At 39.9% G+C, this 72,089-nt stretch overlaps 3 protein-coding genes across 14 annotated transcripts; all 3 read right to left on the bottom strand.

The window, feature by feature from the left end:
- Nucleotides 1–556: 556 nt before the first annotated feature.
- On the bottom strand, nucleotides 557–1,299 carry LOC130140277 (uncharacterized). Its single transcript, XM_056319289.1, has 2 exons — nucleotides 1,075–1,299; nucleotides 557–985 (listed from the first exon to the last, which is right to left on the bottom strand). Exons 1-2 carry the CDS (start codon nucleotides 1,204–1,206, stop codon nucleotides 557–559), a joined length of 561 nt encoding a protein of 186 aa, XP_056175264.1. The 5' UTR covers nucleotides 1,207–1,299.
- Nucleotides 1,300–15,598: 14,299 nt separating this feature from the next.
- On the bottom strand, nucleotides 15,599–56,685 carry LOC115667758 (putative disease resistance protein At3g14460). Of its 12 annotated transcripts, none has more exons than XM_056319121.1 (10): nucleotides 52,703–53,046; nucleotides 29,702–29,805; nucleotides 23,186–27,560; nucleotides 22,691–22,752; nucleotides 21,623–21,776; nucleotides 21,370–21,430; nucleotides 21,016–21,278; nucleotides 19,791–20,070; nucleotides 19,170–19,234; nucleotides 15,599–15,943 (listed from the first exon to the last, which is right to left on the bottom strand). In XM_056319121.1, exon 3 carries the CDS (start codon nucleotides 27,544–27,546, stop codon nucleotides 23,269–23,271), a length of 4,278 nt encoding a protein of 1,425 aa, XP_056175096.1. In that variant the 5' UTR covers nucleotides 27,547–27,560; nucleotides 29,702–29,805; nucleotides 52,703–53,046; the 3' UTR covers nucleotides 15,599–15,943; nucleotides 19,170–19,234; nucleotides 19,791–20,070; nucleotides 21,016–21,278; nucleotides 21,370–21,430; nucleotides 21,623–21,776; nucleotides 22,691–22,752; nucleotides 23,186–23,268. The 12 variants fall into 12 exon arrangements, 11 of the variants coding, with proteins under 11 accessions (XP_056175096.1, XP_056175095.1, XP_056175094.1 ...); XM_056319120.1 differs by having other exon boundaries at nucleotides 15,599–15,938; XM_056319119.1 differs by lacking the exon at nucleotides 19,170–19,234 and adding an exon at nucleotides 16,353–16,417.
- Nucleotides 56,686–59,673: 2,988 nt separating this feature from the next.
- LOC115663175 (putative disease resistance RPP13-like protein 1) lies at nucleotides 59,674–68,043 on the bottom strand. The gene is made up of 4 exons (XM_056319118.1): nucleotides 67,836–68,043; nucleotides 61,687–65,971; nucleotides 60,277–60,646; nucleotides 59,674–60,177 (listed from the first exon to the last, which is right to left on the bottom strand). Exons 1-2 carry the CDS (start codon nucleotides 68,020–68,022, stop codon nucleotides 61,728–61,730), a joined length of 4,431 nt encoding a protein of 1,476 aa, XP_056175093.1. The 5' UTR covers nucleotides 68,023–68,043; the 3' UTR covers nucleotides 59,674–60,177; nucleotides 60,277–60,646; nucleotides 61,687–61,727.
- Between the last annotated feature and the right edge of the window lie 4,046 nt (nucleotides 68,044–72,089).

Below are 72,089 nucleotides of genomic sequence, written 5' to 3'. Positions count from 1 at the left end.
TGGTTCTTGTGCTGGCGCTGCATTTGATCCAATTTGAGTCCCTCCACTTGGCTGTTGAAGCAACTGATGTTGCTTCTTCAAATGACAACCACTTTTGTTGTGACCTACCTCACGACAATATGAGCATTTTATCTCTACACCTGACCTGCTCATCTTCTTACTTCTGGGCTCTCCCTCTTGCTTTCTTCGTCTCCTTTTAGGCCTTCCCATTTGTTTCTTAAGTGGCAAAGGATAAGGGGCTTCATGATTTGTCGGCTCCCAGAATTTTGTACTTCTAATAGGCTGCATCATGTGCTGGTATGCAGCAAGATATATGCTTTTGTGGTAGTAACCATGCAGGTAATCCTTGGGATTTTGGTACTTCGCTTGGATGGCACAAATGGCATGTGCATAGGGAATTCTAGAAAGTTGCCAAGCTCGACATGAGCACTTTAGTTTGTCCAATTGGACAATATACTTGTCTGTTTTTTCCATGACCTCATAGCCATCATCTCCATTCCAGATAGGATGACAGAACCTACTACTCGCCAAGTTGTCATCTAATCTTTTAGCAATCCTAGGACCACACTTGTCCGGTCCACTTCGCAGCCTCATCTCTCTGTTTTTGCAGCCTTGTCATGACTATCACTCGAATATCCTCAAGCATGCTGATGATTGGTTTGCACCTCGCCTCTAAAATTCTGCCATTGAAGGCTTCACTGAGATTGTTATCAATGATATCGCTCTTGAATTCTTCACTGAAGAAGGCCTTGCACCAATGCCTGGGTTCAGTTTGAAAAAGTGCTTCATAACCGTCCTTTGTCAAGTCAAGCAGCTGCTGTTTGTGAATTCTAAAATCAGCCATGTTGGTGCTCTTAGTTATCATCCAAAATTGCTTCTGTAGTTTCTCCCCTTTGTAGATCTTTGCCCAGTTTGCATATATGTGCCTCGCACACATCCTATGTTCAGCAAATGGCATCAACTCAGCTAGAGCAGGAAGAAGTCCCTACAAGAATTCATACATCAAGGCATTAATAAAGGCATGTGCAAGATAAAATGTCATCAATATTATTTGTGCAATTACACCAGTATTACCTTTTGTTGGTCGCTCATGAATGCCCAACCTCCTCCATTAGTGATCTCAAGGTCCGCCATCAAATTTTTCAGGAACCACGACCAAGTGTCCTTGCTCTCTACCTTCACAACAGCCCAAGCAATTGGAAACATCTGATTATTGCCATCCCTCCCAATGGCAGCCAACAATTCTCCCTTGCACACACCCTTCAAGAAACATCCATCGAACCCTATGACTCGTCTACAACCAGCAACAAATCCCCGTTTGCATGCATCAAAGCAAATATAAATTCGGTCAAAGTTAGTCCCATGGTTAGGCAGTGGCCGCTCCACAACCTCAACATAAACTCGACTACCCGGGTTTTGCAGCCTACATTCTCCAACATATTCCCAAATTTGACCATATTCTTCCTTGTACCTCTCTAGAATTTTTCTCATCACCTTATACTTGGCTCTTTTACACTGATTGAGTGACACGTTAATCCCTACCTGCTCCCTCACCAACTGCTTCAGCTGAGCACTCTTCACATAGGCATCACTTTGATGGTATCGAAGAAGTGCTTCGACAACCAAGCATTCGTTACCCTTTTGTTGTCAAACATGATGGAACAAGTATGTTCCTCCTGTAATGACCTAATTTGGAATGACCCGTCCCTCTTTGAACGTGCGCCGTATATCTTCCACGAACAACTAGGTTGAGAACAATTTGCTCTAACATAGTCCTGCGTATTTCGAGTGAACTGAAGAGTCCTCTGTTCAGCTATTGAATACTTGATAATCCCTTTTTGAATTGTTTGGCATCGAGAAAATTTCAGACCTACAATCAACACGAAGAAGAAGAGCCAGGGATCGTATAACGGATACTTACGTTTCCTTCTGCGCACAACGGGATCATCATCTTCATGCTGATTTTCAGAATTATCATTCTGTTCATCAGAGCCACTTTCTTCATAATCAGTGTCATTACCTTCAGCTGGAGCTCCATCAATGCTATGTCCTAGTTCAGCTTCATGCAATCCTCCAAGTGCAGTTATTGATTTTTTTCCAAATTCCCTTTGCTTTTGCCTTGACTGTGCAAGTTCCTCATCATCATCTTCACTTGGTAAATTTACATTTGTTACACCCTCATCATCCGATTCACTAGATGCAAAACTTCCCACGACAATCCAGTGAACTCAAATCCAGTGAACTCTTCACTCATTGCATGGCTTGCCTCCCTCTCATCCCTCTCATGTCCAACTTCATTTATAATAGAACTAGCACCAACCTGAGTACTAGGTAAAGTAGCACCATCACCTACGTCTCCTCCCTCAGCCCCTTTGTCAGATTCACCATCACTATAGGACTCAACGTACACAACAGCTTCTTTTCCATGAAGATAATGGTAGATGATATCCTTAACACCATTATCATCATCAAAGTTTCTAATACCGTCATTCAAGCTGCTTCTAGGAACACAATAATGCAAACTTCCTATTTTACATCTTAATTGTTGAACTATATCCCTCATGAGATTAATATATGTTAGCTTGCTTCTATCGAAATAAACAGTACCTTCAAGTCCCCCAAAGTATTCCCACTCGTCAGTGCCGATGACAAATTCTCCTCCATAGCGAACAATGATGCCGATAATTGTGTCTTTATCCCCCATATCGACCCTGCATTGAAGGAAAAAAGCCAAAAAAATTCAATATTTTAGCTTTCGGAACCACACCACATAGGAAAAAGAGCACAGCTTCACATGAAGGTCCCCCACATGGTCGACAAGATTGAAAAAGCCACCATCAGACCACATGGGTGACAATGACAGAGGTCCCCACATGGACCACAGTTTATCGCATATACTCAGCCCGGCACCAACACAATCGAATCCACTTCAAGCCCTAATATCCGAACAACTAGCCATAATTTATGAAGTTCAAGCTTTAATTTCATAAGTTCAAGACCTAATTTCAAGTTCGAGCCCCAATTTCCCAAGTTCGAGCCCTAATTTCCTACTTCAAACCCTAATTTCCCGAAGGCAGCCCTAATCTACCAATTAATTGAGTGAAACATAGGACAATGAAGCACAATGTGTCGATCAATTCAGCAAAATAAAAATTAACAGCCCTTATTTGAAGACCGACCTTCGTAATTTGCCACGGAGACGGGACCGACGCCGATGGGACGAGTGATGCTCAGTCCACGAGATGAGGGAGCGACGCCGACCGACCGCGAGGGGAAGGCAAGAGACGACAATGGCGACGGTGATGGCGACGGCGACGGCGACGAAATGAGGGCACCACGAGCGACGAGCGACGGGCGACGACGACTGGACGAGGGAGATAGAGCAGATGTGACGAGCGACGCAATGCTAAGACTTTTGAACTGAGCGACGTCGTTTGCCGTCCTAAATGGAACGACGTCGTCCTTCTTGTCCACGTGGACTGAGCGACATCGTTTTGCTCGTCCACGTGGACATCAAATGTTGACCCCAATATCCACGTCACACTTTTTTTTTAAATAAAAATGCCAGGTCAGTTTTTTGGCCGGAATTTTGGCCGAAGTCACTAAAGTGATCTATTTTCCTCCGACTTGGCATCAAAGTGATCCGAAAAAAAGTTATGGCACCAAAGTGATCGCCGTACACAAGTTATGGCACTTATAGTGTACTTTTGCCTTTTCTCGTGGCGATGAACTTTAGTAGAGGTCGAGACCCACCTCAGAACTCCACAGCTATCCGTTTTTTTTTTTGGTCGAAAAGCTGTCCGTTATTTTCTCATGTTGTTGCTCTTTTTACGTTATAATGAAATTATGTGTATTTTTTTGGCAAATGTTGTTGAGTTTGGTGTTACCATATACATAAATAAATTGTAAATGTTGGCTTTTTGAGACAATGTGGTAATTATTTTTCCTTTTTTTATATTATGGCATCGGGTGGATATATGAAGTAATATTTGCTTTTTTAAATAGGCAGGTGTTGTGATTTTTTTCTACATGACTTCTAATTAGATTTTATGTTTTAGCTCGTACGAACTTCCCAAATTTTCGTCGATGACGAAATAATACGAGCTCCTACTATCCAAGATGTGAAATTTTAATTGGAAAATTAACTTATTGTTTTAATTGCTAAAAAGTATTTAAAGTGATTGTTGATATATTTAACTTTATTAAAAGTTGGATATGATGACGAATTTGTGACATTTTGTCAAATAAATGACGCGTTGAATTCGATGATTGTATTATTTGACATGTCATATGAAATCCCCATGCATTTATTTCATGAATTGGATTGCGTCTGGTGAAAATAATCCACTTTTGCAGTCTTTATTTGAAAAGGGCAATGAAGAGCTTCTTTTTTTTTTGGAATTAGAAAAAATCATCAAATAATTATGATGCAAAAGAATGGATATGGAATTCGGTTGTCAATAAGCATTAACATGTCATGAATAATAATTTAATTGGGCCAATTAAATGTGACATTCCGAATTTCGGCCCATAGTTGGAATTTATAAAACGTGTAATTCGTCAGTGTGCTTATAGTAAAATCTCGCCCGGGAACTGATCACTCCCGGTTATTGTTTTTAAATTTGAGATTTCGCTAGAATCACATTCGATCGAATTTTACCGTTATTTAGAGCCCAAACTTTGGTGTCGAATTTCTGGGAGTTCCGGGACGAATTTAATTGGACGGTGTCGATATTATTGTGGCCAGCCTCGAGATTACCCGGGATATGTGAAAAGTGGATTTTTGACCGGGTGCGGATTTGGACCTAGTAGACCTCCCTCGTAGTGTGTTTTAGGTTATTTTCTTTTGGCCCTTTTTCCTATATTATTAATTAGGATTTTCGTGGGCCGTTAGATCGTTTTCGAGTTCGAACCGTGACCGTTGGATCGCGATTATTATGTTTGACTTTTGGCCCTCTCTCTCTCTCTCTCTCTCTCTCTCTCTCTCTCTCTCTCTCTCTCCCGGTCACCTCCCCCTGCGCACGTCTATCCCTTCCCCCTGTCAGACCCATCCACTCCTCTCTCTCTCCTTCTTTCTCTTTTTCTTCTTCCTTCTCTCTCCTTCTTCTTCCTTCTTCCTTCCCCGACCCCGACTGGTTCTGCTTCTGCCTTTGCTCGCCCGATCAGTCGCCGCCGACCGCCCCTCGCCGTACACCTCACGCCGCCGTCGCCCGACCGAGCCATGCCGCCGCTCGTCGCCCGCGACCGCCGCTTAGCCGGCCTGTCCGCTGTCGTCGGCCTGTCCTCTGCTCGCAGACGGAGCAAGCTAGCCATTGCGTCCGCGCGCCCGGCGCTTGCCCGGCCTGTCCGACGGCTTGTCCTCCGTCGTTCGGCCACCCGCGACGTCGCCGTGTCGCCTCAGACCGGCGCCCGACCTCCCATTTCCTCCTATTTTCTCTCCCCGGCGCCTTCCCCTGTTTCGGGCCCCTAGCGTCGCCGCCGCCGCGTGCCGCCGCTCTGCCTCTGCCACCCAGCCTCTGCCACCCAGCCTCTCCCCTCAACCACCTCCGCCGCCCTGCCACCCCCCTTGGCCGCCGCCACCTCCCTTCCCCTATTTTTCTTCCTCCCCGACACTTCCCCTGTTTTGAGCTCTCCCGGCGCCACCCCGTCCAGCCGCCGCGCCGCCGTTCCGCCGCCGCCGCTGCTCCGTCCGCCACCACCCAGCCCTCAGCGACCTTGCCTAGCCACTTGCAGTCGCCGTGCTTGCCGGAACAGCCCCACCGCCGCTGTCGTTGCCGTTGGCCAGTCGTGGCCGAGCAACCCGGCCCGGCCCGAGGCCCGGCCCAGAGCCGTGGCCGAGCTCGCCCAGGCCACCGCCACAGCGCCCGCCCATCCAGCCGGCGCCTCGCCCGTCCAGCTCGCCCGTGCGCCCCGGGCACGCCGTTCAGCCACCGCGCCCCGTGCGCCAGGCACGCCGATCGGCCACCGTGCTCGTGTTGGCCGACCAGCACGCCCTTTGGCTCGCGCCTGCGCCTAGTTCGGCACTGTTCACCCGGGCCATTTTAGGCCCGAGCCGATTTTCTCCGGGCCAAAACCAAGTAAGTGACCTCCTATTCCTTATTTAGGATTATGGGTATTTTTAGACTTGTTTAGGATGTGCTTGGTACCGGGTTAGGAATTAAATTAGGCGTGGGCTAATTTGACTGATTGTGCTCAATTTGTGAATTATTGTGGCGGTAATTGTGTGGCTAATTTAGTGATTGACTGAGATAAATAGCATGACTGAATTGTCGTGGCGCTTGTGGGTGAATCGGATTAATTGAATGTGTTGACTTGAATGTCGGAATCGTGAGCTTGTAATTTGAAATTGGGATGATTGTGGGTGCATATTTGTGGCTATTGTGGTGAGTCAATGATTGGCTTATCGTGGCGGTTGTGAGTGGAATTGATAGCTGAATGTGACCGACTTGAAGGTCGGGTTGGTGGAATATTGTGGTGAGCATGCCTTGAGTTTGATTGGTACGACTTGTGAGAATTTCGAATTGTGTTATGGTGCATGTGCATGAGACAAGCCCGGATTGATCGGAGGGCTACGGACTTGGGACGTGTTGACGGCGTTCCGTGTGAAGGCATGAATGGCCGGTGTGCCAAATGGATGCGGGCTTGAGACGTGTTGACGGTGGCCCGTTAAAGGTGTGTTGGACCGGGACGTGTTTAGGTCGGTCATTAGAATTGAGCCCGGATTGATCGGAGGGCTACGGACTTGGGACGTGTTGACGGCGGTCCGTGTGAAAGCATGAATGGCCGGTGTGCCAAATGGGCCTGAGGCGCAGTGGCGCGGGTAGTGAGAATGGACCTGAGGCGCAGTGGCGCGGGTCGTGAGAAAGATGTTCGGCCACATATGCGATTTGAGTGTGATTGAATTGACTGGTTGAGCGTGTGATTGAATTGGCTGGTTGGATGTGTGGTTGAATTAGTTGGATTGATTGAGTGTCAGTGTGGTTGGTGTTTGAGCGATTGTGATGTGTTATTTAATTACTATTATTGCATTGTCACGTGATGACTAACGTGTAGAGTTTACATGGGCTTGGTGGCAAGGTAAGTACAATGATGCGAATTCTATATGTTATGAGTTAGATTGCATGTACGACTTGTCTGGGTACGCATTGGCCTACGTGGGGTTTAGGGTGTTGCTTATTGAGACTCGTTCTCACGGTTATTATATAACCATTTCAGATCCGCGACCGTGAGTGATTGGAGACGCTGCAAGGGTATCTCGGAGATCGAGGACGGGTCAAGTACCCTGTATTTTGAGTTTCCCCCTTTTTGTAGAGGAGTTAAATTTACGAACCATTATCCATTTTTGATAAAAGTAGTTCTGTCGTTGTGGCCTAGCTTGGGGATTGACTTTTTGTGAACGATGTATGTATCTGCCAAGTGTAGGAATTACAGTTATTGTTTCGTGCTATTGCTACCCTTGTCATTATTAACTGTCCGGGTTGTTTCTATTTGTTTCCGCGCGTGCCTGATCTCTGATGTTTGGGTTGGGTCGGCGACGTGCCTGGGACGTCGCATTCAATGATCGACCATCGAAGGATGATCGCGCGCTCGTAGGGTGCGGGGCGTGACATTAAATGTGCACAATTTCGTACTTTATAATTTAATCACCACTTGGAGGAGATCTCTCTCTCAATTGAATTCTCAATCTCCATTAATTACAATTTTCATAATTTCTCCAGGTATTGTAAATGGGTTTCTTCAGCATTTACTATATTAATTTCAGCGCTCATGATGAAAAAAGTAAATGCACAAAAGCGTGTACAAATCAACGAAATCTTATTGCCATTAATTGGAAATCCAAAACATTTTAATATGAAGAAGGACATAAATAATATTAATATTATGTCATTAAATCACATCTTGTTTTTTGTCACACTTTAAATTGTATTTACTATCCTGCTTTTCTATTACAAACTCACCACACTAAAGTAGTTATTCTTTGGCCACCTTGGATTGGGAAAATTTGTCAATTTTGAATTTTGACAATGAACCAAAATAATATTATTCCGGACTCTAAGTTAATTACGCGATAAAGCCAAATATAATATAATGTACGTTCTTTTAGTAATTTATATCCAATGTATACGAAAGAGGATACTTGGCACCAAGTAAACTATATTCTGAAAATGCCTGCAAGGTGTTAAATAATATGAAAAGTTCATTTAATACGAGATTAACACGAAAGATGAACAATTTCAAAATTGACATAGAAATATTATTAATTATAATACATGGGTCTATGCGTATTCTGTTTCTAACAAAACACAAGTTTGATTTCATAAATCAAAAATTACAATAGGACTTTCTATTATATGAGTAGCTATGTGAAAGGACATAACAAAAGTTATTTATTTTGGTGAAAATAGCATATGGAAACATTCTATGTCAACCAACAATGAAGTCTAAATACGACTATAAATTGTGTGCTTCTATTCTATCAGTCTTCCCAATATTCTTAATTAATTAGAAGAATGGGTCTCTGATGAAACTAATTCTCGCATTAAATTATAAACATAACCACATATTATCTTGAAAATTAGCAAGGCTGACATGGTTGTCGATAAGCTGTGGCAAAGAATTAAAATTTACTTTTTGGCACCGTGAAATTATGACAAACATGACTTTCCTGTGAATCTTTGATGAAGAAGAAAGAAGTTATTCTCCTACAATATTTATTGTTGCAGGGCCAATCTCTTGAGCTCAAAATTTGACACATTGATGGTGCAAAAGAATTGCTTCATGAGCAGGATAAAAATATTAATTACATTATAAATGAATGTTTTCATCTTGAGACTTATAATTGTGTGAAATCATTTTACGTCGGTGTGTGTTTAGTAAAAAGAACAATGCCGGAGATCAAAAATGGATTTATAAAATTAGTCTACAAAGTGACATGACGAGATCTTAATATATGCTAAAAAAGCATTTTTTTTCTATTTACTTATTTACACTTTGTCCCGAAACTTTGCGAACCATTTTTGCAAATAGGCATTTATGTCCCAGTGTTACTCTTTAATAAAATTTAAAATATCTATTGTTTGTTGTTTTATTTATGTTTCTCCAACTGCTTTTTACTTTGTTTTTTTTTTTTCCTTCCCTCTCCCTTCTCTCTATCATATCTTTTACTTTCTCGTAGTGGGCTCGCACGATGAAAAACATTTACTTCTTTTCATTCACACTTTTTATAAATTAAATCTAAAACACGTACTAAAAACCTAATTGGCTTCTAGCAATCCCATGCATTATTGGTCCCCTCTGTCTCGGGCTTAGAAGGAAATATAAAATAGAGCAAAATCCAATCACCTTGTTCTTATCTTCACAGCCCCACCAGTTGATTGCATAAGATAAACTATATTTTGGACGCCAGAAAAAATAAAAAATAAAAGTGACCCTCTAAAAATTATTTGTCATGAATTAGAACTTAGAAGGGGGAGTCAACAAATATGAGAGAGTTAACTCACTTTTAGGAGCATAAGATATATAAAATGACGACTTGGGCTTTTTAGGGTTTGGCAATCCGAAGTGCGAATTTTTTTTTCTTTTGTTAAAGAGAGTCTAAAGCACGAGTCTTTACATGTTATACTTGCCTTGTGCTTGAAGTTTAATGTTTGTAAAATCAAAGACTCGGAAATAAAAAAAAGGATATTAAATGGGAAAATAAGAATGGCTGGCAATAATTTTTTCCAAGTGTAAAGAAAAGGCAAAGGAGATAAGTGATATCTCATCTTGCAGACATTGGTTGACCTAGATGTACGAGCTTAGGAGGCTATTGAGCAGACATAAAAATTTTAATTACTTACTTTTGATCCATTTACGATTAATACCACAAAAAATCCTAACTTATACCCAATACGACACAAATATCCTAATTTTTTTGTCATATTAAATCCTAAACTTGCCAATTATGATAGAAATATCCCAAACATTTTTTGTGTTATAAAAAACTCTGAACATTTACCAACGTGATAAATATACATTGGATGGAACTTTAATATAAGGTATATATGTTACACATGTATAAGTTTGAGTTTTTTTGTGACACTAAAAAATTAGAGGTATTTGTGTCACAATGAGCAAGTTTATGGTTTTTGATAACACAAAAAAAGTTGGAGGTATTTATGTCGCAATATATATAGTTGAGGGTTTTTTTTTGTGGTATTTGCCCATACATGTATACACATTTGAGATCAAGTAATACTACACTCTTAGTCCGCAATGCACATATATGTGACTGTTTATCCACAGAATTAATTTTATTTGAGCTTTATGTAAAATGACATTCATTCGATTTTGTTGCCTTAAACAAATCATCGTAAAAAACCTAAAGTGTCTCGATTTATATAAGAATATTTATTAAACACAGAAATATATAAGAATCACACAGTTCTCTATTTCGCATATTTGTTATCTGATTCAAATGTCTTGATTTACCAATATCATATTCTATACTGTTTCTCCGAATTATAATTATTATTAACTTTTTTCTATTAAAGTGTCGACATTCGGTTGGAAGCTTCCTCACCGTAAAAGCTTACACCCGTTCCGATCTACATGCGCTCTCTCTCGCTCTCTCTCTCACTTACGTTCGTCACGTGCCGTCCGGTCGGGGAGGAAAACACTTTGGCGCGCAAATGTTTTCGAAGGCCGAGTTATCCGGTAGGCCTCAGGTCCACGCTGCTCGCCCATAGATCCGCACCATGATTGGGCTTATCCACCGTTGAAAAGCAGAAAACTCCTCGCGGGCGTGATCGATGATGGGCGGTGCATGATTAGGCGATGGACCCCAGGCCTACGGAATAATCTGTAACTGCTCCCTTTGACCGCTTCCTCAGGATTTCGATTTGATTATTATTGCTGTTCCAATAAGGATGAGGGGGGCCGAACAAATTTGCCCTGCCCAACTCTAGAAGACATGATAGGGTTCGTTGGCCGTTCACATCGGGTTTTTTTTTTTTTTTTTTGTAGTTCTTGGGACCCACACCCTTATCTTGCCTTCTTCATGGGTCTCGTGACACGTGTCATGTCCAATGAAGTTCGATGAACCAATTTTCGGCCCGGATCGAATACATCGAGACGGTTACTAAACACCTAAAGAAAGAAATGTTTCTCTTTCGATGTACTGTTTGCCATGTATTGTGTATAGTCAATGCATTGAGGATCTAACAATATTTTCTTGTTAAGTATGATTAAGAAGTGCTGCCGAAACACTAATTGACAAACCCTAATGTTCATACCAATTGTTTAGCGATGTCCACGTTGGCTTTGAATGAAAGATAATACTTTGCCAAACACAATGATATCCCTAAACCCCTATTGCGCTTAGTTTTAATTTCAAACACAAATGGTACTGAGTTTTATACTCATCAAACCAACCGCTAAATACTAAATGTTATCGAGATATTATCTTTGAAGAGAATAGTGAAGCTTGTGATATTTCGTTGAATAAATCGCTTAAACATTTTAAGCAGACAAAAAATCTCTCTTTCAAACAAATAAGATTTATTGATCATAGAAAAGTTGTTCAGTGTATTTTAACACAGTGTTTGCCATGTCTTTTTGTCATTGAAACTTCTCTAGAATAGCATATGACTTAGCCAGCGTCTATGCAAGGCTAGGCAGCAGGTACATTTTCACCCTCCATTATATTCCAAATTTGCCAATATGGTGCCACATCATCGGCACATGTCAAATTTCACCACATCGCAATTTGACGGTGTTAGTAATGGCAAGTATGGAAAAGATTTTATTGTACAAATTAATAAAGTATAAAGATTACATTGCTTAGAAAAGTAAGAGAACTAAATTGCATAAAACAACAATACTGGAAGAACTAAAACTGTACTTAACCCTTTTGGTTCGCATCTGCAGGTAAATACATCGATAAATATCTTCCCCCAATCATGTTCACATTTCATTATTAAAAGTAAACAAACCATTTGTTTCAAGATAACATAGCAAACTACAATTGACAAGGAATGGCAAAAGGATACTATAAGTGCCATAACTTGTGTACGGAGATCACTTTGGTGCCATAATTTTTTTTCGGATCACTTTGGTGCCAAGTCGGAGGAAAAACGATCACTTAAGTGTCATAAGTTTTTTTGGATCACTTCAATGCTAAAATTTTTGAAAAACGATCACTTAAGTGCTAAAATTTTTTAAAAACGATCATTTAAGTGCTAATTTTTTTTAAAAACGATCACTTAAGTGCCAATCTCCGGCGAGCCACGTCAGCTTCAGAAATTGATAAAAAAAAATGCCACGTCGGATTTCCGGCGAAAAATTGTGTACGGCACCGGAGTTGGCACTTAAGTGATCGTTTTTCAAAAATTTTAGCACTAAAGTGATCCAAAAAAAACTTATGGCACCAAAGTGAGCGCCGTACACAAGTTATGGCACTTGTAGTGTTCTTTTGCCGACAAGGAAGTATTGCATGAAACGCGGAGTGATTTTCAAGCACCACATTTTCCTCTTGTCAATAACTAAAACTACTCCCATGATGGTAATTATAGTCATATTAAGGCTTTGTCTAATGAAATTGTGTATCATTTCTAATTCGAGACATGATACCTTGTTTTGTGTGCCAATTGAGCATATGCTATTCACTCACTTCGACGACACAACTCAACGACACAAATAAATCAAGAATTTTGGAATGCTAATATGCTTTAGTATAAGAAGAAATGATGCTAGATTTGACAAGTGAAGTGATGCTAGAAAATAAATATAAAATTTTAGCAGGATCAGACACTAGAGTTATTCAAGATTTGACTGGTATCACGACATGAAAAATCAATCACTTCCCGAGTTCGATAGGAATTAACTGATCAAGAAAACACCGTCCTTGAACTTGAAGTGTGATCCCATCTAAAAGCTTCTTCACATTTTCCAATTCCAATGAATCTTGTGAACATTCTTGTACACATAAATGGGCAGTGGTACCCCACTCATGTCACGTGAATTTCCACACCCTCATTTGCCTCCCACCAAATCGAGAACTCCATTTCAATGTCAACCCAAAAGAAGAAAAACCAAAAAAGAAGAATGAGAGATGGATACTGACTTCACCAAATAGATGAGCAATGATAGCATTGCACTCACGTTGTCAGAATGAGAGAGTGAGAGAAGTTCATGCGGCATCATAGTGTCCATTACACGCGTGCTTTTAGCACGTGCCACTTTCCTCTCTCTTCTCTCTCTCTCTTCCATAAAATGACAAATTGGATCCAAACAAGAAGAAGCAGAGTTCTTGGTAAACACAGTCTGATGAAAGTTGAAAGTTGAAGTTTAGAGCTTTGGTCAGGCATGGGTGTCCTTTATACTAAAGAGCGAAAGCCTTCTTGACATTTTGTGATCTGTCAGATTACAAAATCGACTAAATTATATGATAAAGTTCAGTTGACCCAACAATTTTGACTTTTGGCTCCTAATATTTTCAGAATCAATGTATTTGCTCTTGCACGAAGTCATAAAAAAAAAACTAAAAAATGTGAAATGATTGGGAGGGGTGCTTGGGAAAAATCCAAATAGCAAGTTTGGCCAATTCGGTCAATGTTTAGGTTAAACTTTCTAATATTGGCAAACACAGTGTCATTGAGTAAAAATGAATTAACATCGGATTTTTTTTGGTCATAAGAATACTCTAGCCTGGAATGGCTTAATTTTTCTGGTTCAGTATAGTTGGTGATTTTCTTGGCTTTTTTTAAAAAAAAAATTTGTATAGGAGGGTGGTTATTTGTTTTGCATGGTGGTGTGTTGTGGGATGGCTTTTGTTTCACGCTGAATCCTTCGACAAAAGGACCGAGGATCAAGTTTTGTCTTTTTAAGGGTTTCCATGGATGTTGATTCTTTTGGTCGACTCATCGTACAATTCCAATCAAATTGTTGTTGTTAGGTGATGATGATGACGACTCATCTTATTACGCTAAGAATAAGGAAGGAGAAGGAATTAGAAAGATTACAAAGCCTGCTATCAACTAAATCTAAAGAGAGCCATTGTAATAAATCATTGTTCTCCATATATATTTTTTTGGTGTGTTTTAGCACATAATTAGGCCCAAAGTTTTGAGCCTACGCAAAAAAATACCCGCATTGATATCAAGCATGTTATCTATCATTTTTTTTTTCTCGGGATGAAACGAGATACTTCGAATTAGCCCGCACTAAATTCGAATGCGAAACATGCTCGTTCATTTGAGTAGGCTTGAGAGCGAACAAAGAATTGCCCATCGAGCTTGGCTCGGCTTGAACTAGCCCAAATATAAGTGAAAACAATTGTGCGACCTTGGGGCCATGGCTCTTCTATTAGAGCTTGGAGCTACCAAGACTTGCCCGACATGGTTTTATGGTTTGGCGAATGCACGATCTGAACGAGTCTGGACAAGTAATTTCTTCTTGGGCTCTGGCTCACCCCGACGTTATTTATACGAAGAAAATATAATAGTTTCCAAATCTTGAACTTGTTACTCGAATTATTTGTCAAGTCCAAGTGCAATCTGATCCATTGGGAATAAGGCTCAAGAGATGAGATGGGGATATCTACATTTTGAGGCCGAACATGCCAATAACGGCCCACTCAATGCCTCTGATGCATGGTATTAGGGCTTCGTACTATTACAATTATCAAAATTAGGTGGAATTCGCATTTAACTTTTTAATTGATAAGAGCACCTAAAACTCTTCGATGGCTTGTAAATTATGTATAAAATCTTCCCATTCTTTCAAAACTTTAATTTGTATTTCATATTACAAACTTCGAAAATGGGGCATGTTTCGGGGAACTAACCAGGAACTCTTTTTCTTTGCTTCTTTTGGTATTAAACTAGGAACTCTATTAAGACACATATATAAGCTCCAAGGTATCAAATATCGCTTCACAGGCGAAATATCAATATCATCGGCCTTTTCTTATTAGGAGCCTGCTTCAAATATTAAGTTCAGTTGATTGGGATGGCTCGCTTTTGTGTTATGTCGATTTTTTGGCAAAGAAAAGAAGAACAATTTAATATCATGGATAATGAAAAATTGACTATATTTTGAAGTTTCGAAAAAGCCTTTTTTTTTGACAAGGGGAAAATTTCTCTTAGTTATTTTAACCTTAGCAAATGATATTCTTGACTTATGAATCTGCTCATATCATCGATTTACATCTATAAATTAGTATATCATGTAGTGTTGTTGGAAAAATCAATCAAATCTAAATCAATGGAGACAAGACATTTAAATATTCGAGAAACATTCATTATTTAACTCAATAGTAAAGAATTAATATACATTGTAAAGAAAAGACAAGAAGAATCATATCACTTTGTATAAAGGCAACTAACTTCGGTTGACTAGATGAAGTTAAGTGCTTTGAAGACATCTAAGATTCTTACAAATCGTTGAGAAAATGGGACGAGAAAATCACGTAGCCCCTCATACAAATTACTTTGTCATGCCAAATAAACAATTACAAGAGTAATCAGACAAACAAATTATACACATTCTCAGCCGACTGCAACCAAAAATCAACGACAAAGACATACTAGGGTACTTCCCATTCCAAGTCTAAAAGATGTGGCCCTTATGATTCTGCTAATATAGAACCACAGGGGACCGCTCATCATTGGTGATTGTGGCCTAATGGTACAAGCTGATTTTCCACAAGCGCAAGGTCACGAGGATAGCCCACTAGCAATGATAGTGCATGTATTTTGCCTTGTCTATGATGGGAGCTCTAGCAGCTTAGTGGGGTTATAGTGACGAGACTCGCCTACCCTTGATAAGTGGTTGCAAGTGGGCTATTGGATGACGGCCTTCTCGCAATCTTAAATCAAAATACTTTGTGGCAGACGTGAGGCTTTCATGATGACTTAACAGAGCGACAGAGCATAGTCCCCCTGATTGCTCCTCTCCGCCTTTCCTTGACAACAAAGAAAAAGAAACTGTGCTCTGAGATGGTGTGGGAATTTGAATAGAAGAAAGATGAACTATGATCATTTACAGAGAAGTCAGATTTAAATTGATTATAATCTATGGGGTTCATTCAAATTTAGTTGCCATATTGGCCAACTTGAAAACACCTTAAATACTATTTTTTGCATCTTTACAGTAGCTGTTGTTGTTGGAAGTAAGAAAGCTTCTTCATTTGACTTTCAATAGACCTCAATAATTAACATTATGATACAGATTAATCTTTTAGAGCAGGTCACCGAAAAAACAGTTTAGAGCATATTAGTACACCTACCAAAACAAATAGCCTTTTGTTTTGTTTTTTTTTCTTTTGTCATGTTGCATATCAGTACACCTACATAAGCACATCATTTGCCTACCTCAACAGTGCTTGCATTTGATCCTCCTGAGAGATTTTGCCAAAAAAAGATGATAGTGGGATATTCTGCAAAACAAGCACAGTTGGGAGAATTTAGGTCACTGAGCTAGGGCATGAAAGAAAAGATATTTGGAAGAGAACATGACAAACGCAGAAATTGCAGAAAATATCAATATAATAGCAACTATTCTTCTTGATTCTCATGCAAAGCATGGTACATTTTCAGAAGCGGAAAGATAAGCAATTTTTGGGCATCAAACAAAGTTCAAGATATATCATCAATCCAGACAAGCACATCCACGCATCACAATTCCAGCACTGTGAGCAAGTCCATGTAAGTATTATTTGTTTTGAGGAATAGTCACTCCTATGAAACAACGTTGGACTTGCTGTACTGCGTTAGCATTATAACCATTTCATTGTGTGCTTCCTTGTCAAAAAAAACAGAGCAACCCAAATGTGTAGCTGGTTTGTGGCAAACTATGTGAAGCTTGTCCATGGAAAACATGAACTTTCTAGCATCGAGTTGAGGATTCATAATAGAAATGGATCCTGGAGCAGCAGAAGTAGCTAAAGGACAAATGTGGAAGAAAGAAAGAAGTCCGAACCATTACCTGAAGAATAAAAATTAGACATTGGAGAAATATTCTTATTGAATCCGAACTCGATCAACTACGATTAGTGGGATTTCTTGGATGAGGTGCCAATAGTTGCCACTGAGTTTTGATTATGTCGAATACTTGGAGAAGGGAGTGAAGCCATTCTCTGGCAAGTACCAGTAACCTATAAAAGATAGCTGTTTGAGAGAGGAGAGATGGCTGCGAAGACCACTTGATAATCTTTCCACGTTCTTCATATTTCTCATCCAAAGAGAGGTTAGAGACGAAAGAAACAGAATACTCCATGCTTCTTACATCCTCCACCGCTGGTAGTCTTTCCACAGTCCTCATATTTCTCATCCAAAAGTCTGAAACAGGACGAGCAATTAGTCCTGAATAAAATTTATTTGTCATGCATAATAAACAACTACAAGAGTGGTCAGAACAAAATTATATGCACACCCAATTGACTGCAACAGAAAATGAACCGGGATACCCTTTTGATGATTTGCTGGAAAACTCTTATGATTATGTTAACTAACAAGTATGGGAGACCACTAATCATCGGTGATGGTGACTTATTGGTACGAGCAGATATTCTACAAATGTGAGGTCAGGAAATCGAATGACTTGGTACGGGCTGATAACGCTTAAGAATGATTGCCTGCACCTATTGATATATCTGGAATGCTCGAAATGCAGTTATCTTCAACCATAAATCACCTGATCCTGAAACTGTCACCTTTACAGATTAGAAAAGCTCTTTTAGACTGTGTTGCCTGTAAAAATGCAAGAGAGCTGAGTCATGATTGGGAGGACAAAAGGCAGGGTGTGTAGAGTAAACCTGAGCTAGGTTTTGTGAAGATTAACTAGGACGGGTCTTACATTGAAGGAACCAAACATGCTGTTGTTAGGATGATGGCTAGAAATGAAACAGGGGAGATGATTGCTTGAAGGGGCATGGTGGTGCAAGCTAGATCTGCAAAGGAGGCTGAATTACTTGCTGTTTGAAAGAGCATTGCAGTAGCTAAAGAAAGAGCTGAACCAAGGTAGTAGTGGAGCTGGATGCAGCAGTGGTATACAAGGATATCTCCACTTTCCCAAACAGTGCAATTAAAGACTAATGGACGCTCCTGCTGGGATTCAAGAAGCTAAAGATCGTTTTGCAGCTCTGAATTTTAGTTGTATTTCGCGAAAAGCAAATGTTTTGTGCCCATTGGGTAGCTTTGTCAAAATTGGGATCTACATCCGCATCCTTCATCCTTCTTATCACATTTGCTTATTTCAACCGCGAGTTGTAGGCCTAAACAGAAAAATCCCATTGAGGACACACACAGCACACCCAAATGTCATTCTCTGACCTTCAGTGGCTGTTTTCTGAAAATTCTATGGGAAACATCACCACGGGAAAAAATCAATCCGTATGAAGCATCGAACTGAAGAACTGAATAGAAATTGATGCCTTCAAACCCAAACACTTACCCCAACCCTAAAAAGCTTACTTTAGATGGAACAACGAATCGCGGCAGATAGCAAATGAAAGCAAAAGAATGAAACAAGTTATAGGAATTACCTGAAGAAGGAAAAGTAGTCAATGGAGATAAATATTTTGTCATGGCTTGGGTGTGATCAATTTCAATTCATTGGATCCGAACACCTCCAATGTAGATGAGAGGGATCTCTTGGATGAGGGGCCAGTAGTCGCCAGTGAGTTTTAAGCATGAATCTTTCAGAATCTCGCATAAAAATATCTCCAGAATTTGGAAAGAGCATAGTCTTCCCGATTGCTCCTCTCCGCCTTTCCTTGACAACAAAGAAAAACAAACTGTGCTCTGAGATGGTATGGGAATTTGAACAGAAGAAAGATGAATTATGATCATTGACAAAGAAGTCAGATTTAAATTTATTATAATCTACACGGTTCATTCAAATTTAGTTGTCATATTGGCCAACTCGAAAACACCTTAAATCCTATTTTTTGCATCTTTACAGTAGCTGCTGTTGTTGGAAGTAAGAAAGCTTCTTCGTTTGACTTTCAATATAGACCTCAATAATTGACATCATGATACAGATTAATATTTTAGAGTAGGTCACCAGAAAAACAGTTTAGAGCATATCAGTACACCTACCAAAACAAATGGCCTTTGTTTTTTTATTTTTTGTTTTTCTTTTGTGAAGTTGCATATCAGTACACCTACATAAGCACATCATTTGCCTACCTCAACAGTGTTTGCATTTGATCCTCTTGAGAGATTTTGCCAAAAAAAGATGACAGTGGGATATTCTGCAAAACAAGCACAGTTGAGAGAATTCATGTTACTGAGCTAGGGCACGAAAGAAAAGACATTTAGAAGAGAAAACATAACAAATGCTGAAATTGCAGAAAAATATCAATATAATAGCAACAATTCTTCTTGATTCTCATGCAAAGCATGGTGCATTTTCATAAGTGGAAAGATAAGCGATTTTTAGGCATCAAAAAAAGTTCAAGATATATCATCAATCCAGACCGGCACATCCACGCATCACAGTTCCAGCACTGTGAGCAAGTCCATGTAAGTATTATTTGTTTCGAGGAATTGTCACTTGTATGAAACAATGGTTGGTTGACTTCCTGTACCACGTTAGCACTATAACCATTTCATTGTGTGCTTCCTTGTCAAACAAAACAGAGCAACCCAAATATCTAGCCGGCTTGTGCCAAATTATGAGAAACTTGTCCATGGAAAAACATGAACTTTCTAGCATTGAGTTGAGGATTCGTAATAGAAATGCATCCTGGAGCAGCAGGAGTAGCTAAGCGACAAGTGTGCAAGAAAGAAAGAAGTCCGAATCATTACCTGAAGAACAAAAATTAGACATTGGATAGATATCTTCTCATTGGATCCAAACTCGATCAACTACAATGAGTGGGATTTCTTGGATGAGGTGCCAATATGCCAAATACTAGCTGTTTGAGAGTGGAGAGATGGCTGCGAAGACCACTTGATAGTCTTTGCACGTTCCTCATATTTCCCATCCAAAGAGAGGTAAAGATGAAGGAAATAGAATACTCCACGCTTCTTCCATCCTTTACTTTTGATAGTCTTTCCACATTCCTCATATTTCTCATCCAAAAATCTGAAACAAGACTATCAATTAGTCCTAAATAAAACTCCTAAGAATGATTGCCTACCCCTGTTGGTATATCTGGAAAGCTTGAAATGCAGTAACTTTTACCCATAAATCACCAGATACTGAAACTGTCACTTATACAGGTTAGAAAATTTCTTTTGGAGTGTGTTGCAGGTAAAAATGTAAGCTAAGTCATGATTCAGTGGATGAAAGGCAGGGTGCGTGGAGTAAACCTGAGTTAGGTTTTGTGAAGATTAACTCAGATGGGTCTTATTACGTAGAATCCCCAAAATATCATCCAAAGAGTAGTTACGGCGATTGATACTCCCTCCCCTTCCCTCTCCTGTACAGGAAAAATAATATGTAGGATTGCTTCAAATGTAGTCAAGAGATGGAGTGGGTATTTGAATAGAAGAAAGATGAACTTTAATCTTTGACCAGGCAATCTGTTTGTAAATGGGTTTTGATGTGCAGGGTTCATTCAGAATTTAGCTGTTATATTTGCATATTTAAAACCTCCGTTTTCAAACCATTCTTCCATCAATACAGTAGTTGCTATTGGAACAAAGAAAGCTTCATATTCTGAACATTGACCTGAACAGGTCAAAGGATATTATCTAATGGATTCAGATATTTATACAGATTATCATTATGGTATTTTTCTGGCTAGACAAGGCCTACATCATAGTTACTAAAAGCAATTTCGTACTTAGAGTTGGAAGCACAAATTTTTTGTTGGCCATGGAAATATTTCACATATAATCCTCCTAAACAGTGCCAAACAACAAAAATGGGGAAAAATGTTTTCGTAAATCTGACTTCTTATAACATAGACCCTTAGTTGCCTCTAAAGCTATTGGCAAATGATTCTGCATACTCGATGTCAAAAACTTAGACTCATCCTTCCATGGGCCCTAATCAAGTTTAAATGACAAATGAGGGCCTCTGTACCTGTGAGTACGTCCTGTGTATCAGCAGCCATCCTCTCTTCGTCCATTTTAGCTTTCTATGTGTAGCTAAGCCTCATTTTCAGTTCTGTAAGGTAATGTGACCCCGGTGAACCACTCTTTGCTGATGACAAGAACTAGGTCACCTGATTCTATGAGGACTGAAGTATCTTCTTATAATCCTGGAAATTCCATGGAAAGGCGCCGCCTTGCCTTGAGAAACCACCCAGAGCTCGTCCACACTTGTAGATGTTCATCTTGACAAACCTTCTAATCAAGGCAAAAAGAGGGCTATTAGCTGTGAATATGATCCATCGTTGGTCAAATTGAAGTACTTTGGCAAGAAAATCGATCTCACCATCACAATTCCTCCTTGGAACAAGACCAGACCTTGAATGAGCACATCAACTGTCCAAATCCTACAGTTGGGGATAGCAAAAAACGCAGAATCTTACTCATCTATCCTTAAACAAGAAACTAACAATTTACAAAGATATCACTTTAGTAGTCACCGATCATTAAAGCAAAACTTAAAGTCCACATTAATAAACAAAAAAGGTCCGCATCAATTATGTGCACTAATGCCTATAGGCACAGATATCAGAACTAACCTGCAAATCAAGGCGAATAGAGGGCTACTAGCTGTGAAAATGATCCATCGTTGGTCAAATTGAAGTATTTTGACAAGAAAATCAATTTCACCATCAGAATTCGTCCTAGGAACAAGACCAGACCTCGAATGAGTGTCTCAGCCGCATCCGAATCCTACAGTTGTGGATAGGCAAAAAGAGCAGAATCATACACCCAATCATCCTTGGACAAGAAACTAACAATTTCCAAAGATAATTCTTTAGTAGTCACTCGTCATTAAAGCAGAACTTAAATTCCACATTTATAAACAAAAAGAGGTCCACATTAACTATGTGCAGAGCCCAGGCACAGATATCGTTACTCTAATACGAAAAAACGGATCAAGCTAGCATAACTGTTCTATTCCGAATATTTTCCAAGTTGGAATAATTAGATTGGTTTCTGTTACATTATAAGTTAGATGCATGATGAGAGAGGCTCCCTGTAGCTGGGACCACCGATTGGTTCTACTGTATTTTCAATGTGAAGCCTAGATTCCAATAAGTTCAATAAGTGCAAGAACAACAACAAGATAACTGAAAAAGTAATCGAAGTCATGAGGTGGAGAGAAATGAGTAACCTTACCAGATGATTGGATGGCTCATCAAGCAAAACTATGTGAGGTTTCTTGAAAGTTATCTTAGCAAGCTGTAAGTAATAGTTCCTAACCCAACAGAGATCAAGACCCAAACGGAAGGTGGTTTATGAATATCATATCATGAATTGGAGTTGTATTGAAAGCTTGGAGCCATGAGCTGCCCAAGATAGACTGGTTAGTTCTACGAAGGATCATCAACAACAAAAAGAAGGTTTTTGATGATAAAGAAAACTAATGAAAAAAAAAAATTGCATCCCCATTTTTCACAATCATATCACAGCATCCAGATAACTAATCGTGTTTTCAGATTTTGAGAGAGATCATTCTTATTTAGATCATAATCACTAGAAGAAACTTTAGAACATATCGATGCACCAAAGAAAATTAAACCTTCTTCCTTTTTTGTAAATTGCAGAAAATGACACAAAAACACCGACAGCATTAGCCCTACCTCAACAGCGTTCCCAAGTGATCCTTCCATGAGATTTTGCCAATACAGATCACAAATAGTATCTGCAAAACAACAAGAGCGAATGAACTTAAGGGCGCGAAGAAAAAGATGTTGGGAAGAGAACATACAACAAACGCCGCAGTGGAATTTGATTGTGGAACGCTATGATTCTTGGTGAATCTCACGCAAAGCATAGTGCATTTTCATTCACGGCTTGTATGGTGGGTCAGGGTCACTCGAGTGCAAAAAATAAGCAAATTTTTTTGGGCATCAAGCAGAGTTGAAGATATGTCATCAAGAGGGAGGCAGCACTATTGGCATTTCGTCCTACAGTTTATTGTCCAACGAAACAGAGCCGATCCAGAACAACGAGAACACCCTCCCCGAATGTCAACATGGGAAACATCTCCATGGGAAAATATCAGTTTGCGTTACACATTGAATTGAGGAAGCAGAATCCAAAATTGATGATGCCTTCAAGACCAAAGGACTTACCCGAACCCTAGAAAAAGGACCGCAGATGGAAGAAGGAATAGCGAAATCTCAGCAAATGAAAGCGAAAGTGGATCGGTTTCACTTCATCGGATCCGATCGCCGTGGACGTGGATGCGGGGGATGTCTTGGATGAGGGGCCAATAGTCGCCACCGAGGTTTGAGCATCGGTCTTTCAGAATCTCGCATTCATGTATCTCCAATCGTTGGAGGGAGGGAGGGAGGCCATCCTCTGGCAAGTACCTCAACTTCGGGCAATTAGAAATCTCTAACCATCTGAGAGAGGAGAGACGGTTGCGAAGACCGCTCGACAGTCTTTCCACGTTCTTCATATATCCAATATCAAGAGAGGTTAGAGAGGAAGGGAAGAGAAGACTCCACGCATCCTCCTCCTCGTTCTCCTCCTCCGAAGGAAACCGCACCTTCTCTCCCTCCCCTCCCATGCCCCTTCCGTCAATTCCAAGTGTCTCGAGGGATGTGAGCAGGTGTAAGCCCCATTCTCTCACTGGCTGCTTCAGGTTCTCGCACCCCCAAAGTTGAAACGACCGCAAATTGGGAGGCAAATCCCCTTTGGGGAAGGATTTGATATTTTCACAATACGTAATCCGTAGAAACCGGAGGGAAGTAAGACGATGCCACTCATTTGGTAGGGACTTTATCTTCGGGCACCATTCAAGTACAAGTGTCGATAGGGACGTGGGAAGGGGAGGGAAGTCCTCCACCTCCAATTCTGGACAGCCACTTATTTTCAATTTAGTGAGATTGATACAGCTAGCAATGTTACAACTGGCAATAGACTTTATTTTCGGACAATTATAAAGTGAAAGACTCGACAGGGTGAGGGTGAGGGGAAGGGGAGGGAAGTCCTCTATCTCCAGTGCTGGACAGTCACTTATTTTCAAATGTGTGAGATGGGTGAGCGTGTGAAGGCACAGAGGTAGGCTTCCCAGATTCTTACAGTAGGTAATCCTCAAAGATTTCAATGATTCTATTGCGATGATCTCTTCTAGTGACACCAGTCCCTCGTACTTCCAAATATAAAGTTCCCTCAGAGCAGCAAGTCTACCCTCGGCAAACGGAAAGGATATTCGAAAATCTTGATTATTAATCTCCAGATATTCAAGTTGTGACATCGTGTTATTGTTGTCGTGGTCGTCTGGAGGAATGGTTAGTCCCATGATTTTTGGACAATTCGAAATGCTCAAATGTCTAAGTGTGTGCATCTTGCTTGGAAACCTTTCTAAACTCGTGCAATTCGTCAATTCCATCATCTCAAGGTTGCACAATAGCTCTATCTCTCCTTCTCCGGCCACAAAAGATGTGAATCGAGGACAATTTTCGATGACTACACTCTGGAGGCAAGTAAGTTTTCGCATTTCATTTCCATCTTGCCACAAGTAGGTCAGCTTATCACAGCTTCTTATATGAAGCTCCTTCAGCTTAACCATAGAGCTTATAAACCCAGGATTAAAGCAAACAAGTTCCGCAAGATTTTGAACTCTGAGAATGGTTAAAGAAGTTAGGCTGACAAAGCTATTTAAGATCTCCTCGTTACAATCCTCAAGGTATAATTCACAGAGAGATGGAAGATGAGCCTCACTGGGTGAGTTATTCAAATGGGGGCATGAATGAATTTCAAGTTTTATGAGACGATCAAGTTGACAAGGCAATGTCCCTACGAACGAAGGACATCTTCGGACAACAAGATGCTGAAGACAAGAGAATGGGACTTCTTCTTCTCGGCCCCCGGCATAACGAGACCAATCCTTCCATGCCAACATCCCTTCGAACTTCAAAGTGGTTAAGGATGAAAAAGGCCTTTTACTTCCGTAAAATTCAGAGTCGATCTTGCATACGACATGTAGACCTTCAAGAGATAATTCTTTAAGTGAAGGTAGTTGTCCAAGTGAGGGTAGCGATATAACATTAGGACAGTACCGCAAGCGCAAAGACACTAATTTAGAATAGGATGGACCATCTAACCACGATGGGAATGTTGAACCACCGCAGAACGAGATAGTGAGATTTTCAAGATTAGTGTGAGGTCGCAAAGAGTTAAGCATTTGCATTTCACACTCATGATTCCGGAGATTTCCCAAATGTTCACCCCAATGCAATGATAAGTTGGTAAGGCCTTGCTTTTGAAACAAATTAGCATCAATTGCATCTCTAACTTTTTCCATCTTTTGTAATTCTGATATGAATAATTCTCCTTGAAGATGTGGCAAGTTCTTTAACTCCTCTAACTTTGACCCTTTATCTAGTCCTACCACAAACTTGGATAAGATAGTAAGATTTTTCAAATTACCAATACCCAACGGCATCTCTTTTAGACTCCTCGTATCTCTAATATCAAGAAACTGTAAGCTGACCAACTTTGTGATACCTTGAGGCAACTTTGAAAGGTTATGACAACTTCTTAAGATCAAAGCTTGTAATTTGCACAAGCCGACAATTGACTCAGGTAGCCTTTCGATACGAGTGTATGAGAGATTGAGATTTTGAAGATGTTTTAAATCACCAACACAATTCGGTACCTCTACAATGGAACAGTGACATATGGAGAGCACCCTCAAGTACTTCAATTCTACTAGCAAGTCATGTAGCATCTTGTTGGAAATATAGAATAAGCCCCCACTAGATCCAACATGCACTAGAATTAAACTTCTTAGTGCCTTCATTCTGTGATATGCTCTCAAGCATTTTGATGTAATGTAAAGCGGTGAGACGAATGATGCGTAACGAGTTTTTTCAAGAGATGATGCATCATGTTTATTGCTTGCCTGCTGAGGCTCCCCTGAGCTAAAGCAAGTCCCACCCGCAATTGACTTTGCTAGATCATTCAAAAGATCATGCATTGAAAACTTAGATGCGTCAACACTTGATTGTTGAAGAAATGATCTGGATACTAACTCATCAAAGTGATTCCGTCCAGATCTCAAGATATTCTCCTTTGCGTTTCGTCCATCTATAAAGCCCTCCGCTATCCATATGAGTACTAGCTCATCCCTCTCGATTTCGTAATCCTTGGGAAATACTGCACAATAATTAAAACATCTCTTCAAATAAGAAGGAAGATAGACATAGCTCAATTTTAAAACGGGGAGTATCTCATCATTCTGTGCCGTCGGAAGATCCCATATTATGTTATTTAAGGTATCTTCCCAGTCATCGGGATTCCTTTTATTACGTAGGGCACCGCCTAACATCTTCGCCGCCAAAGGTAAACCTTTACATCTTTCAGCTATTTTCTTGCCTATTGTTTGAAAATCTGGGTGGCTCTCAAAATTTGTTGCTCCAAGAGCATGAAAGGCTAATAAGCTTATACAGTTATCAAGGGACAACACCTCCAAAGGATACGGCGAAGCTCCTGTTATGGACACAACAGTACTGTTGCGAGTCGTGACAATGATCTTGCTTCCCTTCCCCCCCGCTTCAAATGGCTTTAAGAGGGCAGTCCATTTTTCATACTTCTCGTTCCAGATATCATCTAAAACCACAAGAAACTTCTTCCCGGATAGATTGTCCTTCAACTTAACTTGAAGCACGTTAAGATCTTCACCCTCGTAGGACAACCCGGTGATCGACTGCAAAATAGTCTTTGTTATGTCAAGAATATCAAAAACATTTGACACACAAACCCATGCTCTCCTCTCGAAACACCTATTCACCCTGGCATCATTATACAGTCGCTGAGCCAATGCCGTCTTTCCAACACCGCCCATCCCAACTATGGGGACTATGCTTAGTGTGGCATCATAATTTTCGACCTCACGAATCAATATTTCGAGTATCTGTGCTTCTTCCTTCTCCCTGCCGAAAAACTGAGGCTCCAGTAGAGAAGTGCTAGGATCCCTTTTATAGGTGTAGTTGGATCTATCCACAACATTCTCTCTCAAGCTTAAACAAGCCTTCTCCGTGACAATCGCTCTCAAGCTGCCTTTGATCTCTTGTACCTTGGTTTCAAACTCGAGCCATCGCGGGTTTGGATTTGATCCAAAGGATTTATATAGGCCAAAGAAAGAGAACTTCCTTTTCACCTGACCTTTGCTTGTGCTGGATTCTGCCTTTGACTTAGCCTGATTGGCTTCGATCGTGAACTCATCGAGCAAGTCTTCCATGTCATAGGCCAAGTCCCTAACATCGTCTAGCCACAGCTTCACTAGAGGGTTACCGCTGAGTTGCTTGTCCTCTGCATCAGCCAGCACTGCATTGATTGTAACCAGCATCTCCTTCCAGTCAAGCAGGGCAGTGCTGATTCCTTTCGGTTGTGCATAGCCCAATGCATGAGAAGCCAACTTGTCGAAAAGGACATGAAAGAAGGAACCCAAGAAGGAACCCAAAACAATCTCTCCAGTGGCCATGGGTGAATCGATCACTGTACAAAATAGCAAAGGTGTCATGGAGAATCAAAGTAAAAATGAGCTAATGGAGAGAGAAAACTATGAAGTCCAGGAAGACCAAGACGTTTTCTTACCAAAAAGATTAAAAAAAGACCAAGACATTCAAGGGATGCACACCAAAGGTTAGACAAATCAAAACAAAATAATTTTTGTCCACAAGTGCTTATTTCATCAATTGTTCTACTTTTTCTTCAAATCGACAATTTTCTTGCGGGCATCCAAAACAAAGTATAAAAGGTGATTTTTCTACATATGACCAATTTAGAGTGCACGCATATATTCGTCAAAAACTTCATTGCGTACAAGTGTTTTGTTGGCTTTTCTTGCACCATATATTATCAGTATCCTTATGATTTTAATGTCTTTGTTTTCTACTTTATTGGTGAATATGCGATCAATGTAGGCTTTCACGTGGTGGTTATAGTGCTGAAAATTCACATATGTTTAAGATATAAGAAGATCATCGATTCCTCCTTCAATGCGAATGAGTGTGTAAAGTCATCAAAGACGGCTAACTTTGTCAACTCAATAAGGAGAACAAAGTACATGCTTCGGGCTAAATAAGAAAAAGGATCAGGCACACCAACTAATCCATTATGCAAGTTGCTTTATCTTACTCTGGAAATAGTGAACCAGTCAAATATCACCCACTGACAATATATAATCTACTTCAAATTATACTTTACGCTTCACACTAATAAACAGGAAAATCGTGTTAAAAAAGATCGCGATTCTCCTGCCATCCGTGATCCTTTACTTCTACCTCAACAACCTTCAGCAGATGATTGCTGCCCAACAAATATAAGAGAGTTCTTTTAGGAGTGTACAATATAAAATGAAAACTTGGGCTTTTTAGTATTGAACAATATGCGAAGTTAGGGTAGGAGTTCGAATCCCAGCGCTGGCGTTAGGGATTCTTAAGCGTGACGTCGTGGTGGTGGGCCCTGCGCTAGCGTCACCCCGGGTTTACCTCTCCGGCTGTCGGCCGTGCGGGGGGTTCCCGGGTTACCAAAAAAAAAAAAACAATATGCGAAGTTTGTTTGATACGAGGTTAATGCGCATTATAAAAGATGAACAATCTCAAAAACTTTTCTGACGTAGAAATACCTTTTTTCTATCAAAACACGAGTCTATGCGTGTACTTTTTCTAACAAAGCACAATTTTGATTTTAATAATTCAAAATTTAATTCTTCAACCCGGACAACTAGACATTTTTCTCTGTCTTGAAAGAAAATACATGGATTAGTTTTCTTGCACTGAACTATCATTGATTTTCGCACGATGAAAACCAGTCGTCCACACACAACACCCTTGGGGCTTCGGCAGGGATTACTTCACGTGAAGTTTGAATTGCGACCGTATTGACTTGACTCGATTGATTACACTAGCACACCTTAAAAGAATACTAAATCTCAAACACCTTATCAATTCATCTTACCCCTTTCGGTTGATGGTAAATCCACTATATCTATATAATAAGGATTTTTTATTATAAGAGCGAATATACGAGAAGACACAACAAAAGTTATTTATTTTATTTGGCACCATGAAATTATGGCAAACGTGACTTTCCCATTAATCTTGGCTGAAGAGGAATGAAGCTATCCTCTTACAATCCAATTTCATGGATTAAAATTCGAATACATTGATGGTATAAAATAATTACTTTGTGAGCGGGATAAAATACCGATTCCATTATAAATGAATACTTTAGATATTGGGACTACTAATCGAGTAAAATTTCACGTCAGTGTGTGTTAAGTAAAAAGAACAATGATAGAGAGATTAAAAATTAATCTTAACGTCCTATCATTAGTATCTAACAAAAATTGATGTAACAATTTTTTGTTATTAAACTTGACATCAAGTATTTGACATCAACTTTAATCAGGATTATAGATAGTCATGAAATCGGTTTAAGAACCAAAATAATTGTTGCTACTGCTGCCTCTTCTTTTGCTCAAAATGTTGCCTTTGCCTCCATTAATAGAAAGATTTCAGAAAGAATAGGTGGTTGCCCTCGTTTAATAAATGCCAACCAGATGCTTTAGGTAGCGAAGTTCTGGCTACATCAATTTGAGGGAAAAACACAGCAAGTAGATAGATATCTCTTACCTGTTCCGAGTAGACTTCCTGGAGCAGAATGGTGAACAATATGAGATCAACGACAGCAATCCAGCAAGCACAAGCACTAGGTTCGGACGAGCAAGAGGAGAACACTGTTGAGCAAGGGGGACAAGAATGGATTATGGCGAAGCCAAGTGATAATGAGCTAATGGAGAGAGAAAACTATAAAGTTCAAGAAGACCAAGACTTTCACGTACCAAAGAGATGAAACGAAGACCAAGACTTTAAAGATGCACATAAAAAATTAGAGAAATCAATATAAAATACATTTTGTTCACAAGTGCTCGTTTCGTAATATTTAGAGAATATTCTTCGTAGACTTTATTGGACACCATGTGCTTTTTGTCCGGAAAGATGTGCTCTTTTGTCTGGAAAGCGAAGCAAAAGTAGACAATTTCCACGCGTTACATGTGAAGCGAAAGTGAAGCACTTTCAAGAAAAGAGTGCTAATGGGAAAGAAACTTTAATAAAATCCAGGAAGACCAAGACTTTGCACGATGCAAATTGGGTTTGATGCTTCACTTTTCGCATCCCTCTCCTTCCACCCCTATTAGAATTTCCACGCATTACATGTAAATTTAACAATACTACAATTTTCGTCCGACTCTTTTCACGTTTAATTGTATTGGGGTTCTTCATTCATTAATCTCTATTGTACTTGTCTATTAATTTTATGTCTAGGTTTTCATTTATGTTTACAAGTTTAAGTTTGATAAAATAAAAAGGCATAAAGAAAAGCGAACAAGCAAAAACAGCAAAATACTGAAAAAGAAAAAAAAATGAAGGAATGGGGCGAGAGAGAACGCTGCTGTTCCCACGGTTACTACTATGTTGTCATCAGCACCACCACCAGGGCAACTCATTCCAATGCCGCTGCCATCGTCAGCCGGTGAAAACTAGCCAGACCAGCTATCACATCCAAATACCTTTAACTACCAAATGACTGACCCAACTTGATCTAGAGGGGAATTCACAACATAAATAATGAATCACGATTTCTCACGTGCATCATCAAAGTTGGATTTCATGTGAAGTCCACCTCATCCAATAGTAGATAAGCCGGGCTCACATGTACCGGGTTCTTTTAGTATCTTTCCCTCATCCGTGTCTAAGACTACCTGTAGCTGCCACGACCCCATCATAACCTCCATCATCGTCTTTGGCGAGGCCACCACTGGCCTCCGGTCTTGAGTGCCACCATCAACGTCGCTCATCTCTCTTCGACCCTCTCTCTCTCTGGTTGCTTGTTATTGCCAAGGTCAAACAACCACGGACCAGGAGTGATTGACCTTAATCTTAACTCTTTATGAGATGGCATCAGAAGGAGCATGAAGGTGGAGAGAAAGCGGGTGGAAAGAGGGGATTGTCTGAAAGAGAGAATTGAGAATAGAGGGAGGGGGACAGAGATGACGTGGATGATGATGGAGGCGAGCACGGCGGTAGTGTGCACAACTCTAAGGTGGGAGCATTCAGTGGACACATAACATATATTTAACAGTTGGAAAGTGTTACAAAGTCAAAGACAAAAACTTAAGCTTATAACTGGAGAGATGTCACACCTATATAAAGAGCATATAGACCTCATTATCAAGCGATGTGGGATATTTCAATACATTCTCTCATATGCAAGTTGTATCAGGAGTGGCATGTGGAATTTGACTAACATAGTGAACGCATACATGGAATGGCAGAACCTCGCTCTAATAAACTTATTGTCAAGCGATATTGGATATTTCAACAAGTTAAGAACAATGTGAAAAAGACAGATGTGAAATTTTTGTATATCTTGATGTGTTCCGCTTAAAGAGAAGGCGAGCCTATTTATAGGTTTTATTATATGATTATGTAAATAACATATCAATTAAGGAAATACACAATCAAATGAAGATATGCAGAATCTCCTAGAAATATGCACCTTCACGAGAGATATGGAAAATCAAAGGAAATATCATGAGTATCTCTAACATCCCTTCAAATTCAAGGTAACGTAGAAGAAGTGAACTTGAGTTTAGATAAAAGATCCGAAAAAAAGCCTAGCTGGATAGCCGAAGCGATTTGGTGTGCTGTACAAAGAATTGACTGACGTTGACATGGCTATTGTGTGTTGTCGCGGTTGTTGTGCAAGCTATGCGATAGGATGCTATTGTCATGGCAGGTGGCTGCCGTTATGTAGATGGTTGTCATCACCATAGGTGGCTGCAGCCTGCCATTACGCAGGAAGCCGTTGTTGCGACATGAGGTAGTTGTTGCGATAGGAGGCTATTGTGGTTACTATGCATACTACGTGGCAATAGAATATGTTGATGTGGCTATCATATGTTGAGGATCGACGTTACTTCTTGAACTTTTATTTTGTTAGGGTCGTTAACCTTGTTACATTTTTTGTCAGCCTGTGCAATGCATATGCCTTTAAGGAGTAAATATGTATGTTCATCTCATTTTTTGATAGAAATCTCTCTTTTGTCCTTGATTTCGATAAAAAAAAATGAAAAAAAATGGGGGAAAAATTGACTAAAATTTTATAATCAGAAAAAATATATTTTATGATAAGAATTAAAAAAATTGATGAAAATATTAATATAATTATAAGATTTTTTTAAGAAAAATAAACAGAATTAAGTAAAAGGAAAAAAAGGCCTAACTAACAAAGCAAAGGATACTAATTATGTACTTTCAATTAGTGATTAATACAAAAGATGACTGATCAATATATTTTTAAAAAATCACTTTATATTTCAGTTTATCATTTCCTTTCATGAGTTGAAGACATAATTTCCTTTTATAACTCTTATTAAAGATCTTGTTAATCAATAATTATTACATTAATTAAGCCTTTAAGTGTACATAAAGAATAACCAAATTTTGTCATTTCACCTTCTTGTTATTGAGACATTTTTCTTTTTTTATATGCGTTTTTTCATCTCATTTTTTGAATGAAATATCTCTTTTACCTATTTTTGGTAAAAAATATAAAAATAAAGAATACAGAGAAATATAAACTAATATTGATATCAGATAAATATATATCAATAACAATACTTTTAATGAAAATTACTAAATTTGATGAAAATATTAATAGCATTAATAAGATATTTTAAGAACAAGAAACACAATGTCGTAAAAAGGAAAAAGACCTAAAGAACAAAATAGCAAATAACAAATTGGATACTCATGATGCATTTTTAAATGATTAATTAATGCAAAGGATGATTGATCAATAAAAATTATTAAAATGATTAAATCATTTCCTTTTATGATTTGAAGACATTATTTCGTTTTATAACTCTTTTTAAAATATTTTTGTTAATTGATAGTTTTTACATTAATTAAGCCTATGAATATACATAATGGGTAACCAATTTTTCCCTTTTCATTTAGTTTGTATTTTTTCTTGAATATCTTATTTTGCTTTATTAAAGTGGCTACACTTATCAAATTTTGTTCAATATTATTATTAGTACTTATGCTTTCTATTATTAGTATTTTATACAGTGTAATTTCTCCCATTTTCTATATTTTTCTTTAAATTTTTCAGCAATTGTGGGTACAAGAGATATTTCCTTAAAACAAAATGAGGAAATTTCCAAAAAAGGACCTAAAGTGGATCTTATTTCAAATAAGGATATGAAGTAGCTATATCAGTTTCAAATAAGGACTTGACTTTCTAAATGGTCAAGGCATTTTCATCCTTTACCTTGTTTGAATTTTTTCCCTTTTTTTCCTTTTTCTTTCTTTTTTTCTTTTCTAATTGGCGATGCCTGGAGAGGGCTAGGTGAGGCGACCCTCACCCAACCCTCTCTAGGCAACATCAATAGCTAGCCAGCTACTAGCAAAGAAGAAAGGAAAAACGAGAAAAAGGAAAAAAAGAAAGGAAAAAGGAAAAGAGAAAAGAAAGAATAGAAAAAAGAAAAAAGAAAAATAATTTAAATTGGACGAAAATGCCCTTGTTCAGCCAGAATATTAGTCGGCTAGCGACCGGTAGAGGTGGTAAATGGGTCAAGAACCCATATATTAACCCATATTTAATAATTATGGGTTATAAATCGGTTGGATTTAGTTTTAAAAATAGACTTAAATGGGCCATTAATGGGTTGCTTATTAACTTAATGGGTCTTAAATGGGTTATAAATGGGTTACCCAATAAGCTTAAGTGAGATTTTCAATTTTTTTAGTTTTATAATTTTTATATTATTTATATTCTTTTTCTTTTTCCTTTTCTTTTTTTTTTATTTCATCTTCTTCCCCCGCCGGTGGCTAGCCATAGGCGAGGGACGAGCTTGCTCGAGGTCGGTGAGGCCCGGTGCTGGCCTCGCCAGATTGACGAGCTCGAGCTCGAGCTTGGCCAAGGCCGGCGAGCTTGTCCCTCGCCTATTGCCGACCACCGGCCGTCGCCGTGGCTGGCCATTAGTGGGGGAAGAAGAAAAAATAAAAAAAAAGGAAAGGAAAAAGAAAAGAAAAAATGAAAAATGAAAAAGAAAAAGAATAAAGAATAAAATATGATTTTTTTTAAATAAAAATAAAAATATTAAAATGAATGCACAGAGAAAATATGATTTTTTATACCAAACGATGGAAAATATTTTCTAATTCATTTTCAGGTTTTAGCCAAATATCGAAAAATATTATTATTTTCCTGAAAATATTTTTCAGAAATGTTATATTTTTCATGAAACAAGTGGGGCCTCAATTTTTTTAAAAATATTTATATTGCATGAAGATGTTTTAGCAGTGCAATTTTTAAAAATAATTATCAGAAATAAGATTTTCTATATTTAGTTAAATGGGTCAGGTCGAGTTGGGTCGGGTATGGGTCGAGTCGGGTTGGGTATGGGTCAAGATTTTCGCCTTGTGATAAATAGGTTATAAACTGGTTAAATGAGTCAATTTGGATCGAACCATTTATGACTCGACCCACCTGTTTGACAGGTCTTGCGACCGGCGAGGTCAGACTTTTATTTGTGACTGCCATGGCTACTTTATGCCATTATTTGAGATTGACATGGCTACTTCATGCCACTATTTGGAATTTTCCCAAAAAATAAGATGAAATGTATACTTTTACACCTTGCAAGTCATCTGCACTACACATGTTAACGAACGAAATTAATGTTGGCTGATGGATATAACAAAATGAAAGTTCTGGGAGATATTGTGTAACAATTGAAAGTTTAAGGATAAACATGTACTATCCCCAAAGTTCAGAGGGATTTAGTTTAATTTCCCATTAAGAAAATGACTAGGTACAAAATTTAGCTAGATGGAATAATTAATATGTAATATTCTTGCTATTCCATAGGTACGCACTACAAAAACATCAGGCTCTACCCCCAAAAAATTATTCAATAAAAAAAAAACATTAAACCTTGTGGCTCCTTTAAACTAGGCAATGCATAGACATTATCCAGCTTTTGTCATTAAACTAAGCACTAACGTTTGCTAGATGAAATAATAAGCAGTATTCTGGCCCTTCCATCGATATGCACTAACAAAACAAAAGGCTCTACCAAAAAGTTTATTAAATAAATAAAAAAATAGAACCTATTGGCTCATCTGGTGGGCTTAATTAGGCATCATATATGTGTATGTATGTTTCTGGTACATAAGGGAAATGATATTCTGGCACTTCCCATTATCCTGTTTTTTCCATGGTGGCTCAGCATATTCTTACTCCATTGGCATTAACTGTTGTATTCGAGGTGACTGTCAATAGGGTTGGTAGAAATATTGGAGACAAGCAGGCAAAAGTTATCCGACAAGAATTTGGATATGACTGTCGTTAAAAGATCCTGGCTAATGAAATTTCTGATGCCGAAGGAACATTCTCAAGTTGAGGCAACGGGGGAAGATGACACCATCTTGTCCGACTCATGTTGAAGGAGTGAGCGGCCCGTGGCATTGAGAATTGTATTTTTCTTTCAAGATGTAATTTTAGTATGAGATGTATTTGTGTAAGTTTGCATCTTATGTGTGTATTTCGACCAACTTAATTTGTGTGGTGTAACTTGATTTTATAATGAGATGTATTTGTCTAAGTCTGAATCTTATGTACTGTGTTTTGTGTTAATATTCTTTTTGCAATTATCCCTACTTCGGACTCCCAGTAAAAATCTCATTTTTGATTAATTTTAAATATATAAAAAAATTAAAAGCCATGCCCGGACATAACGTGCCAGGGCCTAGCACGTGGGCTGGCACGGGCTTTGCTGGCCCCACGCGGTACTATGGGCCAATAAAAGTGTCGGGCCTTTTATGGGCCGTGAGGGCCCGTGGCCATTACTAATTGTAACACTTCTTAAATAAGACTTCACTTCTTCTTTTTCTTTTGGTGGGTGCAATGAAAAGTGGCCATTATGGATGCTGAGATCCTGCATGCCTTCAACTTGCGAAGGTTGGCTCTTGGTTCATAGGAAGGGAAGATTCAAGGTATATAAACATATTGAGCATTCGTTCGTTTCACGGAAAATAACTTTCAGGAAAATGTTATCCGGATTTTTCGGCATTCATTTTACGGAAAATAAACTAGTCGTGGAAAACATTTTCTCCTCCTTTTTTCATCATTCATTTTAATTATTTTAATTTTTAATTTTTTAATTTTAGATTTTAAATTCTAATTTTAAATTATCTTTTTTATTTTTCTTTTCTTTCTCCTTATTACCTTCTTCTGTGGCTGGTCGTCGGCCACGACGAGCTCGCTCGTCTCTGGTGAAGCTCAAGCATCACCGACCTGGTGAGGCCCGAGCCTTGCCACCCTTAGGCGACGCTTGATCTGGCGAGGCCCAAGCCTCGCCACCCTTGGGCAACACTCGAGCTCGCCTGTGGCTGGTAACCGGCCGGAGAAGAAGGTAAAAAAGAGAAAGAAAATAAAAAAATTAAAAAAAAACAAGAAAAAGAAAAAAGTTAATAAAAATAATTAAAAAAACTGATTTAAAAAAAATTAAAAAAAATATTAAAAGTAGGGTATGGAGAAAAATCTTTTCCATACCAAATGACGGAAATTATTTTTCAGTTTATTTTCATATTTTAGCCGAACACTGGAAAATAATGTCATTTTCCTGGAGAATGGCTTCATGGAAAATATTTTCCAGAAACGTTATATTTTTCGCGAAACGAACGGAGCCTGAATCAATGATTAGATGGGAAAATGCTGAGAATTCTTGACATGACATGCTATCTAATTCTCATTTAACAAAAAAAATTGAAACATAAATATCGTATCTAATTGCATTATGAACTGGCTTCACGATGACCACAAAGGGCCATTTCTTTCCCTCTTCTTTCTTTTTCATTCCTCGATAGGGTAACAAAAAGGCCCAAAAGAATCTTCTTATGATGAACTCTTTTTAATAATAAATAAATCAGAAGAAGCATTTTTATAATTAGCCATGTTTCCAAATATCTCGTTGACGTGTCATTTTTCTATTTTTTTATTTGGACTAAGCATATATGATATCTCCAATGTCCAATTATTCTTGCGGGCCATTCGATTCAAGTTCACAAATAAATTTGATCACTTTTTACGAATAAAATATAACCCAAACACATTATTAACTAATTATATCCAAAAGTGAAAAATCGAGCAAGAATAAAAGTGAGTAGAGGTCGACATCCACGTCCAATTTCTCATGATAAGGCTCTCTTTCAGCAAGCTATTTTCCCGCGCTAAAAGGAAAAAGGAAAAGTTCCAAGTCACATCCCTTAGTATGGCATAACTACAATTTACCTCGGGATTTTCAAGAATTTGCATTTTGGATCCCCGTAACTAAATTCTCGCTATACCCTTAGGCTAATTATAGTTCTACATTTTATGAATTTGACTGCGTCTACTTGGAAATTTATGGGCAAAATGTGATAAACATCAATGCATGAAAGAAAAAGGGCACGCGAGAGTCATCAAAAAGAGTTGGCTTGGTGGAGAGAGAAGTATGTCGAGAGTGGGGAGTGAGTAAGCAGCTTGATTTGGCTAAAAGCAGTCCAATTTGTTTAATAGCCTTATTGGTACCAATGTTAAAGAGAGCAATTTCTCCTCTTCTTCTTCTTTTTCTTGTTGGACATTTTGCAATTACAATGCCAAATCCAATTGCGCAAATCATGATCTTTGGAAACCTGGGTGTGAATTACGAAACATAATTATGCACATGCAATAAGAGGTAAATCCTAATTTTTCCTCGCAAATATTAAAATAGGGTGAGGTAGAAATTGCAATTGCCTACAAAATTGAGGGAGCGGATCTTCTTTCAAGACAGAATTTTGATGGATGGCAAGGAATTCTTACTGTTTTCCGATTTTGAGATAGAGTTCTATCTTCAAAAATTATGTCGGGTCACCTACCCACAGTGGTTCATCAACTCCACCACCGAGAACACCGATTAGGTGGTCGTCTACCCCAGGGCCAACCACTCCATTGTATCCTTCGACTTAAACTTCTGTTATATAAACCAAGCTACCGCCATTAAATTGAACTTCGCAAGATCCTTTGCTCCAGGCCTCGCCATCTTCTTTGGCCTTTCCTTCTTTCTCATATCAGAAAACGTTTTCTAATTTTCTATCCAAACAGCATAAGACAATTTTTCGATTTATTTTCGAGTATTAACTAACGCTAGAAGTATTATAATTTGTTTTGGAATTAACTTTGAAAAAACTATTTTTCGAAAACACTAAACTTTCCGTGAAACAAGCAGAAGCAAATTCCCTAGTTCGTTGAGAGTTTCTTGCTTCAAGCAGTATCAATAGTATACTTGGAAGTATTACCAACTCTAAATGGTTCAGTAAAAGAATAAACCATATATTTGAAAAACAAACTAAAAAGCACTATTATGCCCCTAAAAATAATGCTAAGGCCCTGGACCTTTTTCCTTGATTCCCTGTTTTTGGCCTGTCGCATGCGTTGATATAATATGTCGTTTGAATCATACTCATTGCATCAGACTCTTCAAGTTCAACCGAAAGATTGATATATGGCTTGTGAGATGGTAATAGGAACAAATAAAAAATCTGAAATGAGAAAATCGTGTAGCCCCCAGTAAATATTATAAAGTCATGCGAAAGAAACAATTACAAGAGTAGTCAGACAAATAAATTGTATACATACTCATCCGACTGCATCCAAAAGTCCACAAGATGTAAATGGATTGCGGAAGCACGTCCATGGAAAAACCATGAACTGTTTAGCATCGGAGTTGAGGAAGCGGAACGGAAACGCATTCTGGAGCAGCAGCCGTAGCTCAACATGGAAGAAAGAAGTCCGAATCATTACCTGAAGAACAAAAATTAGACAGTGGAGAGAAATCTTCTTATCGGATCCGGACTCGATCAAATTAAGACGAGTGCGATTTCTTGGACGAGGTTGCCAATAGTCGTCGCTGAGTTTCGAGCACACCCATCTTTATGCGAAATACTCGGGAGGGAGGGAGCGAAGCCATCCTCCGGCGAGTAGTTCAACTTCCGGCCGGCAACCTATTTTTGGCGCGCGAATGTTTTCAAAGGCTGAATTTACCCCGTAGGCCTCGCGTCCACAGCGCTTGCTGTGGATCGGCGCTATGAGTGGCTTATCCAACGTTGAAAGACAGCTCGCCGAATAATCGATGATGGATGGTGCGCTATTAGGCGGTGGACTCCCGCCTATCTAATAAAATAGGGTTAATACCACGAAAAACTCTAAACTGGTACACTTGTGACATATTTACCCTAAACTATTTTTTTGACCATAAAAAACCCCAAACTGATACACCTGTGATAATTTTACCCTCAACTATTTTTTTGACCAACAAAAATCTCAAACTGGTACACCTGTGACAATTTTACCCCAAACTTACCACAAAAAACCCTAAACTGGTACATATGTGACAATTTTACCCTGAATTAAAATTTTAATATTATTTTTTATTTTTTTCGAATTTTTATTTATTTTTTATTCTTTTCTTTTCTTTTTTTTTTCATCTTCAGACCCTGGCCGGTCGCCGGACCGGCGACCGGCCAGAGGCGGAAGCCGCTGAGGGCCTCCTCGGCTGTTGGGCGGGTCCGTCCTCGCCGCCCAAGGCAGGGCGACCCTCGCCTGACGCAGCGAGGGTCGCCCTCGCCGTATCCGACAAGGGCGATCCTCGTCAGACGGCGAGGGCGCCTCGCCGGATCCGGGCGAGGGCGACCCTCGCTGTGTCGGGCGAGGGCCACCCTCGCCTGAGTCGGGCGAGGGTCGCCCTTGCCCCCGGGACAGAGAGGACGGCCCGCCCCGACGCAGTAAGGGCCGCTGACGCGGCGAGGGCGCCTCGTCGGCCAGGCTTCCTCCCGGCCGGCTGCACGGACCGGGCGACCGGCCGTAGGTTGAAGGTGAAGGAAAAAAAAAGAAAAGAAAAGAAAAGAAAAGAAAAGAAAAATTCAAAAAAATAAAAAATAATATTAAAAATTAGTTCGGGGTAAAATTGTCACATGTGTAGCAGTTTAGGGTTTTTTGTGGTATGTTTGGGGTAAAATTGTCACAGGTGTACCAGTTTAGGGTTTTTTATGGTTAAAAAAATAGTTTGGGGTAAATGTGTTATAAGTGTACCAGTTTAGGATTTTTCGTGGTATGAACCTGATAAAATATTATAGTTCTTGGGACCCACCCTTACCTCCCCTAAATTTTAGGTTGGGCTGGGGATGTTAGTGTCCGTACACGGCGCTTATTAAATACTTTAATAAAAAAATATTATTTCCAATATACTTTCCAGTAGTTATGTATAATCATTTGTATTGAAATTGACAATATTTCTTTTTTAAGTATGATTGAGAAATGATCTTAAAATAGTCATTAACAAGACTTGAATACATAAGCTAATGATCGGCAATGTCGATGTTGGGCTTCGATTAGACGATTTTATCCTTCCCGACTCAATGACATCCATGGACCCCTCTATTGCCTAGTCTTCTTTCCAAACCCAAGTAATGCTGAGTTTTCTACTCTTGAAACCAATCATTGAGTACTAAATGTTTTCGAGATATTATCTTTGATGAAAATAACGATGTTTGGCCGTTCACATCGGAGTCTTAAAAAGTAATATTTCTTGGGAATCACCCTTATCTTCCCTTGTTCATGGGTCTCGCAACACGCGTCTTGTCCATTGAAGTTCAATGCATGGATTTTAGGTTGATCAATGTTATAAACACATTCAGGTTTTAACTAACATGTCATCCCGCAGCACTTGTTAAACACTTCAATAAAAAAAATAATCATTTTTTAAAATTTCTTCTCCACGTATTATGTGTAATCAATGCATGGAAAATGACAATTTTATAAAAAAAAATGATTTGCTAGTATTCTTGAAACAATGTCGACAAAACTCGAATATTTAGGATAATCAATTGCAATGTACATGGTGCCTAGTTTTCTTTTCAAATTGTTGAGCTTTCTACTTACCAAACCAATCGCCAAGCATTTATGTTCTCAAGATATTATCTTTGAAGAAAATAATGAAGTTTGTTATATTTTGTCGCGCTGTAATTTGATAGATAGATGACCTAACATTTTGAACTGACACAAAATTCTCTCGATCAAATATAAAATATTTATTGGTCATAGACAAAGCAGTTAATTATATTTCAACATTGTGTTTTGCCATGCCCTTTTGTCATTGAAACTTCTATAGTGTAGCACACGACCATAGCCATGTCTGGGTAGGGCTAGCTAGCTGTTCCTAGCACCTCTCTCTTCCTGCATTTTCTCTCTTTGTTTTGTTCTAAATTTGCCAACGTGGCGCCACTTTGATGATAGGATAATCACAAAAAAAAGTCCTAAATCTATTGCGCTTGTGCCAATTCAGTCATAAATCTTTCAATTTAATCAATTTAATGCTGAACCTTTTGACAATTTGCTAATGTAGTCCATCCGATCAATTTTGGAAGGAGATCACTAATGTGGATGTTGGTTGTCCTATGTGGCATGTCCATCCGATTAATTTTGGAAGGAGATCACTAATGTGGATGTTGGTTATCCTATGTGGCATGTCCATCCGATCAATTTTGGCGTGGACAATTTTTAAAATTTTTTTGAGCCAGTGAGGGCTTCACAGCCCTTGCCCAGATCTAGACGAGGCCATGGTGAGCGCCGGCCGCGTCACATAGGATGGCTAGTATCCACGTTAGCAATTTCCGGCCAAAATTGGCCAGATGAACTATATTGACAAAACGTCAAAAAGTTTAGGATTAAATCGGCCAAATTGAATCAACCGGAAATTGAAAGGTTTATGATTGAATTGGCACAAATGCAATATATTTAGGACTCTTTTAGTAATTTTCCCCATTGATGACTCATGTGAAGTTTGGTCACTTCATCAATTTTGATGGTGTTAGTAATGCTAGGCACGGAAAAGTATTTTATTTGTACAAACTCATAGAGCTATAACATTACAATCGGGTTCACATTTCAGTGTTCAAACTGCAATCGACAAGGATGAATTGCGTGATGCACGGAAACAAAAGTAATTAAATTGTTGAAGTTTAGAGCTTTAGTCAGGCATGAAAGTCCTTTATTTTTGGGTTTTGGTTCCGATGATAATAGAATGGGATAAATACTAAAGAGCGGAAGTCTTCTTGGCATCAAGCGATTGTCAGACTACACAGTCGACTGAATATTTAATTTATTCGACAAAACATTTTCTTACTTTTTGCTTCCCATGTTTTCAGAATCAATATATTTGCTCTCGCAAAAAGTCAAAAATAAACTAAAAAAAGAAAAATGATGGAGTGAAAAAGAAATAAAATCAGATGATTCTGCATACTCGATGTCAAAAACTTGGACTCATCCTTCCATGGGCCCTAATCAAGTTTAAATGACAAATGAGGGCCTTTGTACCTGTGAGTACGTCCTGTGTATCAGCAGCCATCCTCTCTTCGTCCATTTTAGCTTTCTATGTGTAGCTAAGCCTCATTTTCAGTTCTGTAAGGTAATGTGACCCCGGTGAACCACTCTTTGCTGATGACAAGAACTAGGCCACCTGATTCTATGAGGACTGAAGCATCTTCTTATAATCCAGGAAATTCCATGGAAAGGCGCTGCCTTGCCTTGAGAAACCACCCAGAATTCGTCCACGCTTGTAGATGTTCATCTTGACTAACCTTCTAATCAAGGCAAAAAGAGGGCTATTAGCTGTGAATATGATCCATCGTTGGTCAAATTGAAGTACTTTGGCAAGGAAATCGATCTCACCATCACAATTCCTCCTTGGAACAAGACCAGACCTTGAATGAGCGCCTCAACTGTCCAAATCCTACGGTTGGGGATAGCAAAAAACGCAGAATCTTACTCATCTATCCTTAAACAAGAAACTAACAATTTACAAAGATATCACTTTAGTAGTCACCGATCATTAAAGCAGAACTTAAAGTCCACATTAATAAACAAAAAAGGTCCGCATCAATTATGTGCAATAATGCCTATAGGCACAGATATCAGAACTAACCTGCAAATCAAGGCGAATAGAGGGCTATCAGCTGTGAAAATGATCCATCGTTGGTCAAATTGAAGTATTTTGACAAGAAAATCAATTTCACCATCAGAATTCCTCCTAGGAACAAGACCAGACCTCGAATGAGTGTCTCAGCCGCATCCGAATCCTATAGTTGTGGATAGGCAAAAAGAGCAGAATCATACACCCACAATCATCCTTGGACAAGAAACGAACAATTTCCAAAGATAATTCTTTAGTAGTCACTCGTCATTAAAGCATAACTTAAATACAACATTTATAAACAAAAAGAGGTCCACATTAACTATGTGCAGAGCCCAGGCACAGATATCGTTACTCTAATACGAAAAAACTGATCAAGCTAGCATAACTGTTCTATTCCGAATATTTTCCAAGTTGGAACAATTAGATTGGTTTCTGTTACATTATAAGTTAGATGCATGATGAGAGAGGCTCCCTGTAGCTGGGACCACTGATTGTTTCTACTGTATTTTCAATGTAAAGACTAGATTCCAGTAAGTTCAATAAGTGCAAGGACAATAACAAGATAACTGAAAAAGTAATCAAAGTCATGAGGTGGAGAGAAATGAGTAACCTTACCAGATGATTTGATGGCTCATCAAGCAAAACTATGTGAGGTTTCTTGAAAGTTATCTTCGCAAGCTGTAAGTAATAGTTCCTAACCCAACAGAGATCAAGACCCAAACGGAAGGTGGTTTATGAATATCGATCCTATCATGAATTGGAGTTGTATTGAAAGCTTGGAGCCATGAGCTGCCCCAGATAGACTGGTTAGTTCTACGAAGGATCATCAACAACAAAAAGAAGGTTTTCGATGATAAAGAAAACTAATGAAAAAAAAAATTGCATCCCCATTTTTCACAATCATATCACAGCATCCAGATAACTAATCGTGTTTTCAGATTTTGAGAGAGATCATTCTTATTTAGATCATAATCACTAGAAGAAACTTTAGAACATATCAATGCACCAAATAAAATTAAACCTTCTTCCTTTTTTGTAAATTGCAGAAAATGACACAAAAACACCGACAACATTAGCCGTACCTCAACAGGGTTCCCAAGTGATCCTTCCATGAGATTTTGCCAATACAGATCACAAATAGTATCTGCAAAACAACAAGAGCGAATGAACTTAAGGGCGTGAACAAAAAAGATGTTGGGAAGAGAACATACAACAAACGCCGCAGTGGAATTTGATTGTGGAACGCTATGATTCTTGGTGAATCTCACGCAAAGCATACCACATTTTCATTCACGGCTTGTATGGTGGGTTAGGGTCACTCGAGTGCAAAAAATAAGCAAATTTTTTTGGGCATCAAGCAGAGTCAAAGATATGTCATCAAGAGGGAGGCAGCACTATTGGCATTTCGTCCTACAGTTTATTGTCCAACGAAACAGAGCCGATCCAGAACAACGAGAACACCCTCCCGAATGTCAACATGGGAAACATCTCCATGGGAACATATCAGTTTGCGTTTCGCATTGAATTGAGGAAGCAGAATCCAAAATTGATGCCTTCAAGACCAAAGGACTTACCCGAACCCCAGAAAAAGGACCGTAGATGGAAGAAGGAATAGCGAAATCTCAGCAAATGAGAGCGAAAGTGGATCGATTTCACTTCATTGGATCCGAACGTCGTCGATGTAGATGTGAGGGATGTCTTGGATGAGGGGCCAATAGTCGCCACCGAGGTTTGAGCATCGGTCTTCCAGAATCTCGCATCCATCTATGCGCAATTCTTGGAGAGAGGGAGGGAGGCCATCCTCTGGCAAGTACCTCAACTTCGGGCAATCGTAAATCTCCAGACTTCTGAGAGAGGAGAGGCGGTTGCGAAGACCGCTCGACAGTCTTTCCAAGTTCTTCATCTGTTCAATGACAAGAGTGGTTAGAGAGGAAGGGAAGAGAAGACTCCACGCATCCTCCTCGTTCTCCTCTGAAGGAAACCGCACCTTCTCTCCCTCCCCTCCCATGCTTATTCCGTCAGTTACCAGTCTGTCGAGGGAAGTGAGCATGAGTAAGCCCCATTCTCTCATTGGCTGCTTTAGGTTCTCGCACCTCCGAATGTGAAACCACCGCAAATTGGGAGGCAAATCCCCTTTGGGGAAGCATTTGATATTTTCACAACCCATAATACGTAGATTCCGGAGGGAAGTAAGACGATGCCACTCATTTGGTAGGGACTTTATCTTCGGGCACATAAAAAGTTTAAGGCTCGATAGGGACAAGGGAAGGGGAGGAAAGTCCTCTACCTCCAATTCTGGACAGCAATTTATATCCAATTCAGTGAGATTTTTACAGCTAGCAATGTTACAGTTGGCGATAGACTTTATCTTCGGACATTCACGGAGAGCGAAATATGACAAGCTGATGGGAAGGGGAGGGAAGTCCTCTATCTCCAGTGCTGGACAATTAAATATACACAAACGAGTGAGATGGGCGAGCGTGTGAAGGCACTGAGGTAGGCTTCCCAGATTCTTACAGCAGCCAATATCTAAAGATTTGAGCAATTCTCCTATGGTGATCTCTTCCAGCGACTCCAGTCCCTTGTACTTCCAAATAGAAAGTTTCCTCAGAGCAACAAGCCTACCCTCGGCAAATGGAAAGGATATCCGGGAATCTTGATTACGAATCTCCAGATATTCAAGTTGTGACATTGTGTTATTGTTGTCGGGGTCGTCTGGAGAAATGGTTAGTCCCATGATTTTTGGACAATTCGAAATGTTCAAATCTCTTAGTGCGTGCATCTTGCTTGGAAGCCTTTCTAAACTCGTGCAATTCATCAATTCCATCCTTTCAAGGTTGCACAACAGCTCTATCTCTCCTTCTCCCGCCACAAAAGATGTGAATTGAGGACAATATTTGATGACTACACTCTGGAGGCAAGTAAGTTTTCGCGTTTCATTTCCATCTCGCCACAAGTATACTAGCTTGTCACAATAGCTTATATTAAGCTCCTTTAACTTGACCAGGCAACTCATAAACCCATAATCAAAGCAAACAAGTTCTGCAAGATTTTGAACTTTGAGAACGGTTAAAGAAGTTAGGCTGACAAAGCTATTTAAGATCTCCTCGTTACAATCCTCAAGGTATAATTCACGGAGAGATGGAAGACAAACCTCACTGATCGAGTCATTCAAATGGGGGCATGAATGAATTTCGAGCTTTACGAGACGATCAAGTTGACAAGGCAATGTCCCGACCAATGAAGGACAGCTCCGGACAACAAGATGCTGAAGATAGGGGAATGAGACTTCTTCTTTTGGGCCTCCGGTATAAGGAAACCATTCCTTCCATGCCAACATCTCTTTCAACTTTAAAGTTGTTAAGAATGAGAAAGGCCTTTTACCTCCGTAAAATTCGGAGCCTATCATTTTCACTGCATGTAGACCTTCAAGAGATAATTCCTTAAGAGCAGGTAGTTGTCCAAGTGGGGGTAGCGATATAACGTTGGAACAGCCTTGCAAGCACAAAGACACTATCTTTGAATAGGATAGACCATCTAACCATGATGGGAATATTGCACCACCATAGTTCAAAATAGTGAGATTTTCAAGATTAGTGTGAGGTCGCAGAGAGTTAAGCACCTGTGCATTGTGCTCATGATTCAGGAGATTTCCCGAATGTTCATTCCAATGCAAGGATAAGTTGGTAAGGCCTCGCTTTTGAAGCAAATTAGCATTAACTGCATCTCTAACTTCTTCCACCTTTTGCAATTCTGATATGAATAATTCTCCTTGAAGATGTGGCAAGTTCTTTAACTCCTCCAACTGCAACCCTTTCTTTGGTCCAACCATAAACTTGGACAAGATAGTAAGATTCTTCAAATTACCGATACCCAATGGCATCTCTTTTAGTCTCTCGATATCTCTTATATCAAGAAATTGTAAGCTGACCAACTTTGTGATTTTTTGAGGCAATTTTGAAAGGTTTTGACAACCTCTTAAGATCAAAGCTTGTAATTTGCACAAGTTGGCAATTGACTCTGGTAGCCTTTCAATATTAGTATACGAGAAATTGAGATATCGCAGATGTTTTAAATCTCCAACACAATTCGGCACCTCCACGATGTCACAATGACATACTGAGAGCACCCTCAAGTATTTCAATTCCGTTAACAAGTCATGTAGCACCTTGTTGGAAATAGATAAAGAGCACTCTTCAGATCCAACACGAACGAAGATTAAACTTCTTAGTACCTTCATTCGGTGATATGCTCTCATGCATTTTGATGTGACATACCATGACGAGATGAATGATGCAAAACGAGTTTTTTCAATAGATGATACATCATGTTCATTAGTTGTTAGCTGAGACTCCATTGAGCTAAAGCAAGTCCTACCCGCAATTGACTTTGCTAGATCATTCAAAAGATCATGCATTGAAAACCTAGATGCATTAACACTCGATTGTTGAAGAAATGATCTAGATTTTAACTCATCGAAGTAATCCCGTCCTAATCTCAAGTTATTCTCCTTTGCTTTTTGTCCATCTAAAAAGCCTTCCGCTATCCATAAGAGTGCCAGCTCATCCCTCTCAATTTCGTAATCCTTGGGAAATACAGCACAATAAGCAAAACATCTCTTCAAATAGGAAGGAAGATGGATATAGCTCAATTTCAAAACAGGGAGAACCTCATCATTCTCTACTGTCGGAAGATTCCATATTTTGTTATTTAAGGTATCTTCCCATTCATCGGGATTCCTTTTATTACGTAGGACACCGCCCAACATCTTCGCTGCCAAAGGTAAACCTTTACATCTTTCAGCTATTTTCTTGCCTATTGTTTCAAAATCCGGGTGGCCCTCAAAATTTGTTGCTCCAAGAGCATGAAAGGCTAATAAGCTTGTACAATTATCAAGGGACAATTCCTTCAAAGGATACGGCGATGCTCCTGTTATGGAAACAACAGCAAGGTTGCGAGTGGTGACAATCATCTTGCTTCCCTTGGCCCCCGTTTCAAACGGCTTTAAGAGGGCAGTCCATTTTTCGTACTTCTCATTCCATATATCGTCTAAAACCACAAGAAACTTTTTTCCGGATAGATTGTCCTTCAACTTAACTTGAAGGCTGTTAAGATCTTCACCCTCGCAAGACAACCCGGTGATTGATCGCAAAATAGTCTTTGTTATGTCAAGAACATCAAAAACATCTGACACGCAAACCCAAGCTCTCATCTCGAAACAGCTGTATACTCTGGCATCATTATATAGCCGTTGAGCCAAGGCCGTCTTTCCAACACCACCCATCCCAACTATAGGGACAATGCTCAATGTGGCATTGAAATTTTCGGTCTCACTGATCAATAGTTCGAGTATCTGTGCTTCTTCCTTCTCCCTGCCAAAAAACCGAGGCTCCGGCAAAGAAGTGGTGGGATCCCTTTTGTTGATGTAGTTGGATTTGTCCACGACATTCTCTCTCAAGCTTAGACGAGCCTTCCTGGTGACAATTGCTTTCAACCTACCATTGATCTCTTGTACCTTGGTTTCAGACATGAGTGAGCGCAGGTTTGGATTCAATCCAGAGGATTTATCTCGGCCAAAGAAAGAGAACTTCCATTTCTCCAGACCTCTGCTTGTGCTGGATCCTGCCTCCGACTCAACCTGAGTGGCTTTGATCGCGAGCTCATCAAGCAAGTCTTCCATGTCATAGGCCAAGTCCCTAACATCATCTAGCCACAGCTTCACTAGAGGGTTACCGCTGAGTTGCCTGTCCTCTGCATCAGTCAACACTACATTGATTGTGACCAGCATCTCCTTCCACTCCTCGAGCAGAACGGTGCTGATTCCTTCTGGTTGTGCATAGCCCAATGCGAGAGAAGTCAACTTGTCGAACAGCACCTGAAAGAAGGAAGCCAGGAAGGAACCCAAAACGATCTCTCCGATGGCCATGGGTGAATTGGTCACTGTAGAGAACAGCAAAGGTGTTTTGGTGAAGCAAAGTAAAAATGAGCCAATGGGGAGAGAAAACTATGAAGTCCAGGAAGACCAAGACGTTCACTTACCAAATAGATTAGAAAAAGACCAAGACTTTCAAGGGATGCACACCGAAGATTAGACAAATCAAAATAAAATAGTTTTTATCCACGAGTGCTTGTTTCATCAATTGTTCTCCTTTTTCTTCGGATCGAGACTTTTGTGCCATCGTTCAAAAGAGAGGACCTTTTATGTGGGCACTTAAAATAGAGGATGAAAGGTGATTTTTCTATATATGACCAATTTAGAGGGCAGGCATATTTTCGTCAAAAACTTAATTGCTTACAAGTGTTTTGTGGGCTTTTTTGGCATCTGTATATTTTCAGATGATTTCAATGTCTTTATTTTATGCTTTATTGGTGAATATGCGCCGATGTAGGCTTTTACTAGTGCTGGAAATTCGCATATGTTTAAGATATAAGAAGATTCTCGATTCCTTCTTCAACGTGGATGAACATGTAAAGTCATCAACGACAACGAACTTTGTCTGTTCAATAAGGAAACCAAAACACGTGCTTTGGGCTAAACAAGAGAAAGGGTCAGGCACACCAACTAATCCACTAAGTAAGTTGCTTTATTTTACTATGCAAATATTGAAGAGTCAAAAAAATCACCAACTAACATTATATAACCTACTGAAAATTATACTTTACACATCACGATAACGAACAGGAAAATCGTGTTCAAAGGACCATGGTCTCCTATCAAGCGATTCTCGATCATCAAACTATTACCTCATCACCCTTCCGCATATCATTGTTGCCCATCTTGCTGCAAATTTCAGCACTGTAACTGCCACTTAAAGCCTACGTTGATCGCATACGAAATATGCGATCAATGAGCTGAATTTTGCAGAGAGCACGTGCTCTCCACCCAGAAAGCACGTGCTCTTCATCCAGCCTTTTCATCTGTTTATCTGGATCTTTTCTTCATTAAACATTTTGGGATTCGTAATCATTCTGAAAGCACGCGCTCTCCACCCACAACGCATGTGCTCTACATCGAAGATTGGCCTTGACTTGAGGCTCGCATCTAGAGATAAAGATTAGCCACATTCATCTTGCCCATGAGGGGACACAACCCAAAAATATTGGCTTGACTAGAAGGCGAGGTCCACTGGAAAGAAAAGGGCAAAAGTATACCAGAAGTGCCACAACTTGTGTACGGAGATCACTTTGGTGCTATAACTTTTTTTCGGGTCACTTTGGTGTCAACTTTTTTGAAAAACGATCATTTTAGTGTCAATGCTGACGTGGCTCACCGAAAATCCGATGTGGCACTGACACGGCTTGCCGGAGAGGTCCAGTCAGCATTAAAAACCAAAAACGATGCCTTTAGCCCGCTGACGTGTACTTTTTTTAAAAAAATTAAATTAAATTTATTTTATAAAAAAAACGGTTGCAGCAGTGGCGAGGGAGCCCTCGCCGCCGCCGCCAACCCGCCACCGCCGGAAGGACCGGGCGGTGGTGGGCGCGGTGATCGCCGAGGGCGTGGATCCGGCGAGGCGAGACCTCGCCGTCGCGACCTGTGCGACGGCGAGGTCTCGCCTCGCCCGGCCGAAGGCGAGGCCGACCGCGCCGTCGCCCGGGCCGCCGACACGCTGCGCCCACCACCGCCGGCCCTTCCCGGCGGTGGTGGGTTGGGCGATGTAGCAACGGAGAGGGCTCCTCGCCGCCGCCGCAACCTTTTTTTAATTATTATTATTTTTCTAAAAATTAAAAAATTCGAAAAAAAGCCACATAATTTTCACGTGTACAAGTCAGACCATTTTTTTTTAATATAAATGCCAGGTTAGCTTTTTGGCCGGAATTTTGGCCGGAGTCACTAAAGTGATCTATTTTCTTCCGATTTAGCACCAAAGTGATCCGAAAAAAAGTTATGGCATCAAAGTGATATCCGTACACAAGTTGTGGCACTTTTGGTGTACTTTTGCCGAAAGAAAAGAAATACATTGCATTGCTCCAAGTCAAGATAACTTTTAACACTGGATTAATCGACAGAAACCTGCCTAGGAAGACTCGTTTATTATGCATTGTATTCGGGAATCGTTCAGAAACCATGTGCTCTCCACCCAGAAAGCATGTTTTGTCCATCCAGCCTTTTCATTTGTTTGTCTTAGATTTTTTTGTGTCAGAGGAAGGCATCCTCTCTAGAATCGTTCATTAAACATTGTGTATTTGGAATCGTTCAGAAAGATGTGCACTTCAACCAGAAATCACGTGCTCTCCATCACAGGCAATGGTGATATGATGATTCTGATCAGTATGAAGAACAAACAAGAAGGTTGATAACATCAATGTTTTCCTATTTACCTTGGGTGAAAGCATATGTTCGTCTTTTCTTTTTGTCTTTCACTGATCTACGATTAAGTCAATAAATATATGAGAGTTACTCACTTCTAGGAGTGTAAAATATAAAATGACAACTTGGGCTTTTTAGGGTTGAACAATATGCAAAGTCTGCTTGAAATGACATTAATGGGCATTATAAAAGATGAACAATCTCCAAAAAAAAAAATTGATCTAGAAATACCTCTTTTTTTGACAAAACACGAGTCTATGTGTGCTCTTTTTCAAACAAATCACAATTTTGATTTTCATATTTCAAAATTTAATTTTTATTGCGAACAAGTGCACATTTTTTTCTATCTTGAAAGAAAATACATGGATGTTAGTTTTCCAGCACTGAACTATCATCGGTTTTCATACGATGAAAACAAGTTGTCCACACGCAACACCCTTAGGGCTTCGGCGGGAATACTTCACATGCAGTTTGAATTGCGACTGTATCGACTTGACTTGATTGATTACACTAGCACACCTTAAAAGAATACTAAATCGCAAACACCTTATTAATTCATCTTACCCCTTTCGGTTGATGGTAAATCCACTATATCTATATAATAAGGACTTTTTATTATAAGAGTGAATATGTGAAAAGACACAACAAAAGTTATTTATTTTGTTTGGCACCGCGAAGTTATGGCAAACATGACTTTCCTGTGAATCTTTGCTGGAGAGGAATGAAGCTATCCTCTTATGATATTTATTGTTGCTTCCCCAATTTCATGGACTAAAATTCCAATACATTAACGGTGTAAAATACTTACTCTGCGATCAGGATAAAAATACGGATTCCAAATACTTCAATCTTGGGACTGCTAATCGTGTAAAATCATTTCAGGTCAATGTGTGTTTAGTAAAAAGTGATAGAGAGATTAAAAATTAATCCATGTGTCCTAATATTACTATCTAACAAAAATTAAAATAACAAATTTTCGTTATTAAACTTGTTAAATTTAACATCAAGTATTTGACATCGACTTTAATCAGGATTATAGATAGGCACGAAATAGGTTAAGGAACCAAAATATTGCTGCTGCTACTGCCTCTTCTTTTGCTCAAAATATTGCTTTTGCCTCCATTAATAGAAATATTTTAGAAAAAAAATAGGTGGTTGCTCTCGTGTTATAAAAGCCCACCAGATGCTTTAGGTAGCGAAGTTCTGGCTGCATCAGTTTGAGGGAAAAAAGAGAGCAAGTCGATAGATATCTTTTACCTTTTCCGAGTAGACTTCCTGGAGCAAACAGGTGAATGGGATGAGATCAACGACAGAAATCCAGCAAGCACGAGCGCTAGGTTCGGATGAGCAGGAGGAGAATACTGTTGAGCAGGGGGATGAGTATGGGTTATGGTGAAGCTAAGTGATAATGAGCTAATGGAGAGAGAAAACTATAATGTCCAGGAAGACAAAGACTTTCACCTACCAAAAACATTAAACAAAGACCAAGACTTTCAAGGATGCACATCGGTGGTTAGAGGAATCAAAATAAAAGACTTTTTGTCCACAAGTGCTTGTCTCGTAATGTTTAGAGATTATCCCCTGATAATTTTAGCTTACACAATCATATATTTGTTCATGTATATAAACCATAAACTCAGAAAGGCCAAGATTTTTTGTTATACATCTAAAAGTCATCAAAGACGGCTAATTTTGTCTATTCAAAAAGGAAAACAAAAGCACTAGCTTTGAGCAAAACAAGAAAAGGGATTAGCCATCCCAATCAATCCATTAAGCAAGTTGCTTTGTTTTACTCCGGCAATAGTAAACGAGTCACACATCACCGGGAAAATTCTAAATAAGGACCCGAAGTGCTCTCATTTTCTCAAATAGGAGCCTGAAGTGTCCTTATTTTCTCAAATAAGGACTTGAAGTGGCTATAACAGTTTCAAATAAAGGCCTCACCTCGCCGGCTCGACGGCCGGCCAAATTTTATGGTCGACCAAGGGCATTTTCGTCCAAAAATAATTTTAACATAAATTTTAGTTAAATTAAATTTAAAATTTAAAAAAAATTAAAAAAAAAAAAAAAAAACAGGGGAGGGCTAGCAGGGCTGATAGCCAGCCCTCCCTGCCGGTGGCTGCCGCCCCATCACCGCTGAGGCGCCGGCAACCCTCGCCCAGATCTGGGAGAGGGTCGCCGCCCAAATTTGGGAGAGGGTCGCCGCCCTCTCTCGGCTCTGGTGAGGGTCGCCGGCCCTCGCTGAGGCGGCCATCGCCACCGCCCCACCGGTGAAGGGGCGGCGGCCACCGGCGGGGAGGGCCCTCCCCATTGTTGTTTTTTTATTTTTATTTTTTGCATTTTTAAGTTTGTTTTTTATGGAAAAAAAATAGAAAAGGAAACAAATAAAAGACGACAATGCCGTTAACTCTAGTGAGGTCAGGCCCTTTTTTGAGATTGAGATGGCCTCTTCAAACTCTTATTTGAGACAAGCTTCACTTCAGGTCCTTATTTGAGAAAATGAGGGCACTTCGGGTCCTTATTTGATACATGGTTCACTTCAGGCCCTTATTTGAAAAAATGAGAGCATTTCGGATCCTTATTTGGAATTTTCCCCAAATCACCATCTGACAATATATGATCTACTGGAAATCATACTCTATGCATAACACTAATGATCAAGAAAATCGTGTTAAAAAAGACAAGGATTCTCCTGTCAAGCGATTCTCGATCATTAATTACCGCCTTAGCACCCTTCAGCAGATCATTGCCACCCATCTTCCTGTGAATTTTTATAACTATCATTGCCACGTATACCATAAACTCAGGAAGACCAAGACTTTATTGGACATCATGTACTTTTTTTTTTGTAAAGAGAGTGAAGCAAAAGTGAAAAGGAGATGATGCGAAAGAAACTTCAATAAAATAAAGGAAGACCCAGACTTTCCACGACGCAAATTGGCTTGGTTACTTCACCTTTCACACGGGTTCTATTTTTTTTTTTTCCCGTTTGATTGAAATGTTATTTGACAATCAGCATTGATTGTTGTTCTCTTGCTCAAAATCAACAATACAATAATGTTCGTCAAACTTTTTTCATGTTTAATCATATTTTAATTATTCATTCATTAATCTCTATGGTACTTGTCTATTAAAATTATGTCTAGATTTTCATGTATCTTATCAAATTTAAGATTAATAAAAGGAAAAAAAGCCAAAAGAAAAGCTAAAAAGAAAAACAGCAAAAAAAAAAAAATGAAGGATTGGGGCGAGAGAGAGCACCGCCATTCCCACGGCCACTGCCATGCAGTTGCCGTCAGCACCACCGCCAAGGCGACTCGTTCCAATGCCGTTGCCACCATCGTAGCCGGCAAAACTAGCCAGGCCAACCATCACATCCAATTACCTTTAATTACCTAATGACTGGCCTAACTTGATCTAGATGGGAACTCACAACATAAAGAATGAATTCTAGGATTCACGATTTCTCACTTGCATCGTCAAAAGTTGGGTTCCACGTGAAGTCCATCTCATCCAACAGTGGATAAACCTATTCTTAAAGGCTCGACTACCTAATTGAAACTAGTAAGTTCTTAGCATTTTTTGTTTTTTATCTTTTAAGGATGAACGACCAACTGAACCGCCAATAAAACGAGGGCCGTCTCAAAGCATGAAGGGCAAGCTGAGAAGATGTCAACATGATGCAGTGAAGATTTAGCTCAAAATACTCAACTTCTTTACCTCAAAGAAAGCAACTTTCATCCATGCACTATTGTCCTCTATGAGAAAAAATTGACAGCGACACCCACAGTTGACCCAACAGAAAGCGCCAATAACCACTTCCACAGAACGAAGACCCCACCAGCCACGAATACAAGTTTATCATTCACTGCACAAATACATACGGACAGCAAGCTCCTTGGACATCTTAAGCACGCTTCAAGCATAAGAATGTGATGGTCCAATATGAAATCAATATGAATCCAAAGCGTCACTTTCTTACATGGTAGATATACATGCCGAGCAGGTCCAAGTACGCATGAGTAACACCAAACAACTAACGACTTTACTTGACCCGAATCTGGGTATGGAATCCTATCATTTTTTTATATGTTTCAAGCATTGAAACGCCCCAGTTTGATGGAAAACAAATGTAACATCAATGCAGCATCTCTCTATATGTTCACATGACTAAATCACTAACGAAATGAGATCGAAATCCTCACATTCCAAATGTGAACAAAAGCGACCAGCAAAAACACCCTTATTATGTTCAAGGCCGGAAACGATGACAATTTGATGAGAAATCAATATCCATACATGTCCATCTCGCTATGCGTGTTTTTGCACTTCAAGAACTGTGTATATAACATCATACGCACGTCATTCGTACCAGAACTTCTCATGTCCAGCAGCATAGATAAATAATACCATGTACATCTTCCAAAGAAAGCTCAACGTCAGTTGACACGGCAAATGCACACATGAACAGCGAAGATCGAATGCACATGACCAGCAGTTGATATATAAAAAGCACATGTAAACAGCGAGCAACACAACATGGCTGTACGTCTAAATTTGTTCACATTTCAATCAACGGGAAATGCAATAAGACACGACCAGTGCAATTTCAATAGGACATCAAAACGTTCGTAAACAGAATGGAATAGGAATTAACTATCCATGATTGAGTCAGGAATTCTGTCGAACAGGTAGAATGCCTGTCGGTTGAAGAACTTATATGCCATATTCAAGCAGCGATTCATTTCCATCATTACTATCAGCAACAACCAAGGTCCAGAACATCAACGGAATCTCACCCGCAGTTGAATCTCACACATACAGAGGGCTAAGCTTTCTGACAATCTGTTTCGTACGAAGAATTAACGGAAAACAGAGTACACTGACTTACCTCGTTGAGACGAACTTTCAGGTCTCGACCAGCAGCTGGATTGGCGAATGGAAGGGGCTAGGAACGTATACGACAAAGATCGACGCCGGCGTAGCTTGAACTTACGAGCTCGAAGTGCTTCGATTTCCCTACGTCGGGGATGTGTAAATATTCGGTCTCGAGTAATCCGTCCGGCCGGAGACAAACATTTGGCACGCAGATGTTTTCAAAGGCCGAGTTGTCCTCTTATGATTGGCTTATCCACCGGTGAAAAACAGCTCGTGCGTGATCGATGACATCGACATCATGCCTATCTAATGGTCTAACTGCTCCCTTTGACCGCTTCCTAAGAATAAGAAGGTGCCCAAGAAACTGAATATCGTTCGTTGGCCGTTCACATCGGTCTTAAAAAACTATATTTCCCCCGGGACCCACCCTTATCTTCCCTTTGAATAGGGAAATGTTGTCGTTTTCAACACGCCGGCTCTATAATCAATGTATGGAGCATGACGATGCAAAATGTAGCCACATTGATACCAATCGTGTGAAACCAGATATATCAAATCATACTCTGTTCATTTAAGTAGGCTAGAAAGTGAAAAGAATTGCCCATCGAGCTCGGCTTGACCTAGTCCACGTATAAGGAAAAAACAATCGGGTGATGCTTGGAGCTACCAAGACTTGCCCAGCATGCTTTTATTGTTTGGCGAAAGCACGATTTGAACGAGCTCGGGGCAAGCAATTTCCTTCTTAGGCTTAGGCTCGACCCGATGCTATTATTATTATTTTTTTTTTTGATAACCGAGGTGTCCAAGCGGCTGGCGAGCTAGGGCTCAAACCAGCGGTGATGCCCGACTAGTCCTCGAGGGGGGCTAGCGCAGCATTCCACCGCCACGACCCCCACTTAAATCACCGATGGGCGAGTTTGAACCCAGGACCTCTCGTAAAAGGAACTTAGCGCAAATCAACGCGGCCACCGATGGGTGGGTCCGATACTATTATTTATATGAAGAAAGTATAATATTTTCCAAAAATCATAGGCCAAGCTCGGTAAGAATTTTAATGCTCGATATTCGACTTAGTCTGTCCAGGTTCAATAATTTTATAGTCATAGAATTAATTAGGTAATCTTAGCCGAATGACTTTCTTGAATTTATTATCTGAACGTTATGTTAAGTCTAATTGCAATTCCAATCCATTGGGATTAAGGCCCAAGAGTTGAGCCGTCTACTTTTTGAGGCCAAACATGCCAATCACGACCCACTTAATGTCTTGAGAGCATCTTGTACAAAAAAAAAATGTACTGTCTTGAGAGCATGACTTTAAGATTTCATATTGTTACCTTTGTCAAATCAGGTGAACTCCATCTTTAACTTGGTTTAATAAGAGCACCTAAAACATTCCGGATTACATTAAGATCGACTTTGAAATTCTTGTACAGAAATCTTCCTAATCTTTTGAAATCCTAACTTTTCTTTGATTTTCAAATTTTGGAGAAGTGCACGTCGAGGGTGCTTTTCAATGTGGTTGTTGCAACTAACTAGGAACTCTTTTTACTGCTTTTTTGTATTAAACTAGGAACTCTACTGAGGCAAATATATAGGCTTCGAGGAATCAATATCACTTCCTCTGGGAAATATCGGTAAATAAATGTGCAATTTTTGGAGCAGGCTCCAAACATTAGGATAAGTTGACTGAGATGGGTCGTTCCGATATAATATCTTGGATTTCCAAAAAAAGAAAAAAGAAAAGGAACGATGTTATAACATGGATAATGAAAGTTAGACTTGTCATTTTTGACATTTACATATTTTGAAGATTCGCAAAAGCTTCTCTTGACAAGGGTGAATTTCTCAAAAGTTATTTTTGCTCGCATATATGTGAGTTCCTTCTTTTTAACCTTAGCAAAGTATATCCCTGACTTAAGAATCTGTTTATATTATTTATTTGTTACGTATAGATCAACATGTCACGCAATGTTGTTAGAACAATCAATAAATCTAAATCATTGGTGAGAGATACTTAGGTATTTTCGAAATATTCACTGTTCAAGTCAATCATTGCATGTAAAGTAGTAATATATTTTGTGAAACAAACAAGAATATTTGCAACACTTAATATAAAGGTCACCAACTTGGGTTGACTAGCAGAAGATATGTGCTTTGAAAAGGTCTAAAATTTTTAGAAATCGTTGAGAAAAGATTGCATATTAATTGCATGAATAGAGAAATAGATAAAAAAAACCAAAAAGAAAAACTTTTTTTTATGTTAATCAGAGTTCATCTCACTAAGGCCTTAGACTTTTTCTTCGATTCCACGTCCTTCACCTATCGCAATAGTCTATATCATAATTTCCTTTGAATCAGTCATTGTATTGGCCTGTTCAAGCTGAACCTAAATATTGATATATGGTGTGTGAGATGAAAATTAGAATAATTAAAATATTTGGAATGAGAATATCAGGTAGCCCCCAGTAAAACTTATTACAAGAGTAATTAGATAAATAAATTATATACATACTCACCCTACTGCAACCAAAAATCAACAAGTAATACTAGGGTGCTTTCCATTCCAAATCTAAAAAAGCAGTGACCCTTTTGATGATTTTGCTATTCCAGAATGGACCTTATGATTTTGTCAATGCAAAACTGTAGGGGACCTTTGATCACCAGTGATCGTGGTCTAATGGTACATATTGATATTCCATAAACGCGAGGTCATGATGATAATCCATTAACGATGGCAGTGCCTGTATCTTGCCTTGCCCATGACGGGAGCTCTAGCAGCTTGGTATTGGATGACGAGACTGGCCTACCCGGGATAAGTAGGTTGCGAGGGGTATTGAATGACGACCTTCTCGCAATCTTAAATCAAAATACTTCATGGCAGACGTGAGAATTTTACTATTACTCAATAGAGAGCATAGTCTTACTGATTGCTCCTCCCCGTTTCCTTTACAACAAAGAAAAAGAAGATATTCTCTGAGATGGTGTGGGAATTTAAATAGAAGAAAGATGAACTGTGAACTTTGACAAGGAAGTCAGATTTAAATGGATTGTAATCTGCAGGGTTCATCCAAATTTAGTTATCATACTCGCCAACTCGAAAACCCTCGTTTTAAATCCTAATTTTGCATCTCTACAGTAGTAGCTGTTGTTGAAAGTAAGACAGCTTCCTCGTTTTGACTCTGAACACATACCTCGATAATTGCATCATGATACAAATTAATCTTTTATAGCACGTCAAGTTTAGAGCATATCAGTACATGTACCAAAATTAATAGCTTTTTGTTTTTATTTTGTCAAGTTGCAAAAGATGAACATATGCACATTATTTACCTACCTGAACAGTGTTTGCATTTGATCCTCCTGAGAGATTTTGCCAAATAATGGTGACAGTGGGATATTCTGCCAAATAAGCACGGTTGAGAGAATTCAGGTCACTTGAGTTAGGGCATAAAAAGAAGATATTTGGAAGAGAATATACGAAACACTGAAATTGCAGAAAAATATCAATAAAAGAGCAACAATTTTTCGTGATTCTCACGCAAAGCATAGTGCATTTCCGTAAGTGGAAAGATAAGCCATATTTGGGCACCACACGAAGTTCAAGATATATCATCAATCCAGACAGGCACATCCACGCATCACAATTCCAGCACTGTGAGCAAGTCCATGTAACTTGTAAGTATTTGTTTTGAGGAATAGCCACTCGTAGGAAACAATCGTGGACTTGCTGTACCACGTTAGCATTTTAACCATTTCATTGTGTGCTTCCTTATCAAACAAAACAGAGCAACCCAAATGTCTAGCTGGTTTGTGGAAAATTATGTGAAGCTTGTCCATGGAAAAACATAAACTTTCTAGTATCGAGTTGAGGATTCGGATTAGAAAAGGATCCTGGAGCAGCAGCAGTAGCTAAATGACAAGTGTGCAAGAAAGAAAGAAGTCCGAATCATTACCTGAAGAACAAAAATTAGACATTGGAGAGATATCTTCTTATTGGATCCGAACTCGATCAACGACGATGAGTGGGATTTCTTGGATGAGGTGCCAATAGTCACCACCGAGTTTTGAGCATCTTTCAGAATTTCACATTGAATTATGCCGAATACTTGGAGGTGGGAACGAAGCCATCCTCTGGCAAGTTCCGATAACCTACAAAATGTAGCTGTTTGAGAGTGGAGAGATGGCTGCAAAGACCACTTGATAATCTTTCCACGTTCCTCATATTTCTCAACCAAACTGAGGTAGAGCCAAAGGAAACAGAATACTCCACGCTTCTTACATACTCCACTGTTGATAGTCTTTCCACATTCCTCATCCAAAAATCTGAAACAGGACTATAAATTAGTCCTGAATAAAAATGATCTTTCATGCATAATGAATAAAAATCTGAAATAGGACTATAAGTGTGATCAAAACAAAATTATACGCATACCCAATTGACGGCAATGGAAAATGATACCCTTGTGATTTTTTTTTTGGCTGAAAAACTCTTATATTATGTTAATTCGCAAGTATGGGAGACCACCAATCACCGGTGATGGTGACTTATAGGTACGGGCTGATATTCTACAAATGTGAGGTCATGAGATTGAATGATAGGTACGGGCTGATAACTCCTAAGAATGATTGCCTACACCTGATGGTATATCTGGAAAGCTCGAAATGCAGTAACTTTTACCCATAAATCACTATATACTAAAACTGTCACTTATATAGGTCAGAAAAGCTCTTTTGGAGTGTGTTGCCGGTAAAAATGTAAGCTGAGTCATGATTGGGTGGATGAAAGGCACAGTGCATGGAGTAAAACTGAGCTAGGTTTTGTGAAGGTTAACTTAGACGGGTCTTACATAACATGCCGTTGTTGGGATTGAGGCCAGAAATGAAACAGGGGAGATGGTTGCCTGCAGAGGAGGCTGAATGATTTGCTGTTCAAAAGAGCATTGCAGTGGCTAAAGAAGAAAAGCTGGCCCAAGGCAGTAGTGGAGATGGATGTAGCTGTGGCATACAAGGATATCATCAACTTTAGCAAGCAGTGCAATTGGAGACAGAAGGAAGCTCTTGCTGGGATTCAAGCAGCTAAATATCATTTTTTGGCTCTGAATTTTAGTTTTACTTCTTGAGAAGCAAATGTTTGTGCCCACTGGGTAACTTTTCATACTAGGAAGCAGGAGGTGCTGTCAAAATTGGGATCTACATCCCCCATTCTTCTCACTGCATTTTGCTTTTTTCAACTGTGGGTGAGAGACTCGCTCCCCAACGAGAACACACTCAAACATCTCCATGGGAAAAAAAAAATTAATTCCTATCAAGCATGGAGTTGAAGAACAGAAACGAAATTGATTCATTCAAGACTAGAAACTTACCCGAACCGTAGAAAACTGACCGCGTACATGGAAGAACCAATTCATCGGATCCGAACCCGATCAATCTCAATGCTAGGGATCTCTTGGATGAGGGGCCAATAATCACCAGTGAGTTTTGAGCATCGATCTTTCAGAATCTCGCATCTTGCTATTGCCAATTCTTGGAGGGAGGGAGGGAGGCCATCCTCTGGCAAGTACCTCAACTTCGGGCAATTCACAATCTCTAACTCTTTGAGAGATGAGAGATGGTGGCGAAGACCGTTTGATAGTCTTTCCACATTCCTCATTTTTTTAATCGAAAGAGAGGTTAGAGAGGAAGGAAAGAGAAGACTCCACACATCCTCTTCCTCCTCTGAAGGAAAACACACCTTCTCTCCCTCCTCTCCCATGCTCCTTCCGTCAATTGTCAGAGTCTGGAGAGATGTGAGCATGGGTAAGCCCCATTCTCTTACTGGCTGCTTCAGATTCTCACAGCCTTCAATTCTAAGGTACCGCAAATTGGGAGGCAAACCTCCTTTGGGCAAGCATTTGATATTTTGGCAATTGTTAATATGTAGCCTCAGGAAGGATGTAAGATGATGCCACTGATTTGGTAGAGACTTTATCTTCGGACAATTCCAAAGTGTAAGTTTCAACAGGGTGATGGGAAGGGGAGGGAAGTTTTCTATCTCCAATGCTGGACACTCCCTTATTTCCAATTCATTGAGATTGTTACAGCTGCCAATAGACTTTATCTTCGGACAATTAACAAGTTCAAGAGTCGATAGGGTGAGGGGAAGGGGAGGGAAGTTCTCTATCTCAAGTGCTGGACAGTTATCTATTTCCAAACGAGTGAGATGGGTAAGCATGTGAAGACACTGTGGTAGACTTCTCAGATTCTCACACCCGTCAATAGTCAAAGAATTCAGCGATTCTATGGCGATCTCTTCCAGCGACTCCACTCCCTTGCACTCGTAAATAGTTAGTGTCTTTAGAGCAGTAAGTCCACTCTTGGTAAAGGGAAAGGATGTCAGAGAATCACATTTACCTATCCGCAAAAAATCAAGTCGAGATATCGGGTTGTTGCTGGGGTCATATGGAGGAATGGTTAGTCCTATGAGTTTTGGACACTCATGAATAACCACATAAACGAGTGTGCACATCTTGCTCGGAAGCTTTTCTAAACTCATGCAATTACTCAATGCCATCCTTTCAAGGTTACAGGGCAGCTCTATTTCTCCTTCTCCTACCACAAAAGATGTGAATCGGGGACAGCTTTCAATGTCTAATTCCTGGAGGCAAGTGAGATTTAGCATTTCATTTCCATCTTGCCACAAGTATGTTAGTTTGTCACACCGTCCTATATAAAGCTCCTTTAACTTGACCAAGCAGCTCATAAACCCATGATCAAGGCAAACGAGCTCGGCTAGATTTTTAATTCTAAGAATGGTCAAAGAAGTTAGGTTGACAAAGCTCTTTAAGATCTCCTTGTTACAATTTTCAAGGTATAACTTACGAAGAGATGGAAGACAAACCACACTGATTGATTTATTCAATTGAGGGCATGAATGAATTTCAAGCTTCATGAGACAATCAAGTTGACAAGGCAATGTCCCGACCAGCGAAGGACAGCCCCGAACAACAAGATGCTGAAGACAGGGCAATGGGACTTCTTCTTTCTTGCCCCCGACATAACGAGACCAATCATTCCATGTCAACATCTCTTCGAACTTCAAAGTGGTTAAAGATGGAAAAGGCCTTTTACCTCCGTAAAATTCAGACCCTATCATTCTTACTGCATGCAGACCTTCAAGAGATAATTCCTTAAGTGAAGGTAGTTGTCCAAGCGGGGGCATCGATATAACATTAGGACAGCCTCGCAAGCACAAAGACACTATCTTAGGATAGGATGAACCATCTAACCATGACGGGAATATTGCACCACCATAGTTCAAAATAGTGAGATTTTCAAGATTAGTGTGAGGTCGCAGAGAGTCAAGCACCTGTGCTTCGTGCTCATGATTTCGGAGATTTCCCAATTGTTCATCCCAATGCAATGATAAGTTGGTAAGGCCTCGCTTTCGAAACAAATTAGCATCAATTGCCCCTCTAACTTCTTCCACCTTTTGCAATTCTGATATAAATAGTTCTCCTTGAAGATGAGGCAAGGTCTTTAACTCCTCTAACTGATACCCTTTTTCTGGTCCTACCACAAACTTGGACAAGGTCGTAAGATTCTTTAAATTACTGATACCCAATGGCATCTCTTTTAGACTCCTTGTATCTCTAATGTCAAGAAACTGTAAGCTGACCAACTTTGTGATACCTTGAGGCAACTTTGAAAGGTTTTGACAACCTCTTAAGATCAAAGCTTGTAATTTGCACAAGCAGACGATTGACTCAGGTAGCCTTTCGATATTAGTGTATGAGAAATTGAGATATCGTAGATGTTTTAAATCACCTACACAATTCGGTACCTCTGCAATGTCACAACGATATAACGAGAACACCCTCAAGTACTTCAAGTTTGTTAGCAAGTCATGCAGCACCTTGCTGGAAATAGAGAAAGAGCCCCCACTAGATCCAGCACTCACCAGAATTAAACTTCTTAGTGCCTTCATTTCGTGGTATGCTCTCAAGCATTTTGATGTAACATACCACGATGAGAAGAATGGTGCATAACGGGTTTTTTCAAGAGATGAGGCATCATGTTCATTACCTACCTGTTGAGACTCCCCTGAGCTAAAGCAAGTACCACCTGCAATTGACTTTGCTAGATCATTCAAAAGATCATGCATAAAAAACTTAGATGCGTCGACACTTGATTGTAGAAGGAATGATCTAGATACCAACTCATCGAAGTGCTTCTGTCCCAATTTCAAGATATTCTCATTTGCTTCTTGTCCATCTAAAAAGCCTTGTGCTATCCATAAGAGTATCAGCTCATCCCTCACAATTTCGTAATCCTTGGGAAATACTGCACAATAAGCAAAACATCTCTTCAAATAAGAAGGAAGATGGACATAGCTCAATTTTAAAACTGGGAGAACCTCATCATTCTCTGCCGTCGGAAGATCCCATATACTTTTATTTAAGATATCTTCCCATTCATCGGGATTCCTTTTAGTACATAGGACACCGCCCAACATCTTCGCTGCCAAAGGTAAATCTTTACATCTTTCAGCTATTTTCTTGCCTATTTTTTCAAAATCCGGGTGGCTCTCAAAATTTGTTGCTCCAAGAGCATGATAGGCTAATAAGCTTGTACAATTATCAAGGGACAATTCCTTCAAGGGATACGGCGAAGCTCTTGCTATGGAAACAACAGTAAGGTTGCGAGTCGTGACAATGATCTTACTTCCCTTAGCCCCCGCTTCAAATGGCTTTAAGAGGGCAGTCCATTTTTCATACTTCTCATTCCAGATATCATCTAAAACCACAAGAAACTTCTTCCCGGATAGATTGTCCTTCAACTTAACTTGAAGCTCGTTAAGATCTTCACCCTCGCAAGACAACCCGGTGATTGACCGCAAAATAGTCTTTGTTATGTCAAGAATATCAAAAACATCTGACACACAAACCCATGCTCTCCTCTCGAAACTCCTATTCACTCTGGCATCATTATATAGTCGCTGAGCCAATGCCGTCTTTCCAACACCGCCCATCCCAACTATGGGGACTATGCTTAGTGCGGCATCATAATTTTCGACCTCACGGATCAATATTTCGAGTATCTGTGCTTCTTCCTTCTCCCTGCCGAAAAACTGAGGCTCCAGTAGAGAAGTGCTAGGATCCCTTTTATAGGTGTAGTTGGATCTATCCACAACATTCTCTCTCAAGCTTAAACAAGCCTTCTCCGTGACAATCGCTCTCAACCTGCCATTGATCTCTTGTACCTTGGTTTCAAACTCGAGCCATCGTGGGTTTGGATTTGATCCAAAGGATTTATATAGGCCAAAGAAAGAGAACTTCCCTTTCACCTGACCTTTGCTTGTGCTGGATTCTGCCTTCGACTTAGCCTGAGCGGCTTCGATCGTGAACTCATCGAGCAAGTCTTCCATGTCATAGGCCAAGTCCCTAACATTGTCCAGCCACAGCTTCACTAAAGGGTTACCATTGAGTTGCTTGTCCTCTGCATCAGCCAGCACTGCATTGATTGTGACCAACATCTCCTTCCACTCAAGCAGGGCGGTGCTGATTCCTTCGCGTTGTGCATAGCCCAATGTGTGAGAAGCCAACTTGACGAAAAGGACCTGAAAGAAGGAACCCAAAACGATCTCTCCAATGGCCATGGGTGAATCGGTCACTGTAGAGAATAGCAAAGGTGTCATGGAGAATCAAAGTAAAGATGAAGTAATGGAGAGAGAAAACTACGAAGTCCAGGAAGACCAAGACGTTCACTTACCAAAAAGATTAAAAAAAGACCAAGACTTTCAAGGGATGCACACCAAAGGTTAGACAAATCAAAATAAAATAAGTTTTGTCCACAAGTGCTTATTTCGTCAATTGTTTTACTTTTTCTTCAGATCAACACTTTTCTTGTGGGCATCCAAAACAAAGGATAAAAGGTGATTTTTCTACATATGACCAATTTAGAGCGCACGCGTATATTCGTCAAAAACTTCATTGCTTACAAGTGTTTTGTTGGCTTTTCTTGCACCGTATATTATCAGTATCCTTATGATTTCAAAGTCTTTGTTTTCTACTTTATTGGTGAATATACGATCAATGTAGGCTACGTGGTGGTTATAGTGCTGAAAATTCACATATGTTTAAGATATAAGATTATCGATTCGTCCTTCAATGCGAATGAGCATGTAAAGTCATCAAAGATGGCTAACTTGGTCAACTCAATAAGGAGAACAAAGCACATGCTTCGGGCTAAACAAGAAAAAGGATTAGGCACACCAACTCATCCATTATGCAAGTTGCTTTATCTTACTCTGGAAATAGCGAACCAGTCAAATATCACCCACTGACAATATATAATCTACTTCAAAGTATACTTTACGCTTCACACTAATAAACAGGAAAATCATGTTAAAAAAGATTGCGATTCTCCTCCCATCCCTGACCATTTACTTCTACCTCAACACCCTTCAGCAGATGATTGCTGCCCAACAAATATAAGAGAGCTCTTTTAGGAGTGTACAATATAAAATGAAAACTTGGGCTTTTTAGTATTGAACAATATGCGATGTTTGTTTGATACGAGGTTAATGCACATTATAAAAGATGAACAATCTCAAAAACTTTTCTGACGTAGAAATACCTTTTTTTCTAACAAAACATGAGTCTAATGCCAAACAACTAACGACTTTACTTGACTCGAATCTGGGTATGGAATCCTATCATTTTTTTATATGTTTCAAGCATTGAAACGCCCCAGTTTGATGGAAAACAAATGTAACATCAATGCAGCATCTCTCTATATGTTCACATGACTAAATCACTTCCGAAATGAGATTGAAATCCTCACATTCCAAATGTGAACAAAAGCGACCAGCAAACACCCTTATTATGTTCAAGGCTGGAAACGATGACAATTTGATGAGAAATCAATATCCATACATGTCCATCTCGCTATGCGTGTTTATGCACTTCAAGGACTGTGTATATAACATCATACGCATGTCATTCGTACCAGAACTTCTCATGTCCAGCAGCATAGATGAATAATACCATGTACATCTTCCAAAGCGAGCTCAATGTCAGTTGACACAGCAAATGCACACATGAACAGCGAACATCAAACGCACATGACCAGCAGTTGATATACCGAAAGCACACGTAAACAGCGAGCAACACAGCATGCCTATACGTCTAAATTTGTTCACATTTCAATCAACTGTATACGGGAAATGCAATAAGACACGACCAGTGCAATTTCAATAGGACATCAAAACGTTCGTAAACAGAATGGAATAGGAATTAACTATCCATGATTGAGTCAGGAATTCTGTCGAACAGGTAGAATGCCTGTCGGTTGAAGAACTCATATGCCATATTCAAGCAGCGATTCATTTCCATCATTACTATCAGCAACAACCAAGGTCCAGAACATTAACAGAATCTCACCCGCAGTTGAATCTCTCACATACAGAGGGCTAAGCTTTCTGACAATCTGTTTCGTACGAAGAATTAACGGAAAACAGAGTACACTGACTTACCTCGTTGAGACGAACTTTCAGGTCTCGACCAGCAGCTGGATTGGCGAATGGAAGGGCTACGAACGCATACGACAAAGATCGACGCCGGCGTAGCTTGAACGTACGAGCTCGGAGTGCTTCGACTTCCCCACGTCGGGGATGTGTAAATATTCGGTCGCGAGTAATCCGTCCGGCCGGAGACAAACATTTCGGCGCGCAAATGTTTGGCTTATCCACCGTTGTCATCTATGATTGGCTTATCCACCGTTGAAAAACAGCTCGCGCGTGATCGATGACATCATGTCTATCTAACGGTCTAACTGCTCCCTTTGACCGCTTCCTCGGAATAAGAAGGGGCCCGAGAAACTGAATATCGTTCGTTGGCCGTACACATCGGTCTCAAAAAACTATATTTCCCCCGGGACGCCACCCTTATCTCCCCTTTAAATAGGAAAATATTGTCGTTTTCAACACGCCGGCTCTATAATCAATATATGGAGCATTGACAATCTTTCTTTACTAAGTATCGATAAGGAATTGCTCTTGGAACGCTCGCCAACAAGATCCGAATATTTATACCGATGATTCGCAAGGTACTCGCCGGGCTTTGGATGAAAATTTTTATCTTTCCGAACACAAGAATATCACAACTCTTGTAGTGCTTAGTTTTTTTCTTTTGGAACACAAAATAGCGTCCGAGTTTTCGCTATTTCTTTTGGGTTAATACTATAAAAAACTCAAAACTGGTATATTCGTGACAAATTTAACCCAAATTAATATTTTAACTGTTAGATATAATATATAATCTAGATTTACTATTTATTACTGTTCATTCTTTCCCTATATAAAGGGATTTGGCCTTGTAGTTCTAATTCATTCAAGCAAATAATATACATAAAATTCTCTCATCTCAACTTGGTATCAGAGCACCATTGTTACCTGAGGAGCGCCCATCGAGCCTGCCACACCGTGGCCGCCACGTCGCCCCGGTTCTCCGATAAGACCGAAGCTTTTCCTCACTGCTCGGCATACTTTCGCTGCTCATTTCGGAAAACCGAGACCACCAGCAGACTCGCCGCCCTCAGACGACCCACGTCCTGAAATTTCATTGCCAACAGCCGCCGGACGCCGCTACACGCACCGCCACGCGCCACCGCGCCTCGGACCCAGGTAGCCCACCGCCGTTCACCGCTGTTCAGTGGTGTTTTTGGACATCCTTCGCCGTGTTTTTCCAAAAACCGACACCAACCCACGACTCGCCGCCCTCAGTTGAGTCATTCAGTCAAATTTCACCGCTTTCCTCCGCCGGACGCGTCTTCATGCGCCGCTTCAAGGTCTGCGCGTGAGATCCACGCGCCTCCACGAGCTGGCACGCGCCTGCACACGCCGGCACGCGCCTGCACGCGCTTGGCACGCCTGGCACACGCCCAGCTGACGTCATCTGCCACGTCATCAGCCACATCGTCCGCCACGTCATCCGTTGGTCGAACTTTGACCTAACGTTGACCGGCGTTGACCGAACGTTGACCTGCGTTGACCGGATCAGACCAGACCGGTTCCGTCGATTTTCTGGCCGTTTCGACCATTTCCTGACCGGTTTTTGGTGTTTTCCGATCGGTTCTTGAGGTATTTCGACGTCCTGAGTTCGTTTTTGCCGTTATTTTTCTCATATGTGCTCTCGGTATACTAGATTCTGGTGATTCCATAATAGTAAAGTGCATATCATGGATAGAATGGAAGTCTCCATGCCAATTCAGACTATTTTGAATGGCTCTAATTATATTTTATGGTCTCAAAAAATATCAAGTTTCTTGAAAGGACGCCGGCTTTGGCGTTATGTCACTGGACAAATTAGTGTACCTACTAAAATTGCTGAAGAAACTGATGATCAATTTGTGGATCGTTTGGATGAATGGGATAGCAGAAATCATCAGATTCTCACATGGTTCGAAACACTTCAATCCCATCTATCCGACTCCAGTTTGGCCTTTTTAATACAGCAAAGGAAGCTTGGGATCTTCTTGATCGTCGTTATTCTAGTTCAGATGTTGCCCATCAATATCGGTTATTAGGGACTTTATATCACATGCATCAGGAGCCAGGTCAGTCCATTAATGATTTTCTATCATCTATGCATGCTATTTGGGATCAGTTGACCTTGTGTGAACCACGCTTGGAAGGGGATAATAACATTCGCAAAGTTGCTGAACATCGTGATCGTATTCGTGTCATACAATTTTTGATGGCTCTGAATGATGAGTTTGAACCTGTGAGAGCCTCCATTCTACATAGAGATCCTTTTCCTTCGATTGAAACAGTTATATCAGATTTACTGAATGAGGAGACTCGGCTAGCTACCTTGAAAACACAACGTCCTACTATGCCTATATCCATGCCTATGGATGCAGTACTTGCCGCTTCGAGTTCTTCCTCCATGCGCCGTCCATTTTGCAAACATTGTCGCCGACATGGTCATCTGGCATCAAATTGTTATCGGCTACGACCTATGCAACCCACAGGATCGACCACTCAGCCTCGTAGCCGAGGTCCCTCACGAGGTCCCTTTGTCGGTCCATCTGCCAATGCTGCCACTGTCGAAGCTTCTTCCCGTGGATCGTCCCACACACTAGTGTCTCTAGAGGATCTTCGTACCGTTCTCCGAGAATCTGGTACCTTTATCCCTCCTATTCCTAGCACTTCTGCTATGTCTACTGCTCCAGGTATTTCTGATTCTTGGTTCTTTGATTCTGCTTGTTGCAATCACATGACATCCAACTCTGCCTTATTTTAGTCTAAATCCTTCGCTTTACATGCACCTCATATTCTTACTGCCGATAATTCACATATGAGAGTTAGTCATACAGGAAACATTTCCACATCTACATTATCTTTAACTAACACATTCATGGTTCCTAAACTCTCACTCAACTTGATCTCTGTCGGCCAATTGTGTGAACTTGGTCTTGATATTCACTTCTCTTCTCATGGTTGTCATGTGCAGGATCCTCGGACGGGACAGACACTTGGGACAGGCCGTAAAGTGGGGCGTCTCTTTGAGCTTGTTTCCCTAAATATTCCGACCTCTTTTCTTGCTTGTCTTGCCACGAAGTCATCCGAAACTTGGCATTCTTGGTTAGGTCATGCTTCCTTTTCTAGGTTAAGCTCTTTAATTTCGAGTGGTCATTTAGGCTCTGTTGACACTAAACATTTTGACTGTCTGCCTTGTCAGTTGGGAAAACATCATGCTTTATCGTTTTCAGATTAGTGATTCTGTGTCTCATGCTCCTTTTGATCTCATTCACTCTAATATATGGGGACGCTCTCCCACTCCCACCATGGGTGGCTCTCGCTATTTTGTCATTTTTGTGGATGATCATTCTCGGTATACCTGGCTTTATCTTATGAAAAATCGTTCTGAACTTTCTCGTATTTATCGTGATTTCGTTGCTATGGTTAAAACCCAATTTTCACGGGATATTAAGATTTTTCGTACTGATAATGCTATGGAATATAGAGATACAGAATTTCTTCGGATTCTTTCTCAAAATGGTACTATCATTCATCGTTCTTGCCCTGGCACCTCTCAACACAATGGTAGAGCTGAACGTAAGCATAGGCATATCTTAGATGTTGTACGCACTCTACTCATCTCTGCCTCTTATCCTAAACGGTTTTGGGGGGAAGCTTGTCACACTGCTGTTTATACTATAAATCGTACTCTATCACCTATTATAGGTCACATCTCTCCTTACGAGTGTTTGTATGGTAGTGTCCCAAATTACACTCTTCTACGTGTTTTTGGTAGTGCCTGTTTTGTGCACCTTCATCCACATGAGCGCACGAAATTAGAACCTCGTGCCCATGTATGTTGCTTCATTGGATATGGTATTGAGCACAAAGGGTATAGATGTTGGGATCCTACTTCCAATCGTCTTCGTGTGTCCCGTCATGTCACTTTTTGGGAACACAAGATGTTCTCTTCTATTCATCCCTTCGACCCCTCTGCTCATGTTCCTTTCTTTACCAATCCTTCCGTAGACTTATTTCCATAAGATACCACACTTCCGTCCACATCTGACTCTTCCATTCCAGATGTACCTTTCCCTTATCTTGAAGCAGGGCCTTCTGGTGACCCCACTTTGGCCACTTTTGACGTGTCTGCACCTTCCGCGGATTCTCCACCAGTGGTCATTCCTTCCTCCCCTGATCATCGCCCCACCAGAGTAAGTCAACCTTCTGTTTGGCTTCGAGATTACCATTGTTATTCTACGATAG

This window comes from Syzygium oleosum, unplaced genomic scaffold, assembly GCF_021117445.2.
Source record: "Syzygium oleosum isolate NSW1041296 unplaced genomic scaffold, Sole_v2.1 Sole_v2.17, whole genome shotgun sequence".
In the NCBI taxonomy this organism is placed as follows: Eukaryota; Viridiplantae; Streptophyta; class Magnoliopsida; order Myrtales; family Myrtaceae; genus Syzygium; species Syzygium oleosum.
Note: the sequence above shows the minus strand (reverse complement) of the source record. Positions and strands in the feature narration are given on the sequence as shown.

Excerpts from the sequence above, each read along its gene's own strand:
- LOC130140277 (XM_056319289.1), bottom strand. The coding sequence starts at position 1,206 with ATGTTTCCAATTGCTTGGGCTGTTGTGAAGGTAGAGAGCAAGGACACT. Across the intron at positions 986-1,074 it reads TCATGAGCGACCAACAAAAG|GGACTTCTTCCTGCTCTAGC; the intron begins GTAATACTGGTG and ends GAATTCTTGTAG.
- LOC115667758 (XM_056319121.1), bottom strand. The coding sequence starts at position 27,546 with ATGGCCACTGGAGAGATTGTTTTGGGTTCCTTCTTGGGTTCCTTCTTT.
- LOC115663175 (XM_056319118.1), bottom strand. The coding sequence starts at position 68,022 with ATGTTTGTCTCCGGCCGGACGGATTACTCGCGACCGAATATTTACACA. Across the intron at positions 65,972-67,835 it reads TGAAAGTTCGTCTCAACGAG|TGACCGATTCACCCATGGCC; the intron begins GTAAGTCAGTGT and ends TATTCTCTACAG.